Source organism: Phocoena phocoena, chromosome 3 (genome assembly GCF_963924675.1).
Source record: "Phocoena phocoena chromosome 3, mPhoPho1.1, whole genome shotgun sequence".
Taxonomy (NCBI): domain Eukaryota; kingdom Metazoa; phylum Chordata; class Mammalia; order Artiodactyla; family Phocoenidae; genus Phocoena; species Phocoena phocoena.
In genome coordinates this window covers 734,167-802,126 of record NC_089221.1, presented here as the reverse complement: position 1 = coordinate 802,126, position 67,960 = coordinate 734,167, and the positions used below count along the sequence as shown (strand labels likewise).

At 64.0% G+C, this 67,960-nt stretch overlaps 1 protein-coding gene across 1 annotated transcript; it reads left to right on the top strand.

The window, feature by feature from the left end:
- Positions 1–26,147: 26,147 nt before the first annotated feature.
- SLC12A7 (solute carrier family 12 member 7) lies at positions 26,148–66,743 on the top strand. The gene is made up of 24 exons (XM_065874027.1): positions 26,148–26,271; positions 39,363–39,457; positions 39,743–39,865; positions 42,504–42,650; positions 43,859–43,913; positions 44,880–45,010; positions 45,244–45,485; positions 46,116–46,327; positions 46,856–47,023; positions 48,483–48,581; positions 49,143–49,200; positions 49,510–49,684; positions 50,336–50,454; positions 50,701–50,799; positions 51,114–51,233; positions 52,026–52,130; positions 52,527–52,695; positions 58,964–59,159; positions 59,388–59,557; positions 59,782–59,913; positions 60,490–60,597; positions 61,688–61,866; positions 65,428–65,561; positions 66,652–66,743. Exons 1-24 carry the CDS (start codon positions 26,148–26,150, stop codon positions 66,741–66,743), a joined length of 3,252 nt encoding a protein of 1,083 aa, XP_065730099.1.
- The last annotated feature ends 1,217 nt before the right edge of the window (positions 66,744–67,960 follow it).

Genomic DNA, 67,960 nt, shown 5'->3' with positions numbered 1-67,960 from the left:
TTTCTCCACAGAAGACATACGAATGGCCAGTAAGAATGTGGAAAGATGCTCGACATCACTGGTCACCAGGGAAACACAAATGAAAGCCACAACCAGATACCACTTTTTACCCATTTGAATGGCTGTTATAAGAAAACAGCAAGCGTTGCTGAGGATGTGGAGAAATAGCAACGCTCGTGCGCTGCGGACGGGAATAGAAGATGCTGCAGCCCCCGTGGACAACAATTTGGCGATTCCTCCAAAAATTAAACAAAAATTAAACATAGGCTCCACTCCTGGGGGCGCACCCACAGGAACTGAAAGCGGGGGCTTGGACAGACACCTGTACACCGTGTTCACAGCAGCCCTGTGGAAACAGCCCAGGTGTCTGTCGATGGATGCGTGTGTGCGTCCACAGAACGCGGTCTCTGCGTGCGATGGGATGGGGTTCAGCCTTACACAGGAGGGACGATCTGACGCCTGCTGCAGCACGGGTGAACCTTGAGGACATTATGCTCAGTGAAATAAGCCAGGCTCAAAAGGACAGACCTTGTCGGGTTTTGCTTAGGTGAGGTCCCCCGAGCAGCCAAGTCCATAGAGACAGAGAGAGTAGGATGGTGGGGGCAGGGGCTGGGGCAGAGGGAGCGGAAGTCAGTGTTAAATGAGGACAGACGGTCTGTTTGGGAAGGTGAGGAACTTCTAGAGATGATGGTGGTAATGGTCGCACGACCACGTGAATGTACTTAGTGCCGCTGAGCTGTGTGCTTCTAAGTGGCTGAAAATGTAGTTTTCTGCCATATATATTTTACCACAATACAAAAAAATACCCAAAAAACGCAAACAGGAGAGAAGGGCTGGGCTGAGAGGAAAACTCAATTCTCCCCCAGGCCCCGTTCCTCCCGCGGAGCCCTGGCCTCTCGTCTTCCGGGAGAGGCCACGTTGATTAAATCAATTCACACCACACAGGCTCTCCCAGGAGTGGTCCTTTTTAATCGAAATTACTCTCTGCAGGGTGCGAGGTCAGGCCTCTTACCAGCGTGTTTGTCCAGGGACCTTCCTATTTCAAGTGACCTCCTGTGTGGCCCTTCCTGGTCCTGGCAGGGGAGGGGGGCGGCAGGTCAGGACGACCCGGGCCACACTGCCACCCCTGACCGGCTCCCCATGGGACTCGGTCACCCAGCGGGAACGGGAGGGCGTCCCGTCAGGCGCCTCCCCCCACCACCACCCCCGGACGCCCAGGGGTCTTTGCAGACTGGCCCCTGTTAGCTCCAGGGCCGCCCTCAGCAGGTGGCACAGACCGGAGTCCCCCCTCCCTCTCCCGCTGGCGGTCCCCAACCACAGATAGGGCCGGCGGCCAGATCGCCGGTCGAAGGAAGGGCGGGTGCTGGGTGCTGGGCGCTCTGGGGCTCTCGGCCTCTGGGTCCTTTCTCGCAGCCTCAGCGGTTGTCGGTCCTCTGCCCAGCGATGGGGAGACGCTGCTGCCCGCTCGGGGCGCAGTGAGCCTCCCTGCTCAGAGTCGGCCTGGGGGGCTCCGGCAGCTGCGTGCCCTGGAGGGGCCTGTGCACCACACGCGAGATGAGACCCAGCAGGCGGGCGGTGCCCTGGGTTGACTTGCGTGCTGTGTCTTGACCACGGGCAGGGAGCGTGCGCATGTGTGTCTGTGTGCACGAGTGTCCGTGTGTGCACGTGTGTGTGTGGCGGCGAGGCCCCTGCGAGGGGCTCAGAGCCCGCTGGTCCAGGCAGCCTTCCCCTCCCGCCATCCAGCCACCTCTGACCTCTGTGGGGCTGCCCGGTCCTTTCGGGGGGCCTCTGGGTGAGGCAGGTGTGTGGCGCCAGCCTCCCTGCCTCCCTGCCTGGAGCTCAGGGAGCCAGCGGGGCCCTCGGGTGGGAGAGCGGGGCAGGACCCAAGAAGAGTCGGGGAGGTTCACACTCCACACGGCTCAGAGCATCTCCAGCTTTTTGGGGAGGGATGCTTGGGACATTCCGGAGCTCCGTGGGCGGGCTCACCTCCGAGGCTGTGGGGACGGCCGCCTTCCAGGGGGACTGCCAGGGGTGCTGGAGGCTCCTGGGGCAGGCGAGGCACACACAGGGCCTCCCTCGGAGGAACTGGCATCTCCTGATGCACAGGACAGCACCCTCCTCAGCCCCTGCTGGCCTCCCCCAGCGCTCAGGACCCGGCACCCACGCTGCGGTGGGAACGGGTGGGTAAAGTCCATTTTCTTCTCTGGTTGTCCACCTGCGATTTTCTGCCCTGAGCTCCACACACGCTGCCTGGAGAGCAGGGGCCACCAGGAGAGTGCGGGTGTGTGGAGGGATGGGCCCCGTGGGGTGGCACCACATGGCCAGTGGTCCAGGGCGGGTCAGCGGGCAGCTCACTGCCAGGTTTTCTGGGCAGTAAGTTCAGCCTGGGGGAGGGGGGCAGAGAGAGAGACAGAGAGATGCAGACGGAGAAGGAGGGGGGTGGGGAGAAGGGGGGAGAGCACGCCTTCCTCCTCCGTTAGGAAGGTCACCGGGGTTTGCAGCCCTGAGCCGCTCCGGCGCGTGGAGTGTGTAGGGACCGGTCAGTCCAGGTCTGTGTGGGGTGGCCCTGTCCACCGGGAGGGTGGCCGGCCCCGCAGGGCCCAGACACAGAGCAGCGTGACTTGGCCGAGTGTGGCTGGGGTGAGGCTCGGCCCCGAGGCCCCGGGACCACGACAGAGGCCGTGCCCAGCTCCCGGGTCTGCAGGGAGTGGCTGTCGTTCCAGGTGGTGACCACCGCCCTTGACCCCTGAGCGCTTCCAACTCGCCTCACGGGGTGGGACTTGGGTCTCCGAGTTACGGTGGCTTCGACACGGTGAGCGTTCATTTCTCTCTCACCGCGTGGCACGGGAGGCCACGCTGGCGTGCGTTCATTCATTCATTCCCGTGAGCCCTGTGCCCTGGGCGGAGGTGTCCTACAGAGCGTCTGTGCTGTCCCTACAGCGGCCATTGGCCACAGGCGCCCACTGACCGCTTGAAATGCAGCCAGTGCTGGGGACACAGCAAAGGAGAAAACAGAACCCCGGGACCTCGGGGCTTCCGTCCAGGAGATGACAGGTGGTGGACCAGGGGCAGCTGTGACACCGTGCCATCGTGACACTGTGATGCTGTGACACCGTGACGGCCGTGCTGCGGACCGGCTTGTGTCCCCAGCATTCTTCTGTCGGAGCCCTGACCCCCAGGACCTCAGAATGTGACTGTCTTTGGAGACGGGCCTTTAAACAGGCAATTAAGGTAGATGAGGTCATCAGAGTGGCCCTCGTCGCACCCGTCCCTACAAGAAGAGGAGCTCAGGACACAGCCGCGCGCAGAGGGACGACCACAGGAGGACACAGGTGCTTGTTACGCGTGAGCGGGTCGCGGCCTCCGTCCAGTAGGCGGGCCTGTCTCAGCTCAGCCTCCTTGCGGACCCTGGCCCCGCCCCCCGCCGGCCACCTGAGCCCTCCCCCGGGCCGGGCTCCTGTTCTCGTTGCCTGGAAACCCGAGCGCTCCTTCCCCCTGGATTAGACTGAGCAGAGCAGGCGGTGCCGTGCTTACGAGCAAAGGCCAAGGCCGTGCCGGGCACACTGGGCAGCCGCTGAGCCCTCATCCCCTGTTACCAAAGGCCACCTCCGTGGGGGGGGCGAGAGGGGCCGTGAAGCTGGCAGGTGAGGCCAGCGGCCCACCTCCATCCCGCCCACCTGTGTCCACTGGCCTGGGGTGTTAGAGAGCCGAGGGGACCAGACACAGATGTGCCCCGTATTCAGAGAGCGGCCAGTGTTTGCCCCTGGGACCTCAGGGGCCCCTGGGCCACAGCATGGGTGGAGCCGGCCGCCACCAGGCTGCCCGCGCCGCACAGGCCACGGCTCCCCTACCTGGGCAGGGGCTGCAGGTCCTGAGCGCCTGGTGCTCCCCCGAGCAGATGGCACAAGGCGAGACCCCTGCCTCCCGTGGACAAGGTCCCTGTGGTGGCCTGCAGGGCGTGGGCACCTGCCCACTGCAGGCCCTCTGCGGAGTCCCGACCTTCAAACCTGCCTGGTCCTTGCCGCCCTGCAGGGTTTCGCTGTCCGATACGCGTAGTGCCTGCAGGTCCTCGCGGCGCCCCTGACGAGAGCAGTGTTGCCACGGGTCTGCCGAGGGGGGCTGCCGAGGGGCGCCGACCGCTGCAGGGAAGCCCTGATCGCACCTCGGTCTGAAACGCTGGGCTGGAGGTGTCTGTGCCCGCTGCCTACGAGGAATGGAGACGAGGACGCGCTGGGGGCCGCGGCGCATCTGTGGCCAGAGGTCTTAGCTGCGTACTTCCCGGGCCTGGTGGCCGGAAGCATGGGCATTCGGGGGGTCCTGGAAACGCGCTCTAAGGGCAGATCATGAGGGCCTCAGAACGTGGGGGGCTGGGACGACGGGGAGGGCCGCTCACGGATGCACGTAAGATGAGCAGACCCGCGGTGGGGGACTCAGGTCGCGGATGCGGAGCCTGGCTGCCCAGGGGTCCAGCGAGGCCTCTCCGCCCGTCTGGGACCACGTGTCAGAGCAGCCTTGTCTGCTGGGCGGGCCAGGCCTCATGGTCCCAAGTCTCTGCCGGGCTGTGCCCCCCGCGGGGGCGTGGCGGGGGCTCAGGGCACTCGCTGCTTTCTGCACTGCCCACCCTGCGTGCACGGCCCTCGGCCCCTGCTCTGGGCATGTGTGTGGGACCCGGTTCTGAGGCTATTAGTGGGCCGAATGGTGATCCCCAAAGATGTGTCCTTTGCCCTGACCCCTGGTTCCTGTGATGGAACCTTACCGGGAAAAGGGTCTTTGCAGATGTGATTAAGGGTCTGGAGATGAAGTCATCCTGGGTTACCCGAGGGCCCTGAATCCAAGACATGTGTCCTTAAGAGACACAGAGGGGAAGAGACAGGCCCACAGAAGAGAGGCCACGTGAAGACGGAGGCACAGGCTGGAGGGAGGCGGCCACGAGCCCAGGACCGCCTGGAGCCTCAGAAGCTGGACGAGGCGGGAAGGACCCTCCCCCAGAGCCTCCGGAGGGAGCGGCCTGCGATACCTCGCCATCAGACTTCCAGCCCCAGAGCCGGGAGCGGACGTTTCTGAGTTAAGCCACCGGCCCATGGTTCCAGGTCACAGCAGCTGCGGGACCCTCACACGGGCTCTTGAGTGGTGCCAACGGGGGCCAGGTGGGTTTGCCTGGAGGTGTCTCTGGAGCTCCCTGAGCCCCCTGGGCGCAGAGGAGACTAGGCACAATGCCTGCGCCTGCCTCGCCAGACTTTCGAGGGCGACCCCGTCGTGTGGCATCGTCGTGGCCGCCATCCGGGGGTCTTGTGTGTGCTGCTACTCTGGGCACCTGGTTTGGCCTGGGGGCAGCACCACCGTCTGCGTCTACAGAGCTGGAGGAGGAGCCAGGGGGCAGCAGGCCTCAGCCTGGACCCACAGCCCATCCTGGAGCGCCCACCCTGCAGTCCAGGAGCCCTGCACGTCCTCCCCGAGAACCACGGACCCGCCTTCCTTGGGGCTCACAGGGCTTCCTGAGGCGGCCCCAGTGTTACCCCAAAACCGGGTCCGCCTCTTGGTGGGTTTTGAGCCAAAAGGCACAGCCAAGCCAGAGAGCGGGAGAGGAAGGATGTGTTACTACTTGCGGCAAGTGAGGAGAACACCCGGGATCTTCCCCAAAGAAGGGTCTCCCCAGAAGTCAAGACTGGGGCAGTTTTAAGTGAACGGGACATGCATATCCCGGAAGGGGCTTGAGCAGAGGAGAGCTCAGCACAGAGCTGGGGCAGGTACTGAAGTCGGGCGGGTCCCCATCATCACGCTGTCCTTCCCCCGCTGGGTGGGGGCGCCGTTCCTGCAGGACCGCTCAGAGGCTGGATCAGGCTGTGGTGTACGTCCCTCGAGGAGGAACTAGGGATGAACGGAACTGGCGTTCCTTGAACTCCTGTTTCTTGACTGCTTTCGTTTGTTCCGACGTTCCCTCACTTCCCTAAAGATCACTGATTACCGAGACCCGTCCAAGGGCAGGCACTGTGGCCAGGCTTCAGTGACAAAGTGGCTTAGGCCAAAAAACGTCTTCTCTGAGGTCAAGGAAGCCGTGCCTGGTTCTCTGTCTTCAGGGACTCCCACTGTCTGCTTACACCAGGAGGAGGGGCTGGACCCGGCTCCCAAGCGGCCCTGGAACCAGTGGGAGGGGATCGTTGTGTCCTGGAGCCGGTGGGCTGGACAGTGAGAGAGCGGGACTGAGGGGTGACCCGAGGAGCTCACAGAGGCTGCGACCTGGCGAGTGGCGGAGCGCCACCCCCAACCGGTGCCCTTCAGCCTCGCCACCCCCAGTGCCACTCGGCGATCTGCAGCCTTCAGAGTAGCCCTGCAGGAGGGACCCCCACCGGCTCCCCGTGGCCAGAGCGCCCTCCCATGCAGACCCTTGTTCAGACCCAGGGGTCCCTCCCCAGCGCCTCGGCCGAGCGCCCCTCACGGTGTCCACGGGGACACGGCACCGAGCACAGGCCGTGAGCGTTCTCGCATCAGCTGCTGGCTTGCAGGGACAAAGGTGTCCCCTTGAATTCAGCGGGGCCGTGTCCGTCCCTGGGCCGCCTGAGTCCTGTCCCGGCCGTGACTGCGGGCCGCGTGAAGTTGGTTCACATTTGGCAACAGACTCGCTCTGCGCGGAAGCTGGTCGTGGCCCGGAACCTGTGGGGCGAGTGTCTCGCCCGCCCACTGCTGCGGCAGCACGGGGGCGGCTCCAGGGTCGCCAGTGACGATGTCAGGGGCAGACGGGACAACGGTCCTGCGGATGCGGGCGGCGCCGCCCCAGGCTGAGGCCACCGCAGCATCCTTGGCACGGAGCGCGTGCGTGAGAGGAGCTGGGCGAGGACCCGCAGGTGCCGTCTGCCCGAGCGGGGACGTGGTGCCTGGGTGGGGCAGTGGGCCCCTCGTTCTCTCTCACTTTTATGTGACGGCAAAGGGTGCTGGTAGGGCTTGCTAATGGCGGTTTCGCCACTTGCGGTGGTGCCGACGGGCGCCTCTCATGGGTGACGGGATGCCTGTGGGCGAGCCCTCCCCACCGGAAGGCCCTCGAATCAGTGCAACCCCCGGAGGGAGCGGCCCCGCCGCAAGCAGCTTCCAGCCCTCGGAGGGGCCCTGCGTTGTCCAGGTAAAGCCTGGTTGACCCCGGGGGGGCACCTTCGCTGGCTTCAGAGGCCGGGAGGGTGTGGGGCCCGGCAGAGGCCGCTGGTGGCCCGAGCACAGGGGGTGAGGGTGGCAGGAGGACCTCGGACTGGCTGAGGCCCCAGAGCTGCCCAGCACCGTGGGGTTGCCCCGTGGAGGCCAGTGCCGTGGTTTCTCCCGGAGCGGCACCTGCCCGGGCGTCATAAGCTTCAACCTGGCGATTATCCCCAACCTAAAGGCAGGTCGCGAAGTGGGGGTGCAGAACGTCCCTGGTCTCAGAAACGGGGCCGGGGGGATGGACTGCCTACCGCGTGCGGGGCCCTGATCTGACTGCCACGGGCACAGCTCAGATGTCGGTGCCCGGCCGTCTCCCCGCTCCGTCCTGATTGTGGGTTCTGATGGTGCTCTGGGGTGAGAAGGGGGGCCTCAGCTGCAAGGGCCACTTCCAGGAAGATGTGTCCTAGGCTGCCAAGTGCAAAGGCCCTGGGGCAGTGCCGGCTCCAGGATGGGGCTGTGGATGTGAGCGAAGACCTCCTGCTCAGCTCACAGGGTGAGGGGGCGGCCCCGCCAATCCCTTGTTTGGCAGAAAACCCCAGGCGGGCGCGGGGGAGAGCGTCCCAGCCGAGAGCGGGCACGGGTGCCCTGACAGGGGCCGTGGCCCAGGGAGGCCGAGGGAGGCTGGAAGGGGGCGTCCCACAAGGTTGGTGAGGGGAGCGCTGAGCCTCTGTGGTCGGTCCTGAGCTGGAAGAAGACTGGTGCTGACCGGGGCCCGTCGCTGCCGAGGCTGCAGTTCGGCTTCTGGGCTGGTGGCTGCAGAGGTCGTGGGCCGAGGAGCCGTGGTCACCTGTGGTCCGGCTGCTGTGCACTCGGGGTCTCTGGGGCAGGTGACGGGGCTGCGTGCAGAGCGGGACTCGAATGTTCCGGCCGTTGGCACGTTTTTAGGTTTCCGGAGGGGAACATGTGGCCCTGCCCGTGTGGGGTGGACACAGGGGAGATGGAACCGCGTGATGACCGAGGGAGAGTTGCCAGCCGGGTGGGGGGGCTCACCGAGAGGCCCTTAGTCCGGAGCAAAGTCCCTGCAGCTGCAGGCACCCGGGCGTGACTCGAAGGGTGAGGCCTGGGCCTGGGGACGCAGGTGTCGGCCTCCGCGGCAGGCCCGCCAAACAGCAACCGGAGGGAGCCAGGCCGGCCGCCGGCTTGGAGAATTCACACCCCCGACCCGTGAGCTGGCCAGGCGGCCGTGTCGACCGCTTTCTCTTTCACTCTCTGGGCCTTGCTCGCCTCTCTCCCACGCCCCTGGCCTCCTTGCGATAGGAGGGTGCGATTCTGTTCCGAGGAAAAGTCCCCACGGATGTTGAGTCATGAGCCACCCGCGGTGTAACCGGCAGAGCAGCTCGGTCCCCAGACAGGCCCCTGGGAGGGTGTGAGGAGCTGACTTCACCCGGCTGGGCACGGTCACAGCCCCGGTCACAGCCCCGGTCACAGCTCCGGTCACAGCCCCGGCCACGGCTGCGGTCTCGGCCACGGTCCTACGATCCCACATGCCCTCGGCGTCTGGCGGAGGCCTGCGAGTCTGGAGAGGGATTCTTCCTTTTCCCCTGCGGGTTCGCCGAGGTAGTGGAAACACACCCCAGACACAGGTGCCCTTTGCCCTCGTCCTCCCTCCAGTCCTGGGGCTGGGCAGGGCAGGCACTGGAGGCCGTCCAGCTCTGCCAGTGCCCATTCTGTTGTCCGGACCCCGCTGTTCCTCTCTCCAGGCCCCCCTCCCGGCCGCCCCCGGCTCACCGCTGCCCCAGGGGTCCCACACCTGCTCCAGGGGCACAGCCCCTGCCTTCCCCACCCCCTCAAGGACCCACTCACCTCCTGGCCCTGGGCAGCAGTGCGCGTCCAGCAGGGGCCAGGAAGGATGCCTGCGGTGAGCGGGAGACCAGGCCGGTGCTGGCACTGCTGTTGAGCACGCCCGCACTGCTGTGCAGCCATCACCACCATCCTCTCCAGAACTTTCTCATCTTCCTAAGCCGATACTGTGCACCGCTGAACACTAACTCCCCCTCCCCCTCCCCCGGCCCCCGGCCCCACCGTCCTCCTCTGTCTCCAGGAATCTGACTCCTCTGGGTCCCTTACGTGAGTGGAGTCCTACAGGATCTGTCCTTTTGTGACTGGTGTATCTCACTGAGCATAATGTCTGTCCTCAAGGTCCATCCATGCTGGAAGCCTGTGTCGGAATTGCCTTCCTTTCTAAGGCTGAATAATGTTCCACTGTGTGAATGGACCACCGTGTGTTTACCCTTCATCTGCTGATGGACACTTGGGCTGCCTCCACCTCTTGGCTCTTGTGAATATGCTGCTGTGAACTTGGGTGGACGTACATCTCCTCGAGACCCTGCTTTCAGTTTTTCGGATCGGTACCCAGGAGTGGAATTGCTGGGCCACACGGTAGCTCTATGTTTAATTTTTGGAGGAGCCTCCATTCTGTTTTCCACGACGGCTACACCACTTCATGTTCCCTCCAAGAGTGTGCAAGGGCTCCCACTTCTCAACGTCCTCGCCTGTTAGTCTGTTTGCTTGTTAATAGCCACCCTAATGGGTGCTGAGGTTTTCTAACACGCTGGGGACGTGTGCTGCCCCAGGTCAGGGAGCTGGGGCTGCCTGGGGACCAGCGCTGTGGTTCGCATTACGTTCGACGGGCTCTGGCGGGCTGTCCTGAGAGCAGCCGCGGTGCCCGGCCGAGCCGCTCTCCCTGCTGCGCGTGGGCACCTGAAGGCGGGGTGGGGGGACTGCCTCTGCCTGCCTGTCACACGGTCGCTGCCTCGTGATCTGGACGTATCTCGGCTCACCTGGGGTACCCGGGGAGGTGACTAGCGTGGCAGCCGAGCCCCCAGTCTCTGACTTCTTTGAGGAAGCCTGACAGTCCAGTCGGAAGCAGGAGCCTCTCCAGGAGGCCCTTCTAGCCTCCTGCCCACCCCCGCTCTCTGGGGGATGCCACTGTGTAGACACTGGTCAGCGATGACCCCCCGGCGCGGCCGGGTCTGCTGCCGGGGCTTCCTGTCTGTGCTCTGCTCCCAGGAGGCACTTACTGGGACGCCCCCCGACCCCTGACCCCCAAGCCCGGCTGCAAGGTCCCGTCCCCTACGAAAGAGATGAAAATACGCGCCTAACTGCTGGACTCCTCTGGCCTAATCGTCCCCCCAGGGGGCCTGCGGGCCAAGTCCCCGGCCACTGGAGAATCTTCCACTCAGGTCCAGAGACCTTGAGGCTGAGGCCGCCACACCTCAGGGGCGGGGCCAGCTTTGCCTATCCGCACCTCCACCCTCACCCGGGCAGGGCGGGCAGGCCCAGCCCGTGGCACGGGCACCGTTACGTTCAAGCTCCAGATACACAGCAATAATTCTTAGGGCGAGCAACGTGTGGGACACACGTACCAAAAAACCAGTATTGACTGGAAATTTGAATTTGACCGGGCGCCGTGTGTTTACCAACAACCCCCATCGGTGCCCTGTGACCGTGGACGTCGTCCCAGAGCGATTCAAAGAGGGCTGCAGCCACCCCTGAGCCCGCCTCCCCGGGAGACCCTCCGAGACCCGCAGGCTGGTCAGGCCCGGTGCGCACGAGGCCCGGGTGCGCCCTGCGCGAGCGGACTCTCTTTCTCCCAGTTCCGCGCAGCTCCTGCACTCGAGCCCCGCCGGTGTCGCAGCCCAGTGCTCGGGGGGGTTCCTCCTCCCGCTGCCAGAGCCCGGGCTGGGGCGCCTGACGTGCGGCTGGGAACTCTCACTCCTGTGGGGGCAGCTCTGCGGCGTCATTATTCTCCGGTTTGCAGGTCCCCCCACCCCCGGGGTATGGCATCTGTCATATCGCTAGTGCGCCCTTCCCACCGTCTCACTGGCTCTCTTCCTTGTGTCTTTGGACGTGGAGTATGGTTTCTGGCTGACCCAGTCCTCTTTGCTGACGTCGTTCAGCGGTTACTTGTGAGTTTGCTGTGCTCACGGCTCAGGTCCCTCTGTTCTGCCGTCTTGTCTCTGACCCTAGAGTGATTTTAGGACATGGTGGTGCCCCCAGGCCCTGGCGGGAAGGAGGTCGGGACCACGCTTGGCGGGAGGGACCTGAGCTGGCGGAGGAGACGCGCAGGGGAGGGGGCGTCGGGACAACCTCGGGGAGTGGGGAGATGCCCAAGGGGCAGAGTCTGGAGAGTGGACGGCGTCTCCGGGAGGAGCAGGGAAAGAGCAGAGGCAGGTCGGTGCAGCAGGTTGAGTGGACGGAGCCACCACACCGTTCGTCCCTAAATTTCTACCGTCGCTCTTGGGAAGCTGCACCCGGTGCCCAGGAGGCCTGGCTGCTGCTCGGAGCCGGAGCCCGGCCAGGGCCCAGCTCGGCTGCCACCCGCCCAGAGGGGACGTGGGGCTGAGGGTGGCGACCCCCGGAGGCACCTGGTTACGGGTGAGGACGGCGAGGTGGGAGAGGGCAGGGAAGGTCCCAACACGGAGCAGGGGTGGAGACCCTGGGCTGGCCGCCTCTGCTGTCCTCAGGGCCCACCACCGACAAGCAGGGTGGCCGTCTGGGGCTGTGTGTGTCCCGAGGCTGGAGAGGGGGGTCGTGAGTTTCCAGAACCTTCCACGTGTGGAGCCGACACCGGCCTCCTCCTCGGCCCTGCAGCGGGGCTCCAGCGCCGAGGGCGGCGTCCAGGCCCCGGGCCTCCAGGTGACCGTCGGGCGAGTAACGGGACAGCCGGTAAGGGTCGGGGAGGACCACGTGGACGAGGCTCCGAGTCACACCTGGTCCTGCTGCCCCAGCCTGTTTCCTTGGGAGCTGCCTTGTCCTCGGGTCTCCTTGGGCCGCGGGCCAACCTCCGCTCTCCCTGGCTCCTCTCAGATCCTGCAGGAGGCTGGGGGTCTGGGGAGGAGCTCCGAAGGCTGCAGTCCCACCTCCCATCCTTACTTACTCCTGGGCCCTCCCCTTCCTGCCGACCCCCCAGCTCGTCTCAGAGTGTCTCCCCCGCCCCGGCCCCCAGACCACCCTCCCTGGACAGATGCCTACCAGGCCCCTGGCCCCCGCCATCTGGCTCCCTGGCCTGCACCCCTCACACTGGCCTAGGGGTTCCCCTTGGTGAGAGGAAGCAGCTTCGCCTCCCCCATGCCAGGCTGGGCCGTGTCCCCTCCCGGCCCCCTCCCCTGTCACCCCTGGTGGCCCTCGTCCTCTGCCTCCCCCCCGCCTCCCCAGGCGGCCTGGAAGCCCAGGGTTCTCTACCGGTGCCCGTCCAGGTGTGTCCGAGGCTGCAGATCCAGGGACGGGCGGAAGCCTTTCCCCTTCCTCCTGCTGTCGACGCGAGGGCACCGGGCAGAAGTCTGGGCAGGTTTGGGGGGGAGCTGGGAGCCCTGAGCCGAGCCCCTCCCTCCCTCACTTCGGGCCAACCTCTGCTCTCCTGCCCTGTGAAATTTCCCCTGACGCCACAGAGGTCCCCAGACCAGCGCTCACTGAGGGGCCACCTCCTCGCGGCCAGCCTCCCCCGGGGGCCCCGCGGGTCTCCTGGCGCAAGCAAGTGCCGTGGCCTCTGGAGGGTCCTGGAGCTGCCGAAGCTGTGGCCACCTTGATGGGGCAGCAGAAGGTCACCAGACTAGCCTTGTGTAGACCAAACAGGTGCAATTTTCACCCTATTTTCTGAACCACATCCAGAAATAAAGTCATGGAGGTGACAGCAAAGGCTTCCTGGGCTTTTTAACTTTCCTTTTCAGGGGAGACTAGCATCGAGCGCCCTGGACTGCCCTGGCGTGGACGTCCCTCCCACGTGGGCTGACCCCCGCCTGCAGGCTCGCGGCCCAGGAGTCGGGTGACAGGGCACAGCACAGATTCCCAGCCTCTGACGACAGCCAGACGTCTTCTCCTCCTGAATCACCTGGTTTCGGGGCAGAGGAATAATGCAGCGCCGTGGAAGCGGGCTGTCTGGCATTTGTGAATGTAATCCCAGCCGGGATCTTTTATTTCCTTCCAATTTAATCATGTCAGTTATACCCCACCAGAGTCAGGCTGTAACTTTCCCCCAAGACAATGACTCCTGGGTGCTCTCATGTTTATTCCGTGGCAGTTTCGGAGGCCCTGGCCCGGCCCTGGATCGAGGCCAGTGGCATTTGGGGTGGAGGCGGCCAATGCCGGCCGGGCACCTGGAGGCCACCCCTTTCCCACCACTGGGGATCCTGGAGGTGAATCCATGATATCTTCTTACTATCTGTATCAAATTCTTAAAACTACTGCAACAAATGAGCCAAACTGGTAGCTTAAAGCAGTACAAATGTGCCCTCGCACAGTCTGGAAGCTACGAGTCCTAAATCAAGGTGTGCGCTCCCTCCAGAGGCTCTGGGAAGACCTTTCCTGCCCGGTCCAGCTCCCAGGGCTCCAGGTGTCTCTGGCTTGTGGCTGCATCTCTCTGCCCTCTGCCTCTGTGGACGCTTGACCTCCTGCCCTGTTCTCTCTCCTCTGGTGTCTTCACATCTCTCTTACAGCCATCAGTTGTGCTGGATTAGGGCCACCCCAACCCCTACCACCTCACCTTAACTCACTTGCCTCTCCCATGACCCTATTCCCAATACGGCCAAGTTCACAGCTGTTGGGTATCAGGGCATCAGCGCATCTTTGGGGGACCCAGGTGGACCCACCACACTGCCTTTGTCGTTTTCGCAGGCTCTGCCGTGCTGACCACATTTTCTCACGCGTTTTGCTAGGCTGTATTTTCATTATCATTTAATTTAAAACATGATCTGCCTTCAACTGTGGCTTCTTCTCCAGCACGCGGGTCTCTCGGAACGAGCTGCTGAGTGGCAGGCACCTGGGCGTCCCCATGACTTCTCAGGCTGATTTCCTGCACGTGTCTCTGGGGTCCAAGATGCGGCTGTGTTATTTCACTCTTTGAAATCAGTTGAGATTTGTTCTGTGGTGCAGACCATGATCCGTTTTGCTTACTGTTTTAGTGAATTTGGGGAGAACGAGGGTCTGTGGTTGGTGGGTGCGTGTTCCGGAATCTGTCAGTTAGGTCCGTCTTGTTACCTGCGTGGTTTAAATCTTTATCTCTGCAGCTTCGGGAGTTTTTTTGGTCCACTTGTCCTATCGCTAGAGAGGCATCTCAGGCTCTCTGTGGGAGTGAAGTGTCTCTGCGTTTCCTCTGTCACCCTGCCGTGTGGGGCTCTGTCACGAGTGCAGGGGTCGGGGGCTCCGCCCTCAGTGGGTCTCCCTCCACCGCCTTCTTTGGTGTCAAGTACGTATTGTTTACCCTTGTGCTGTCTCCCGTTAGCTGGTTAGTCACATGTCCTCCTGTTCTTGGTGGTGTTGCCCTCTGCTCGTTCGGGGAAATTAGCACTTTCCACACAGCCCAGGAACCCAGGACTCCCCCCACCTCTTGGGCGCCATTGCTTGTGTTTAACCCACCGATGTATTTAAGGCTTTGCGCGTTTAGACACTGACCCCGTGGCCGTTGCCGGCTTCTGCAGTCCACGTTCTGGCCCATTTCCCTATGTCCTTATGCTTCGGTTATTCTGTGTTTCTGTTGAGAACCTTATTCTAGCTGCTTTCAGCTTGGAGAAGAACTCTCTGAGGTTTTGCTTGTCTGGAGATGTCTTTATTCTGCCTTCCTTTTTTCAAATGGAAGTATAGTTGATTTACAGCGTTGTGTTAGTTTCAGGTGTACAGCGCACCCACATGTGAACACACACACACACACACACACACATATATATTTTCTTTTTCAGCTTCTTTTCCCTTGTAGGTTATTACAAAATACTGAGTAGAGTTCCCTGTGCTGTACAGTAGGTCCTTGTCATTTACCTGTTTGATATACAGTAGTGAGTACATGTTAAATCCCAAACTCCTAATTTATCCCTCCCCCACTTCCCCTTTGGTAACCCTAAGTTTGTTTTCTATGTCTGGGGGTCTGTTTCTGCTTTGTAAATAAGTTCACTTGTATCTTTTTTTTAGATTCCACACATAAGAAACATCATATGGTATTTGTCTTTCTCTGACTTACTTCAGTTAGTATGACAATCTCTAGGCCCATCCGTGTTGCTGCAAATGGCATTATCTCACTCTTTTTTATGGCTGAGTATTCCATCGTGTATATGTGCCACATCTCCTTTATCCACTCCTCTGTCGATGGACACTTAGGCTGCTTCCATGCCCTGGCCATTGTAATTAGCGCTGCAGTGAACATCGGGGGGCAGGCATCTTTCCTTTTCAGCCACCACATTTGCTGGCGTGGGCGCCTGGGTGGGCAGCCGCTTCCCTTGGGCACCTTAAACACTCTTCCTGTCCCCTCTGCCTCGTCCCTCCTCTGACTGCCTCCCAAGCTGGAGTTGCACGTCTTTTCTGGTTTTGCTTTTTTGATGTGCATCCCCTTTCTCCTCGGGAGCCAAGTGTAGCAGTTAGACGGGCTCATCCCTGATTTTATTTTTCCTCTGTACTCAGCACTCCTTTGCATCACAGAGTTTGGCCCCTGGACTTTGTCTCTGGGAGGATCGGGCTCTTGCGTTGGGCACAGATTGACTTGGCGGAGTCTGAGTGACCTTGGCCTTCAGTGGCAATCAGAGCTTATTTTTAAAATGTATTTTTAACTCATTGCCCTGAGAAAATAGAAATTAGGTGGCTTGCAGTATTTACACACAAAAAGCTGTTCTCTGTAAAAGCAGGATGTGAGTTATTCTTACTAGTGTAGCCCTCTCTGCTCTCGCGTGATTCAAGCCAAGTATTTAAGGTTTAAATGAGGTAAACTGAGAGATAGTTATCTAACTCAGAAACTGTTAACCAAACATACTTGCCTTCTCCGTGTCCTGGCTACTGTAAATAGAGCTGCAGTGAACATTGTGGTACATGACTCTTTTTGAGTTATGGTTTTCTCAGGGTATATGCCCGGTAGTGGGATTGCTGGCTCATATGGTAGTTCTATTTGTAGTTTTTTAAGGAACCTCCCTACTGTTCTCCATAGTGGCTGTACCGATTCCCATTCCCACCAGCAGTGCAAGAGGGTTCCCTTCTCTCCACACCCTCTCCAGCATTTGTCGTTTGTAGATTTTCTGATGATGGCCATTCTGACCGGAGTGAGGTGATCCCTCGTTGTACTTTTGATTTGCATTTCTCTAATGATTAGTGATGTTGAGCATCTTTTCTGTGCCTCTTGACCGCCTGTATGTCTTCCTTGGTGAAATGTCTATTTGGGTCTTCCGCCCATTTTTTAACTGGATTGTTTGTTTTTTTGATATTGAGCTCCATGAGCTGTTTGTATATTTTGGAGATGAATCCTTTGTCTGTTGTTTCATTTGCAAATATTTTCTTCCATTCTGAGGGTTGTCTTTTTGTCTTGTTTATGGTTTCCTTTGCTGTCCATCGACAGATGAAGGATAAAGAAGATGTGGCACATGTATACAATGGAATATTACTCAGCCGTAAAAAGAAACAAAATTGAGTTATTTGTAGTGAGGTGGGTGGACCTAGAGACTGTCATACGGAGTGAAGTAAGTCAGAAAGAAAGAGAAAAACAAATACTGTGTGCTAACGCATATATATGGAATCTAAAAAAAAAAAAAAAGGATTGATGAACCTAGTTGCTGGGCAGGAATAAACAGGTAGACATAGACAATGGACTTGAAGACAGGGGATAGGAGGGGGAGCAGGGGCGAAGTGAGAGTGGCATCGACATATATACACTACCGCATGTAAAATAGATGGCTGGTGGGAAGCAGCCGCATAGCACAGGGAGATCAGCTCGGTGCTCTGTGACCGCCTAGAGGGGTGGGGTAGGGAGGGTGGGAGGGAGGCTCACGAGGGAGGGGATGTAGGGACGTGTGTGTGCATACGGCTGATGTGCTTTGTTGTGCGACAGAAACTAACGCAGTGTTGTGAGGCAATTAGACTCCAACAAAGATCTATTTTTTTTTAAAAAAAAAGACATACTTCCCTTCTGTCTCTTCATGGAGCGGAAGAAAGCCAAGGAAAGGAGGTGGGTTTGGTTCGGTTTGCCAAGCAGATTTGAAGTTTAAAGCCTGGGGTGGCGGCTCAGCCTGCTTGGGAAACGTTTGGCAGAATCGGCTGCAGCCAGGTCTGTGTGTCCGTGGCCCCCAGACACGCACACGTGCATCCCTCAGAGGCTCGTGTGCGGAGGTCTCAGCCCAGAGCCATGCGGGGCCCCAGCCCGTGGGCGGCAGCTCCTCTCCCTGGGCCTCGGGACCGTTGGTGTGACCTTGGGACAGGTCCCGGTCACTTTATCTGTGCTGTGGGTAATAATAGGACAGAAATCACTGCCCTGGGCGCTGGAGGGTGACCTGCTTATCTCTGGGCTTCAGCAGCTGTTTAATTTAAAAGATTGTAAAGTATTTTTGTCTCAGTGAGTCTGGCACATGCCACCAAATGTAGCAGGTCCAGGGAAGCATCCAGCGCCCTTCCCTCCAGCCGTGGAGATGCCGCCTGTCTCCGCCCGGGGCCGGGGGTGGGGTGCGTGTGTGCATGCGTGCGTACCTCTGTGTGATTCCTTACGCAAAGGGGAACGTGGTTCAGCTGCTCGTGTTTCTTACTTAGATACATAGCCCGGACAGGGCTCCCCACCACTCTATACAGGGGAAAGCATGAACTAAAGCACATAGTCAAGAGGTGGAGGCAACCCAGGTGTCCATCGATGGGTGATGGACACACACGATGTGGTCCGTTCAGACCACAGACTGTGATTCAGCCTTCAGAGGAAGGACATTCGGACACAAGCGGCAATGGGAAGAACCTCGAGGACTCTGCTGAGCTGGTCGGAAGGGACGGGCACCGTGCGTGTCCCCTGTATAAGGACAGGAAGAATGAGGTCCATAGAGACGGAGACCATGGTGGCGGGTCCCTGGGGCCGGGGAGGGGGCGGGGAGTTAGGGTTTAATGAGCTTCTGTTTTGCAAGATGAAAGAGCCCCAGAGATGGAGGCAGTGATGGCCGCACATCCACGTGGTGAAAGGTTAAATACACGGAGGCACAGAGCTTATGTGAGTGAGCAGGGATCTGAATCTGGCAGTGTTTGTGGGGGCCCCACCCGCTAGGAATGGGGGGCATTTGTGGAGACAGCAGGGCTTGGTGGGCCTAGCCGGGGTGTGGCCTCCCTGGGGAGCCCCCTCTCTGTGATGGTGGCTCTGTGTGACGGGGGTCTCGCGCTTCCTGCTCTGACTGTGGCTGGGCTTCTGTTTGACGTCTCGGCCACCAGGGCACCAGAGTGACCCCACGTAGTGGCCTCCTTGATTTACTATGGTTGCCAGCGTGAGAGTTCCTGATGCCACTGGGCCGCTCGCTCAATTACAGCTAAAATGGTTAACTTTATGTTATGGGTGTTTTACCACAATTAAACAAAATTCATTTTTTTAAAAAGGGAAAGAAAAGCTGAAAGGAGTAGACGGTGCGATGCATTTCTGAGCCACAGCCCAAGGTCCCCGCTGACCTAGGGTGACACTCGGCGGGTTTGAGCTGCTCCCCAAAACCTCAGCTGGTCCTCACCGGACCTGCGAGGGGGTCAGAGGTGGACGCTGTGTCTGCCGGTGGTGGACTCCAGGCCGACCCAGTGACCCAGCGGCCATCCCCCGTGGGGGCTCGGGGAGAGGGGGAGCGACGTGGCTGCCGGTCCTGAGAGACAGAGTAGGGACGCTGGGACCAGAGGGGCCAGGACAGCGCAGCCCCACCCGGGCCACAGGGCTGCAGCGCCCGACGCTCAGCCTTCCTGAGACCCCTCAGGAACTTGCAGGAGTGGGGTGCAAGGCGGGGGCCCCGCCCAGGACTGCCGCGGGGACCCAGAGGGTGCCCCCCGCTGAGCGCAGTGAGCCCAGAGAGGGTGGGAAGTGACGGAGGCTGAGGCTGGGGCTGGGGCGGCAGGGCTCTCACCTCTGAGATAGCACCTGGCCTGCTTCCTGGCCCCCCAGGCAGGCCAGTCCCCTGAGGAGGCTTAGAGGCCCTACTCAGCTGCCCCGGGGTTGGGAGTCTGGGGCACAGACCCCCAGGTGACCAGCGAGATGCCTCGAGCAGACGCTGGCCAGAGGAAGGCAGATGTCCTCCCAGCCCTGGCGTCTTCCGTTTTCCCCGTCCACGCAGCACCCAGCGCAGCCGGCGGCCTCCTGTCCAGCCCCCATGCCACAGCCCGTCCGGGGAGATGCCTGCAGTCTGTCCCCCTTGGGCCTGGGCCCCAAGCTGGCACCACAGGGCCTCCCCACGCCGCTGCCCCCTCCATCTGCCTGCTGGCCGGGCCTCCTTCCCCCGTGCCCACTCCTCGTGCCCTCCAGCCTGGGGACTCACCTCCCAGACCAGATGGCCCTGCTGGTCCACACTGTGTGTCCAGCCTCAGCTGCAGTGCTGGGGGATGGAGCGTTGAGCTGATGAAGCAACTGGTCAGTGAAGGAGCCCACGCTTCCCCCAGAGCCTTGTGACCCGCACCCTCTCACGGCCCCCATCAGGGACACCACCGCCCCGGCCCCTCCCAGGCTGCGTGTGCACGTAGCTGTCCGTCCCTAGGAGAGCTTGTACTGGCTCCCGAGGACACCCGTGGATGTGGGCCAGGCGAGGTCCCGACGACAGCGGGCTCACGTCCAGGAAAGGCACAGCCCCGTCCCAGCCCCCATAGGCTGTGTGACATCTAGCAAGTCGCACAGCCTCTCTGGGCCCCGCAGAACGGGTGTCTTTATTGTGCCTGCGGTCGGTTGTCTTTTTCTTCCTCCGTGATTAGTTGAGGTCATCTGCACGAAGAGTCGGAGCAGCCCCTGACTCAGGGAGCACCAGGGACAAGCCCTGTTGGGGGCCTGGACGCCGGCCTCCACCCTCCCCAGGAGGCTGTGAGCTACCCGAGGGGAACAGGCGCCCGCCCCCATCAGGGCCTCCTGCCGGCTGGGCTAAGCAGACCGTGGTCTGGGGACCGAGGCACCTCCGATGGGGGTGTGCCAGCCAGACGGGGCTCCGAGGCTGGGCAGATGGCTTTGTGATGTAACAGGTGTTCGCTGGCTGCTCGTAGGTCGGGACAGAAGCTGCCAGGAAGATGAGGGGTGCGGACCTGCCGTGATTCAGGGGTGCGGTGACCTTCTTCCCTGCGAGTTGCAGACGGGGCTGGAAGCCACGGGCCGGTTTGAGCCTGACTCTGACTCAGAACACGCCTCGGAGCCCCGCTGTCCTTCTCCTGTGAGGGATGCGCCCACCATTCCACGCCCTGAGCGTTCTGTGCCCGGGATGCCCGCGCAGCCCCATCCAGGTCAGAGCGGGGCCCGGTCTGCACTCCAGACGCGCCTGCCTGCCTGGGAGCTGCCATTCTGGCGCCTGGCCACGCGCTGGTCTTCCTGCCCTGGAGCACCTAGTGGGCAGGACGGGGCAGCCTCCTCTCGTCCCGTGGCCGCGCGCATCCCACCCGACGCACGCGCCCTCCCGTTTGCCCGTCGCTGTTGATGGGCGTGTGTGTTGCTCACAGCCGGGCCGACCCGACGGTGCTGCGTGGACCGTCCTGGGTGTCTCTGGTGCACACACGTCACCGGGTGGTGACGGAGCCTGTTTTACATGCCCGGCGTGTCAGGAAGTCCGCATGTCCCACCCTGGCCCGCAGTGGGCCTTCCTGAGGTGGTGGGTGGACCCCGTCCCTGGAGGGGCTGCCTTACCTCCACTGTGGAGTCCACACCCCCAGTGTATCAGTGGTCCTTACACAGTCCGGGCAGGCCTGGGTCGGTAACACGGCTGGCAGCGGCCTTGGGCTCTGGGGCCCACTTTCCTGCCCCTGCTGGCGTCTTTGAGGGGCAGTGTCTGATGCTACTGAAGGCCACTCAGTTTCCTTTCATGGAGGGTTCCAGGCCACGAAGGAGTCCCCAGCCATCACTTCTGTGTACTTCTGTGTTTTGCCGCCCTGACTTCAGGCTGTGCTCCTGCAGGCCTCGGGCCTCCCCGATGGCCTCACGGGCTGGCCAACCTAGGGGCTGCTCCACGGGGTGCCCTGGGAGACTGCCAGGTGGCCAGGCTCACTGCAGCCCCAGAGAGACCCACGGCACTCTGAAGGGTGAAAGGGGGAGCCTGGGCACCACGTCAGCAGAAAGGTCCCAAGTCGACACCAGTGCCATGTGGTGGAACTTGACGGCTTTTAGTGGGACCGCAAGGCTGGGAACTGCCTGCACGTGTGCCAGGCTCGGGGGGACAGGAGTTTGGAGGGAAGACAGAGCAGCAAAGGGGAGCCATTGGGCCTGAAGGGAGGTCAGAAGCACTAGAGCTTGAAGCTGGTTGCTCCTGTCCCCCCAGCCCCTGCCCCGTCCTGGTACAGGAAGCCGGGGCCAGCCAGTGCCGCCCATCTTGGAACTCTTGGGGAAGTCCAGAGGGGGCGGCTGTGTCCCTGCTCTGCACCCTGAGATGTGGCCTCCTGGGGAAGAGTGGGAGGACCCCTGCCGGCGCCCTGAGCCATCTCGGGCCTGGGGGTGTGAGGCAGGGGAGCCCAGGGGGCTGGGGGCTGGCGCGGAGACGGCAGGGTGGGTGAGACACGCGGCCTGGACCCCTGATGCCCCGAGAGTCCCGGCTGTTCCTGAGGCTGGGACTGGCTGCCGGGGCCCTGGTGCACTTGACCATGGGTGAGACGGGCAGTGTGATAGCTGTATGTGCACAGGAGTGGACCGGAGACGGTTTCACACGCACGCGCTGCCAAGCGGAGGCGTGTGCCTGCTCCCAGAGTTTCCGTGGAGCTGACGGTCCTCGGGGGTTCTGGGGAGCACCGAGGGCCCTGGGCGTCTGGGCTCCGGCTGTGGCCCCCAGGACAGGGCTGGGGAAGGTGGCGGCGGTGACCATGGGTCTGGCCTTGGCATCCCCGATCCCAGTTGCTTGAAAAACGCTGTGTTGTCGGTGGTGCTTCCTTCAGCGTCACCGGTGAGACTTCAAATGTCCTGCGCGTCAGGGAACGAATTCTTTAAGCTCGCCTAGAACGTCTTCGCCTCCAGCACGTGTGGGCTCAGGGTAGGAGGAGCATTTGTACTTTCCCAGGTTGAATTTTCACGTACCAGACTTCGGTTTCACAAAAATGGGTCAGGGCCCTCCTTGCTGGACCAGTTATAGAATGCAGCTCCACCCTCTTCCAGACCGTCCACCCGGCGGGGAGGTCTGCCGTGCTCTTCTCTGACGACGGGGAGCCACCACTTCCTTTTTTTGAGAATTAAAACAATAGGGGCTCTGATCACCGAGGCTGTGGGGTTCCCGGGAGCCAGGCCTGCCTCTCTCCCTGTCCCCCCCACGACTGATCGGACCCCGACTCTCTTCCCTGTAAACCAGGCCGAGGCTCGCCAGCTGCCCAGGCGCACCGGGAAGACCCCCCAGGAACGGTCAGCGTCTTCGGGGTTTCAGCTCAGTTCATTCTGAGTGCGGTTGTCTGGGGTCAGCCTGTAGCCGGCGACCCACCCAAGTCCTCTCTGGCCTGTCCTGGGCCATGTCCCACCTCCTCCCAGACCCGCTCTCACTTTCCTGGTGGGAAGACCCCAGTCTCCGGCAGGAGACTCCCCGAGACCAGTCATGCCCAGAGCAGCCTTCTTTGGCCCCGGTTGGTGATTGAGTTTGTCCAGTTGTCTGAACGTTCCATGGGGTGACTGTCGCGAGTCCTGCTGGGCCTGGCCAGGTTGCTCGCGGTTCCGCTGAGCTGGCCTGCGTTCCTTCCCTGCGGTTTTTGGAAAGCTCTCTGCAAACGCCTCAGGTTACAGGGGAAGGTTTCTTAGGGTGGGGGCTTCTCTCTTTTTTCAAGGGGCTCTGGGTCCTCCTGGTGGAACTCGGGCAAAACCGGCTTCGCAGGGCTGTACCCCCCACCCCACCCCACCCCACCCCACCCCATCCCCCCATCCCCTACCCCACCCCCATCCCCCCTTCCACCTACCCCACCCCATCCCCATCTCCCTACCCCACCCCATCCCCCAACACCTACCCCACCCATCCCCCACCCCATTCCCCATCTCCTTACCCCACCCCCATCCCTCCATCCCCCACCCCTACCCCACCCCCCTGAGATGCCCCCGACGGCCCAGTGGGGTCTCCCAGAGGGCGGGCCTTATGACTGGATCCCTGCCCTCTAGTGCTCAGGCCCTGTGCTTTCTACCTGTGTGTTCTTTTAACGTCACTTCCTTTCCTCAGCCCAGCAAGGTCTCTGCGGGGCGGGGGGTGGGGGGGTGGGGGGGTGGGGGATGGGGGTGTGTCCCACCTGCACATCTTCAGATGCCACCCGACAGGGACTTTTCGGGGAGGTGCTGCCTGCTCCTGTGTGCGCACCCCGATCCCGGAGGCGGAGGGGCAGGGTGGGCGAGCCTGGGGCATTGTGACACCAAGAGTGGGCCACCCAGCCACCAGGCACATGACGTCCTGAGCTGGGGACCGGCAGAGCGGGGCCAGCTGGGGGCAGGAGGAAAGGAGGGTGTGGAGACCGAGTTTCAAGATACGGCTGCGCGTCACTTAGAAACAAGGAACTTCTGTTTGTTTTGTTGTTTTAATTGAAGTCTAGTTGATTTACAAACTTGCGTGAACTTCAGGTATACAGCAAAGTGACTCAGTTACACATATCTATATTCTTTTTCAGATTCTTTTCCATTAAAGTTTATTACAAGATACTCAGTATACTTCCTTGTGCTATACAGTAGGTCCTTGTCGTTTATCTATTTTACGTGTAGTGAAACAAGGAACTATATTTACCTAGAATTATAAAATTATTTTATTTTGAAAAATTCCAAGCGTACAGAAAAGCGCAAGAATAGTGCAAGGACACGCACTCGGCCCGGTGATGTCCTTGACATCTGCCCTTGCCATCCCATCCACCCCTCGGGCCTTTCACCTGCTGAGGGCTGGGTTTCCTTTGCTTCTCAGGTGACAATGACGTGATTCAGGGGCCAGGCCATTGTTCTGCAGAGCCCAGGGCCAGTTAGGTCCTGGGCAGGCAGCCTGGCCGCAGGGCTTCTGCGTGGGTGGGCCTTGGGTCAGCACAGCCGGGGCCCAGGTGGGGGTCCTGGACTTGGGGCCACAGAGGGGGTCACAGTGGGGAGCTGGATGCAGGGTCACCGACAAAGGCTTCTGCAAGCTCAGTACTGACTGCCACCCCAAGTTACTGCCACCTCTGGGGGGCAGTGGGGGTTGAGGTTTCATCGGCAGAGCCCCGAGGGCAGGGGGGCTGCCAGCCTCCACACAGACCGGGGGTCTCAGCTCCGTCCAGCTGTGTTGGTGACCACGGGAGCTCATCAGCAAGTCTACAGATGAGGAGACCGAGGCCAGAGGGCGAGGGGCGTCGGCAGGGGTTGGGGGGGCATCTCCTTTCCTGTTCAGAGCCTGTGTTTGGTCCCCCGACTTCGCCGCCCAAGGTTCAGCTGCAGCCTCATCTTTCCAGGCTGGGACTTGCTGTCCGGGAGGGTGTGCGGGGGGCCGGGGTCGCGTGCGCAGAGGGCCCCAGGTCCAGGGCTCACAGCCCATCTCTGAGCCACCACATGGGGGTCAGACACGGGGTCCTCGTGGGCGATGTCAGGGAGAGAGTCTGTGCTCCGCCCACCCCCTTCAGCGCCACATCTGTTGCCGTGCTGCCCCCGGGCGGCGCCCCCATCTCCCCCACGGAGCTGGTCCCTCACGGAAGGACATCTGGAAACGCTCCCGTCCTTTGGGGGCAGCCCTTTCCCCACCTTCCACGCTGCTGACCTGGAGAGCCGCTGATGCCACCCAGCACCATCGCAGCCCTGATCTCTCACGTCTGACGCTGCCGCCCCTTCCGTGGGCCTTCAGATCCCCCCTCGGGGCAAGGTGGGCTGTGACCGTGGCCCAGGCCCAGGGCACCCCCGCCTCAGGAAGATGGCGCTACTCCTGCCTGGGGCTGTTGACAGGGCAGCATTCCCTGGGGGCCCAGGCCCCCTTCTGCCAGGAACCCGGGACAGCGGTGGGAGCCTGGGCCACCCTGCCTGGAGGCGGTGGCTTTTCGGGTTTTGATTTTCTGCGATGATTGGTCGCTCACAGGGCGCAGTGCAGGGGAAGGCGCTTCCCTGGGATCCCTGCCCAGAGACGGGCGTGGGCCTCCCCCGTCTTCATAGAAACTCACGTGCACCTTCAGGGTCAGAGCGCCGATTATTCTGCTACAGTACGTCGTGACCATTTCTGCCCGCACCACCTGTATTTCTGCCTTATTTTTGTAAAACTGTTTTGGGGTGATTCAGTGCACCTAAATGCTACAACTTTTGGGGCTAATTTCTCTTTGATGGACATTTGGACACAGATTTCCTGTGTCTTTAAGAAACTACCAGGTGATGGCAGGTTACAAGGCAGGTGGCATCCTGCGGAGTGCCTGGCTTGGGTCTGGAGTCCCACCTTGTGCCTTCCCTGCTCTAGCCTACAAGCTTCCTTTCCCGGGGTCCTCCCCAGACAGAACCTAGTGGGGTGGGGGCAGGGGAGGTCTCCCCCGAGCCGGCAGGGATGGGCCTGGGGTCCCCGGTGGGCGGGGTCCTGCCGCAGAGCCCTGGTGACTTGTGGCTTCGCGGTTGTGTCCCTTGTGGACCCGGCGCCCTGCTAACCGTGGCTCGCTTCAGCTGGAAGCGCTCCCCTAAACGAAGCGCTCGGTGAGCTTCAGTCAGGCAAGGGGGAGGGGAGGGGAGACCAGATCTCGGCCGGGGTGGACAGTCCCACTCTCGGGGTGAGCGGGACAGTGAGGGCGGAGCGGGGTACAGTTGCGGGCAGGGGGATGGCCATGCGGGCGGGGGCGAGGGGGACAGACCGGCCAGAGGCCTGCCTGGGGCAGCGGGGGAGCGGGCTGTGCAGGAACCGAAAGTCAGCCGCTGGGGTTGGGGCGGCACTGGGGGTCCGGGGGCGCGGGCAGCGCCCGGACGCAAGCTGGGGGCGGGTCCTCAGCGGAAGGAGCCCCGCCCCGGCCCACCGAGCGCAAACTTTTCCAGGGCTCGCGGGGAAGCCAGGTGCGGTCACGTGGGGCGGGGCGGGGCGGGGGCGGACCGCGCTGACCCCGCCCCTGCGCCCTAGTCCGGCCTCGTCGGCGGGAGCGCGCGGAGTGGCCGGGGTGCCGGGCGAGCCATGCCCACCAACTTCACCGTGGTGCCTGTGGAGGCGCGGGCGGACGGCGGCCAGGATGAGGGTCCCGAGCAGACCGAGGCGCCGGGCCCCCCCGAGGGCGGTGAGCCCAACTGCCCGAGCCAGGGTGAGCGCGGCCGCACCTGCCCGCGGGACAAAGGCGGAGGCCGGGCTGCGCGGGGCTGGCGGCCGTTGGGAAGGGGAGGGGAGGGAGGAGGGGGCGGCCCGGGAGGGAGGGGGAGGGGGAGGAGGAGGAGGGGGAGGGGAAGGAGGAGGGGGCGGCCCGGGAGGGAGGGGGAGGAGGAGGAGGGGGAGGGGAGGGAGGCCGCGGCGGAGGGGGTGGCATGGGTGGCTGGGAGGGGAGGGCGACCTGGGCCCGGGACGTCGCCCGAGGAAGGGGTGTGGGGCTGCTCTCCGCTCCCCCTCCCCCTGATTCCCAGCCCGCGCCTTCCTCTCACTCCTCACTAGTTTCCACCGCTTTGCCTGCTTCTGTGGTTCCCGTCTCACCGCCCCCCACTCCTGCCTGCCGAGCCCCCTCTCCAGGCTTAGTGGTGGAGGCGCTGGCCGAGGGCTTCAGGGGCGGTGGGCTCTCCTCTGCTGCGCCCCCATGCCCCCCCCCCCCCCCCCGCTGGGGCCTAGGAAGCACCTTTCTCCCACTCGGGGTGGGCCCCTGGGGAGGTGTGAGACGCCCTGGGTAGCTATGGAGACCGAGGAGGGGCTCTTCCTCCGAGAGTTCCCAGGCCCGGTGACCCGGTGGGGTCCCCACCCGTGGTAAGGCTCCTCGGGGCAGGAGCGCCTGGCTGCTTCCTTCCCAGCCACCTCTGCTTTGCTCGTCTCTGCTCTCGGGCGGTGGGGCAAAGGGCCGCCAGTCCGATAAGCCCGGCTGACCGGGGACAGGCCCGCACTCTGGGGTCTTGAGCAGGAAGGACTGCGGGTCCCTGCCGGGGCGTGGGGGGGAGCTGTACTCAGGCTGAGGTCCTCCTTGCCCACTTCGCTGCTGGAATCAGGAGGTCTCTGGCACTTTCACTTTCTCTTGGTGCGGGGCATCCCCAGGCCTGTTCCTCCATCATCTGGGCTCCAGGCCCGGGCTTCTCTGCAGCTGATAGGTTGGTCATCCTGAGTCCGCTGCTTCATCTGGGGCTCAGCGCCCCTCTAGAAATGGAGGGTTGGGGAAGAGGTGTCCTGCTCCAGGGAGGAAAAGGGGCGAGGTCAGTGGAGGCCACAGGTCCTGGGGCCTGGCAGGAGAGGCCGGGCACCCCCTGGGGGCAGCACACCGTCCTAGTGGGCAGGGGTGGGTCGGCAGGGCCCCCCCACCCCACCCCTCGGGTGCCCTCCGGCTTTCCTCTGCACGTGGGTGTGGGTGTGGGAGTGGGCACGGATGCCGACGGCTCGGAGGCCGAAACCAGGCCGGACTTGAAGGCAGAGTCCGTAAGCCCAGCCTTTCTCTCACTGCGGCTCCGACTAGCGCATCCCGGTGTGGCCTTTCTGGGTGAGTGGCGTTTCACCAGCCACCAGGAGCCATCGTGTCCTTGGGGACCCTCAGCCCTCCCGGGTGTGCGGCCCCCTGCCTGCTGGCTCCTGCTCGGACGGGCCTCGGTGGCTCTCTGTAAGCTCGGTGCCCCGGGCCTGCGCTCAGGGCTGCAGGAGGGCCGTGGTGTCGCCTGCCCAGCTGGCCTCGAGCCCCCAGCCGCCCTCAGTCCAAGGCTCTTGCTTTCTCAGCCCCAATCCCTCTCCCGGCTCGTCTGGAACCCGCCTTGCCTGTGTGCTCTCAGAGGCAGGAGCACCGGCCAATGCTAAGTGTGGGCGTCCCGCATGCTTTTCAGCAAACCCTTTAGGGTCTGAACTGTACCTGTGACACTCAGGTGAGCTGGCGCAGAACTTCACCCTGGGAAGCCTGTGTTCTTCCCTCGTCCTCGTGTTCCCTTAGGGAGACAGCGGCAGAAGGCCTTGGGGAACTGGCCGGAGCCCGCTATGGGGTCACAGGCAGGCGTGCCGTTGCCTTTCGGGGTCTGCTCAGCTGGGTTCTGAGTTTTAACGCAAGCCGTCAGACCGGTCGGTGCCCGGAGAGGCCCTGTGACGCCAGCGTGACAGGGGGAGCCTGGGAAGCAGCCTCACGCCCTTGCTCATTGGTGGGACAGTCCTGCGGGAGCCGGAACCGCTGGAGGGAGCCCCTTTGAAGACCCGTGTGCGGAGCCCTTACCCTGTGGTCCAGCTTGTGGCCACACCTGCTCATCGCAGAGTCACTGAAGTTCCTTCCTGACTCCGTGGCCAGCCTTAGAACCTCCAGGGAGGCACCTGGCTTTCTGGGTGGGCCTCCCGGTGGTGCTGGTGAAGCAGGTTTGGGGATACCCTCCCGAGATGTACCTGGGGCTGTCGTGGGAATAGGGAGCGTGGGACGCCAGGGCGAGGGTGGGAGGGAGGTGAGGAGGGGCCAGCGCTCACGTCTGCAGGCCCACCTGGCTGACCCAGAGCTTGGTGGGACCGGCCTTGGTTGTGCCTGGCCTGAGGCTGACGGCCTAGTCGGTGAGCCTGCGACACGGGGCGGCCGCCTGGACTGCCTTTGGTTCCTGTGTCCAGGCTGGGCCTGCCGGGGAGCCCCGTTGTCAGCCTGTGAAGCCGGGGCCCGTTTCCTGGCTGTCGGAGGCTCTGGGCCTCATCAGGCTGCGGTGGCCAATACCACATGTTGACCTTGAACTGCCCCTGCTACTTTGACCTTGGCTGTGTCCGCTCGGCAGGCCCACAGTTGGTGCTTTAGAGCCGGGAAGGTGGCCTGCGGGCAGTGAGGTGGGGGGGTCCACGTGCACCCCCCAGAGGGGTGGCCCCGATCACACTGCCCCGCACCGCAGGGCCCGTGGGCTGGGCCCTGGAGGGCCACTGTTCCTGCCCGTTCCTCCCCGGGAGCTGCCCACAGCTCTGCTGGGGCTTCCTCTTCCTTCCTTGTTCCTCTTTTTGGATTCCTTTCCCGTGATTTCATGCTCTGCCGCTCAGGTCCTGTGGGTCACCCGGGGGTCTTCTCTTGCCCCCTGTGAAGGGGACCCGCGCCCCCAGCCACTGACCCAGGCAGCTCTGGGAGTATCACCTTTGTCCTGCGGGGCTCATGGGTCACGGGGAGCGGGCTGTGAGCCGATGCGTGTGCCCGCTGCCCATGAGGGTCTGCTGCCGCTGGGGTGGTCAGAGCACAAAGCCGAGGCCCTGGGCGCTGGGACGTGAGTGCGGCCGGAGAGTGGGCCCGAGACAAAGCCTCAAGCATCGCTCCGCCTCTGGGTCCAGGAAGGAAGGGATGCGTCATGCTGGCGCGGGGGACGTCTGAGCAGGAAGGGCAGACGGCGCAGGCTGTCCGAAGGGCTGACCCCTGAAAATCGGTTGAACCTCATCCACCGAGGGAAGAGTGGATGGTGCCGAGCGTCTCCCGGTCCCCCGGGGCCCCAGGGCGAGAAGCGGTCCCCCATTCTCCAGCAGCGCACAGGGCATCACCAACCAGCGGGCTCCGCCAAGTGCTGGAGCAGCAGGGAATTCCACTGCCCCCAGCCCCCAAGAGGCGCCGGGCAGAGAGACCGTTAACACGCCCCAGGACGCTCGGCGCAGTGGCCTCTCCACACGCAAGCCCTGCTGGCCGCTGGGGCCCTCTCCTTGCCTAACAGAGAGCCCAGCCAAGCCCACGGCTCCACTCTGCCAGGGGCCGCCCAGGACACACACACCAGGCAGTCCTCCCACCAATCCTCCCAGATGCACACACACGCGCGTGCGCGGCAGGACAGCCCCACCCCGGCTGGCTCCATGCCGCCCTTCTGTGGAATCCCCCTGGGCCAGCTCAGCGCCCCATGGCGTCAGACCCTGACTCGTTGCCCCGAGGGGCCTGTCTCAGGCCGGCTCACCCTGTCCCATCCCGGGGGCTGAATTTCGGGGGACAGGCTGCTGTTGGTCCTTGTTACACACGGACAGGCTGAATCCCACCGGTCCCCTCGTGCGGCCAGGCCCACGAGAGTGCCCATGTCACTGGAGGTGGCTACACGAGCAGAGGGGGTCTGTCTGAGGCCACAGCCACCTTATGAACGGGGGCAGGTGGCCCCACCCGGGCAGAGCAGCTCCCAGTGACACGGGGCCCCCACCGCACAGAGAGCCTGCCGCTCAGAGGCCCCTCTGGCCGGACGGTCGCACGGCCAGGGCTTCAGAACCAGAACGGCCCTGCAGCCCATGGTCTCCGCGCGGACCCCGTTGTTTTCAAATAATTGATCCCACGTGTCCCTTGCTTGGAGGTGGGCAGCGGGCTTACTCTCCGCTTGGTGGTGGTGGTGGGGAATTCTCGCGGGGCCGTTGGAGGAGGGGCCTGCCTAGAGAGGGTGAGGGGCCTTGTGTGGGCCCAGGTCACCCAGGGTCTTGATTTACTGCAGCTCAGGGCACCACAGACCCAGCAGGGGGCGGCCGGGATGGCCAGGGGCGTCTGCCAGGTCGGACCCAGTAGGCGAGGGGGCTGTCCTCACTTCCCTGCCCCCGGGGGACCCGGCCGTGGAGGGAGGTCTCTGCTCTGCAGGCCTGTGGCCACCGTCCTGAGCAGACCCGAGCAGGTGCTGGCTCCTGCCCTGGGCGGGGGGCGGCCTTGGGCCGGGGGTTCCTTCCCAGGGCCGGTGTCCTCGGGGCACAGCAGCGGGACTGTGGTCGTGCTCGGGGCGGACGTTGGAGGCACAGGCGGATGCGAAGACAGTGCCGCTGGCTGGTCTCTGGGGGTCTCCCGTTTCCCCCTGAAGGGCTGCGCCTTGCTGGGCACGTGAGGCTGGAGGGCAGAGGCTGCTGTTCGGCGTGAGTGTCGGCTGCCCTGCACGCAGCCAGGTGCTTTTTGGGGGCGTCCCTCTCGTAGTCACTTTGCAGCAGCGCTGCTTGCGGGGAGCAGGCGTCTGCAAGCGGCTCTGGGAGTGTGAGGCCGGCCAGGGTGACGGTCAGGGGCCGTCTGGGCTCCCTTCTGAGGGACCCTGGGCAGTGCGGCCCGGCACAGAGGGCAGGGCACAAAGGGTTACACCTTGCTTTTATGAGAAAGCGGGAACTCCCTCTTCAGAGCAGAGGTCTGGTCTGTGCAGATAAGCCTGCAGCTTCAGCAGGAGCAGCCGAAGAACGAGGCGCCCCGGCCCCCCGACCCACGGCCGCTCCTCCACCTGTGGGCCCTGGCGCCGTGTCGGCCCTGGAGCCCCGTGCCGGGAGCGCTGGTGAGGGGCCCCGTCCAGGTGCCCCTATGGCTGGGGGGGTTTGCAGGGCTGTGCTCCTGGCCGGGAAGAGGGGGAAGTGTCGGTGCGACCTGGGGCCTTGTGTGTCTGCGTGGCCTCGCTGCCGCGCCTCTGGCCAGGCTCAGCTGCAAGGCCCTGGGGCCCTGGGCTGGGTTTGTTTCCTCTTTCTTTCCTCGGGCGGTAGAGAACACAATCGGGAGGAGGTGGAAGCTCTGTTTCTGAGCTTCCTGCGGCTTGGGTGGGCCCTGTGACCAGCTGTGAGTTCCCTGTGCTCAGGGTTGCTCTCGGGCAGAGTCCCTGGCTCCATGTGCCTGTGGCGCTGGGGTCTCTGCTGGGTGTTGGGCTCCTGGGCCTGCGTTTACTGCTCGCAGCCAGAACTGCTTCCCGTCTAACCGGCCTGCGGCCGCCCTGCAGCTGAACCCGTCTGGGCATCGCGTGGTCAGCGTGTGCCTGTGGCCTGGCGCCGTCTGCGAGGCGGGGGCACCCCACGAGTCCACGTGAGCGGGACGCCCCCCCAGGGTGATGGGGAGGCCTTGTGCAGGCCCCGCGCCGTCCTGGGGGTTCTCCGTGTGCCTGTCTCCCTCTCCTGGAGCCGGCCTGTCCCAGAGGTGGCCGTGTCCTGGGCCCCATCTGGTCACGGTGCCCACAGGTCAGGCCTGGGTTCTCAGGGAGGCTCTCGGGACGGTCACTGCGGAGGGAGCCCGTGGAGCCGATATCAGAGGAGAGACGCGCTGGGTGGTTCTTGGGTTTCCTCTTCCCTCTGATGGAGGGTCTTGGCCGCAGCCCGGCAGGAGCCTGAGTCGGTAACAGGAGCTGCCCCGGGAGGCTGGTGGGGCTCCCGGCTGCCCACCTCCCGCCTCTGCCCCCGGCTGGGCCGGCCCTGCCGTCCTGAGCCCCTCCCCCCACCCCCAGGCTGGGATCACGACTGCCAGTTCCCGAGGAGAGAGAGGTCGGCTCGGCAGCAGACACCGAGGGGCGGCGGGGAGCCGGGTCCCCGAGTCCACTGGAGGCCCACGCTGCCCAGGAGGGAGCGCGTCCAGCCTGGGAGGCAGGTCCTCTGGACGGGCGGGAAGTCCCTGAAACACTGTTCTGGGGAAGCAGCTCACAGAGCTGTGGTCCCCAGCCGTGCCCCGTGTGCCTCCGTGTGCTTGCACACGTGTGTTAACGTGTGTGGCTGGCTGGTTCCTCTGTGTTCCTGCCTCTTAGTAGCCGAGAATCCCGGTACTTTCCTTGTTGTCTCGACTGTGCGAGTGTCAGGTTTAAGGAGAAGGTGCCAGAGCTGGTGTCTTTGGCCCGACTGCTGGGCCGAGGCCCTTGGTTGGAGCAGCGGACGCCGGGGCGGTGGCCGTGACCTTGGTCTGGTTTGAAGGGCGGCTGTGTCCCTCCAGTGCCCGGAGCCTTCCTGAGTCCTTGTGTGCAAGCACCCCGGTCCTTGGTGTCGCGCGGGAGAACCCTCCCCCCGGGCTGCGGGGTGGCGGGGGCAGGGGGCACATCTGGGCCAGGCAGGCTCTCCCCGCGGTTGTGCCCCCTGCTTCTGGTTTCGGCTTGGACCTGGTGTCACGGGGGGCGCTGGTGGCAGGGTGCTCCCAGAAGTGAGGGCTGTGTCATTTCTGGAAGGCCTCGCAGAGGTGCTGTGATCCGGCCCTGCCCGCCTCTCCAAGCGGACACCCGCCACGCCCCGCCAGGTGCTGGGTTCCAGATGCCGGGCACACGTGCACAGCACCCTCGGGTAGGGTGGAGCCGGCCTGCCGCCACCCGCGTGCCCGTGGTCCGTGGGCCTGGACGGTGCTGCTTCTGGCCCCAGGCAGCGGGGTCTGTGCTTGGTGGGGGCAGCTGGGGGCCAGGCGCACGGGGTCACCTGGCGAGGCCCTTGGGAAGTAGCATCTCTGGACGTCTGGGCCTCCAGCCGGCAAGGTGCCCCCGCAGGCCACGCCTGAGGGTTGGGCAAGGGCCCATGGAGGTCCGAGGGGCAGGGGCACATCCACCTCCTGCCCTCTCGGCTCTCGCCTGTGGGCAGGCACTTCTCGCTCCAGAGGCCTGGGTGGGAGGGCCAGGCAGCCCTCCAGGAGAGGACGTTGGGAGGTGCCCCGGCAAGGGGCCGCGTCCAGCTGGCCGGGCTGTGGGTGGTTCCTGTCCTGTCAGTGTTTCCCCTGTCTTCGCCAGAGAACGGGTTTCTGTTTTAGCCAGAAACTTGCTGTGAAAGCACGGGAGCTCTCGGCCTCAAGCATTTCCTTTTTTTCTGGCTTGAACGCAGAACGGTTTTTTCTCAGGCTGTGCCCCTCGGGGAGTCCACTGGCCCAGGTGGCCAGGCTGCTGGATTTCAGATCCAGCATTGATCCTGGCTGCAAAGCACGGAGAGCAGGGGGCAAGGGCCAGAGGGCATTAGTAACGCTGAGGGTCATGGAACCTAAAAACTCCGTTGCGGTGCTGAACCACGCCTCGGGGGCCGGCCAGTCGGACGCACTGTTAGGTTGGCAGGTGGGAGGTGGCCCCGCGACCCCAGGGGAGGACTGCGGGCCGCCCACTGCCCGTGCCTCGGTGCAGGCCCGGCCCAGCTGACCCTCGGGAACGCCTCTGGCTCTGAGCCTCAGAGGTCACTCTCTGCTCCTCCCCTGGGAGCTCTTCCCGAAGAGAAAGAGACAGTGGTAGAAATCCCAAACGCTGGCCCGGGGGTGAGGGTGTCGGGGAGGCTGGCGCACTGGGAGGGGAGGGCTTGCGCGCAGAGGTTGCAGCGGGGCTGGCGGAGGCTGTGACCAGAGACGGAGGACGCTGCACTCGGGACCCTCAGCGGGGTGGGGCTCTGAGCCGGTATCCACAGCAGACCACTGGGTCCGGGCCTGCCGGTCTCCGCTTTGCCCCTCAGCTGGCGCCCCTGTCCCGTCTGCCTCTCTGGCCTGGGCCGTCCCCTCCCGCCCCGAAGGTCCTGCTGCGTTTGCTTGATGATGAGGGCGCACGCGCCTCTCCTGGTGGCTTCCTGTTCCCGCCCCCTCGTCCAGAGCACCGGGTCCCACGCTGTCCCTGGTGACCACCACGTTTACTCAGGGTTAAGTTTGCATTTCATGGAGCCAGAAACCGGGCATCAAAACGGATGTGGGAGAAGCAGGTCGAGGACAGGTGGAAAGAGCAGAGGCCGCCTCGGCGGGGAGCCGTGTGTCTCCGAGGGCCGGGCGCGTGGGCTGGTGGAGGCAGCGGTGCTCTGAGCTGCGTCAGGCCTGCACCGGATGGGGAGGGCCCGCTTGGATGTGAGGCCGGTGCTTGCGGGCGCGGGGGCTTCTCAGGACGCCCGTGGTGACACAAGACACACGGCCTCGTGCGAAGCTCGCTGCTGCCTCCCCTCACAGGGAGGAGGAGGGATGCCCTGCCCACTTCGCCCCTTCCTGGCCACGGTTGCTCCCCGGGCCTTGGGCTCTCACTGCCAGGCACCCGCTGTTCCGCCCGTTTCTGGGGGGGCTCCTCGGTGGCCTTGGGCCGAGGCTGGTCTGCAGCTCTGGGTTCTGGGCCTGGTCTGGTCCGGCCTTGCTGGCCAGTCATCCTGGGAGCCCCGGGCAGGATGCCGTCCCGGCCCCTGGGGGCGGTGGGTGGGGCGCGGTGAGCCCCACCGGCGGCGCCCCTGCCGCGTGAAACGAGCAGGCCGAAAGCCCCACCTGTGCGTGAGGCGGGGAGCCAGCTCTGGTGGTGGTGGGGAGTGTTAGTCGCGTGGCCTCCAGGCCGTTTCTGTCTGACTACACATCTGACGGCCCAGCCCTGCCCATCCGTTAGAGCAGGTGAACGAGGCCCGAGCGCTCCTGCCCGGAGACAGCAGGTGTGGGTCCTGCCCTCCCGGCCGGCGTGGCCCAGGACACCTGACCATCGGGGGGCCCCTCCCACATGGCCCGGCAGCCACCGCTGCGCAGCGAGGGCGCCCGGTGACCTCCGGGCTGTGTGCCCGGCGGGGGCACCACGGGGGACCCGCCCCAGGAGGACGGAGGCGGCGGGGCCGGTGAGGCGGGCCCTGCGCCCCCAGGATCCCCTCTGCTCGGGCTTGTCCTGGGTCCTCATTGTCATGACCAAGCAGAGTGCTCAGCGGGCGCAAGCCCAGGTGAGCGGCCTCCTCCCCGAGACGTGGGGGAGGGTCTCAGCCAGAGGAGGACCCCTGCTCTTCAGAGCCGCGACCAGGCCTGGCAGGGTCGTGCCGGGTGCCATCAGAGTCCCGGTGGAGGCGGGAGGGCTGTCCATCCGGAGCCTGAGGTCTTCAGAGCCCCCAGCGTGTTCCAAGGGCTCAGGCCCCGGGGAGGGGGCGGTTTGTACCAGTTTCCTTTGTGAAGACTTGAGTTGTAACCTGCCCCTCCCTTGAAAAATAAAAACTGAGATTTGAGTGTTCTCCAGCGGTGAAAGCAATTAGGGGAATTTTAAGGCTCACCCGGGTAGCTTGTGACGGTTTTGCATTTTGTGGGATGGGATCGCAGGTGTGTCCCTCAGGTAGAAGCGTTTGATTTTTTTTTTTTTTTTGTGGTACGCGGACCTCTCACTGTTGTGGCCTCTCCCGTTGCGGAGCACAGGCTCTGGACGCGCAGGCCCAGCGGCCATGGCTCACGGGCCCAGCCGCTCCGCGGCATGTGGGATCTTCCCGGACCGGGGCACGAACCCGCGTCCCCTGCATCAGCAGGCGGACTCTCAACCACTGCGCCACCAGGGAGGCCCAAAGCGTTTGATTTTAAACCAAGAGTCTCGGCTCCAGCAGGTCGAGGAGGAGATGGCTGCCTGAGGCTCCCGCGTGAGCCTCTTCTCTCCGCTGGGTCCCCCAGCGCTTCGGAAAGCATGCCCGAGGACTGCCTTCTCAGAAATGAAGGGAAACGTGTTCTCAAAGGATTAGCGATTAAGACGGTGGTTTACGATGGATAAGGAGACTCACTGTTGGCCGTAACCTCTGGTGTGGGCGGTGCAGCCCCCAAACCAGGGGAGTCGGTGGGTGGGGGGGGATTTACGGAGACGCTGGGGCGTGTGTTGCTGTTCCTCCGGTGCGTTTTGTGTGTGTTCCCCCATTCTCTGTGCATTAATTCTGGTTATAAGCAGCGAGCCGGAAGACCAGAGCCTCACGGCCTGACAGCCCAGTCCTGGCCGTCCCCGGGCTCCCTGTGCACACGTGCCCAGCACACGTGTCCCCACGGGGCGGGCCATCCTGGCCTTTGTGGGGCGTTCACGGCACTGCTTCCCACTCCGCGGTCTCCACGGTCGTCCGGTGTGTAAATAAGCCACTGACGTCCACCTGCCTCGAATCAGTTGATCCTGGCCATCTCCCTGGGCCCCGTCGCCCAGGCACTTCTCGCCCATTCTGCTCCTTTCCGACCCTCGGCTCCGGGCCACCCCCCGGCCCTCGTCGCGTCGGATGGGCCAGCTGTCTCAGCTCCTGTGTGAGGTCGTGGCTCACTTTCCCAGCCAGCAGGAGCATCAGATGCTCCAAGAAAGATGTTGTCTCTGTGGATTGAACGTGGTTGCAGGTGCCCATCCGCCCCGTGCCCGGTGGGCATTCAGACAGACCCCCAGAGCCCCCTGGACCAGGCTGTGCTTCCCGGGCGGGGGCGGCAGGGGCACCTGGGCAGCCAGGCCTGAGCTGAGTGGAGGCCCTGTCCGTGGTGGCCGCCTCTCCCTGGACGAGGAACACGAGACCTGGGAGCCACGAATTTGTCCAAGGTTGGGGCAGAGGGAGAACCCAGCACCCCTCCCGGGGTGGCTGGCCCCCTGGCCTGCGTGGCTGAAGCCTGTTGACCGGGACAGAGCCGGCCTGCGTGTCCTCCAGAGTCTGGTCTGCAGAGAGCTCTTTGTGGCTTCCGTTTACACCAGAAACCCAGTCGGAAGCAGGATTGTTACCAGGAAAATACAGTCATTATCACCAGGAAGAAGGTGTTGAACAGCAGCCCGCTTGAAGCAGGAAGGAGGGAGACGGGCTGGCGCCCTCCCGCAGACGCCTGCAGAGCGGGGGAGGGCGCTCGGGAGGGATTTCTTGTTTAATTGAATGTGGTTGCATTTTTTAAGCTTTGTTTTGACCCAACTTCAGAACTTGGACTTCAGAAAACTTGCAAGAGCACGGGCTCACGTGTCATCTGCCTGAGCACTGGTCCCACCTGCCTTATGCCTCCCCCTCCCCCTCTTCGCACGTTCCTTTCGATGTGCTGAGAACAGGCAGAAGGTGCGATGCCCTTTGTGCGTTTCCTGAAACGAGCACATTTCCTCTCCCTCTCGTGATGCCTGTAGTACAGTCTCCAAAGTCAGGACGTTTTCATTGATTGAAGTCTTACTCAGATTTCGCTGGCAGCCCAATAATGTCCTTTATGGAAAGAATCGGGCTGCTTCCATCTTCTTCCCCTTTCCAGAACGTTCCGGAGCCGGCCCGTGTCCTCCGAGGCCTCTGAGGAGGGCCGGTGGCTCCTTTGATTTGCCTCAAGCTCCTCGTGCTGGAATCCGGGGACCCAGGCAGTCATGTCCTCTCCTGGGTGTCGGTCAGCCTGTGACCCTCGTGTTCACCTTGACCCCTGGTTCAGTGGGTGGTCGGCTCTTCCTGGCACTGCCCCTGCCCCGTGGTGATGAACAGGTGGCTCGTGGGGCCATGGTGTGTGTGGGGGTCCTTGCCCCGTCCCCTCCAGGTGTCGCCCCTGGTCCCAGCACCTGCTGGTGGTTCCCCCGCCAGCGGTTCCCCGGCCACTGGCTTCCTCGGGCCTTCTGCTGCCCCTGAGCTGGTCACTGGGGCTCGGCAGTGAGGGGCACAGGGTCCGTCCGGCAGGAGGGCAGAGCTCTGCCTGCCATGCGGCCTCCACGGGCTGGACCCTGGGAACTTTCTGGGGAGGGGTCTGGGAGGCCTCAGTGGATGGGTGTGGGTCTGTGGATTTCAGGGGGTGAGGGGGTGATGCCTGGACCCCGGTGGCTCCCGAATTTGTGTCCGTTGTGAGGGGCAGGCACGTAAGTTCACAGGGGATGGACTGTGGGCTCCCCTTCCCTGTGCGTCTGGGCTTTGGTTCCTTCTGGGGATTTGGGGGATTCCATCAGGAAGTCGGGTGTCACCCCTGACGGGGCCTGGTGAGCAGGTGATTCCCCACTGAGGTCATGCTCCGGGTTGCCCCAGGGCCCCTGGGGGCCTGAGAAAAGCCAGTTTGGAGCGCCTTTTCCTGGTGTCCTCACTCGGTCCTTCTGATACAGGGTCACGTCACACGCAGAAGGCCTGTGGGTGGGGCTGACGTGCAGGTGGGCCCAGGTGGGGGTGCTGGTGTCTCCGAGCTCACCCCGTGTCCCTGCTGGTGGCTTCTGGGATGGCATTGCTCCAGACCCGCTGGGATGGGGCAGGGCTGGGAATCAGAGCGATGCCATCAGGGTTTTTCTCTCTGCTTTGAATTGGGAGTACGTGGTAAGGCTCGCGTTTCAGGAGCTGGGAGGAGCTCCCAGGGTGAGTCGGGGCTGACCCTTCGCTCCTCTGTGGCCTGGCCACGCCGAGGGCCTTGATATACTCTAGCTGGGGATGGCGGGCCAGGGCTTCCTGACAGAAACAGCCGTGGAGACAGCAGGGCCACGATGGGCCACCTGCCGGCCGTGCGCCTACGTGTGGGCTCTGTGACACTCCCCGCGGGGACTGTGCTCTGAGCTAATGGGGTCACCAGTGAGGCCGCCGTAATCCACCAGGATTGGGGGGATTGGAAAGCTGAAGCTGCTGTCAGAACAAAGCAGCGAGCCTCAGTGCCACCTGGTACAAGTGCCGGTCCCCACCCCGTCCCCGCCGAGGACGGTCACGGGCCAGCCTGTCCGGATCTGCTGGTCTTGAGCCGTTTGTCCCGCGGGACCCAAAAGGGCCGGGGTGGGACTTGAGGTTCCTGGACCCAGCGCCACCTTTGGCCTTCTGTCTACCTGGTCCCTCGCCCCTGACAGGTAACTTAGAAAAGTCCGAGGCACGTAGAGAAGTGCCTGGTGGGGCCCCTCCTCCTGTTCCCTCGTGGCCTCCTTTAATTCCTTTCACATCTGACCGAGCCCTTCCCCACAGGAGATGGAAACCCCGGGGAGAACAGCCCGTTCATCGGCAGCGTGGACGTGGACGGAGAGAGAGCCTTTGAAAGGAAGAGCATGGCGCTCTTTGAGGTGGGTCACCACCCCCCGCCCCCCCGCTCTCCCCTTCAGAGCGCAGGCGGCAGTACCTGCGAGAGAAGAGCCCAGCCTAACGGTGCCCTGGGGTCCGGGCAGAGGCCTCAGGGAGCCCCGCGGAGGGGCTGGGCCTGGGCCGTCCGGGGAGCCCCGGGGCCCTGAGCCCTGACCGTTGACCCGCTGGGCACGTAGAGCGGGAGCCCTGCTGGGAAGTTGGTCTGGTCGGTCTGGGGCGTCTCGGGGTGGGGGGGATCACTAACTCCACGCCTCGGCCCCAAACAGGAGGAGATGGACAGCAACCCCATGGTGTCCTCGCTACTCAACAAGCTGGCCAACTACACCAACCTGAGCCAGGGCGTGGTAGAACACGAGGAGGCCGAGGACAGCCGGCGGCGCCAGGCCAAGGTGCCCCAGCCCGGCCCCGCCCCGCGCCAGGGCCTCCCCTCCCCCACCGGATCCCCTGGACACACCCCCCCCCCCCCCCCGCCCTTCGCTTCTCAGTCGCAGAACTTGTCCTGCTGCCGCCTTCCTGGGAGCCTTATTTCTGAGGGTTTACCTCTGGGAGCCTCTCCTAAGATGCGCCCAGCTCTCCGAGGAGTCTGTGCAGAGACCTTGGGGAGGTCCCGTAAGCCCAGCCTGCCGAGCTGTGCACAGTGCGTAGGGCAGATCGGGACCCGAGCGGGCAGCTCCTGGCCTCTGTCCCCAGGGCACCCGGGAGCCTGTGCCAGAGGCTGACGCTGGCCACCCGTGACCCTCAGCACGACCGTGTGTGGCCAGGTGGGCAGGTTTGGCGGGATGACCCGGCCGCCCCACCCCCGGGCATGGGTCCGTGGGAGCGGCCCTTGTTGTCCCTCTGCCCAGGGGGCACAGAGATGGGGGGTCGGTCCCCCAAAAGTGCCTTCTCCAGGGTCTGGGCGCCTCTAGTGTCTTGGGCCTCGTAACCGGCCAGGTTGATCCTTCAAAGCTGACTTTTATGGGAGTGCCGGGGGCCCCGTCACGGCCTTTCAGGACGACTCAGGGTCGTCTCGCCGCTGCACAGGGATGGGCCGGGCCTGAGGCTGGGCCAGGCGGGTGGGGGCCCCGCGCCCGTGAGACTGGAGGGTTTGCTTCTGGTGTTTCACGGTCCTTGAGCCAAAGGCAGGGGCCGGAGCTGCTCTCAGCTTGTGTCGCCCTCACCCTTCTCCACCGTTCTGCGCCCGCGGCCAGGAACCGCCACGCTTCCGTCATCCACAAACAGGACACGGGTCCGCGGGGGGCGGGCTGCCCCGGACACTGGCGCTCAGGGCCCAGGCATGAAAAGCCAGCTGCCGGGTGCCGTCCAGGCCTCAGGCCGAGTCTGCCCGAGGCTTCTGACCCACCTCCATGCTCCCCAGGTGCCCCCTTGGGTTACTTCCCCGGGGTCTCTGCTCCATGCCAGCCCCGTGCCAGCTCTCTCACTGCGGGCGTTCCTGTGGGTCGACCTTCCATTCTCACCCTGAGAAGCCCCCCGGCTTCCTTTGAGGGGGGCCCGCCTTTCGGCCCAGCGAGCGGGCTGGGCCACGTCTCCCCAGCCTCCACAGGACGCCTCGTTTCAGGCAGCCTGGCCCCTTTCACAGGAAATGTTTTCAAAGCAGATCTTTCCAGCTTTTTTTCCTTTTATTCGCCTAAGTTTAAGCAGCTTCCCCATTAAACGTCCTCTTGCCTTTTTAGCCAGGTGTCCCCAAATCCCGACTGTGTCGCCTGACGCTGCCGTCTCGCTGGCCGGCGGGCAGGACGGGCTGGCCCCCGGCCTTGTTCCCGAGCTCTCCTCTGGGCAGCTTTGCTCGGCTGTTGTCTGTCTGGGGTTACGGAAGACGTTTCTGTCAGGCACCCTCCTGCGGTTACCCCGCGGCAGGGCGACCCTCTCCCAGGCCGCATCTGGTCGGCCGTGCTGCGGGGCCTTCGGGAAGGGGCTCACTCACAGAGGGCACGTCCTGTCTGAACTCTCGCTGGGTCCCCTCCCCTCGCTGGGCACTTCCTCCAGGTGGGTCAAGACGCGACAGATTTCTCTCTGGACTTGGTGCTTCTGCGCCCTTGCAGCCTAGGGAATGGTGGCCGGTCCCTAACCCTTCCTTCCGGCCTCTCATTTCCCCCCACTTCGCGCTCTCCTGAGGACCTGGGCTGCAGTCGCTTCGGGCAGAGCCCAGGTCGGCTTGCTCCAACTTCCCCACCTTCCCGCTGTGCCCCTGATGGAGCGGGGGCCAAGCCCTTCTCTCCCCTCCCTGCCCCGGGGCAGTGACGTGGTTTTGCCCCCGCCCCCCTGCTCCTGGGCAGTGAGGGTATTGCCAAAATCTTAGCCTCTGTACACCAGTGCCGAATAGAAATACGGAGACAGAGTTTGGGAGGAAAGAGAAAGAGTAGCTTTATTTCTTTGCCAGGCAAAGAGGGAACACAGCAGGCTAGCGCCTCAGGAACTGTGCCCACCCTGCAGGGGGTAGTCTTACAGTGGTCAAGGAGCAGGGCGTGGTCAGCTCGTGGACAGCTCTCGGATTGGTTGGCATCAAGGTGAAGTTTCAAGCATCGTCAGCCTTCTGGTTTCAGCCGGTCTGGGGTCTGTGTGCTTGTGGCCAGCAGGTTCCATCTGGTGGGCGTCTGCTTCCTGCAGAAACAACTTAGGAAGGTGTGTCAGGCCTTTATGTGTTTCGGGGAACTGGGAGTTCGTGACTCTGAGACGCGGCAGAATTATAGTCTGAATTACTGCCAGTTCCTCAGGCCAACAGCTATTGTCTGTTTCTGTTGATACGTCTTCACGTTTCCCAGTCATTCACTCTTGAGTCAGACAAGGACCCAGGGGCTTGTACACAGTTTCAAGGGGTCCTACTGTGGGTTCTCTCCAAGCCCTGGCCTCGCGTCAGCCGCTTTCCGCGTAACTGAAGCTGGGCCTTTGCTGGTCTGCGTTTGTCTTCCTGTCCCCTGACCTCTTCACGGTCTCTGGGACCCACGGTGTGGACTCAGCTCCCAGCGGGGGCAGGGGGCCTCTGGGAGAGGCGCTGCGGGCCCCGGAACCTGCTCCGCTCTCTTCCAGAGCCCCCGCATGGGCACCCTCATTGGCGTCTACCTGCCGTGCCTGCAGAACATCCTGGGTGTCATCCTCTTTCTGCGCCTGACCTGGATCGTGGGGGCGGCCGGCGTCCTGGAGTCCTTCCTCATCGTGTCCATGTGCTGCACCTGCGTGAGTGGGGCGGGGGCAGCTGGACGTCGGGGCTTTCCGGGGTCCCCGGCCCCAAGGGCACCCCTCACCTGCGCTGGTGTGGGCGCAGGTCAGCACCCGGCTGCTGACCGGCCGGGGGCAGTCTCATGGGCCCGCCTCCGCAGAAGCCAAGAGTCAGCGTCCCCTGGTGGCCACCACTCACGGCCATCCCGTCCTGCATTCAGCCCAGGTCCCCTGCCCGCTGGTGACACGTTCAGCCCTGCACCCGGCTCACCAGGCCCTCCTCCACACGGCCTCCGCGCCCACGTCCCCGTCTGCCTTAGCGGCCCAGGAGCCTTCTCTTGCGACAGCTTGTCGTGCCTGGTTCAACCCCTAAGTGGCCCTCAGCACCTGCCCCCCCCTCCCCTTTCTCCGTCGCTGTCACAAGGAGGGTGATTCAGCTGCTCTGAGCCCCCCAAGTGCCACCTGCCTGAAAGAATCCAACGATGCAGATGAGCCAGGGTCCCCTCGACCCCAGCCTGCTGCCCTGCCTGTCCCCCGGCTGCGTCCCCCGCCGCCCCGGGCCACCTCTGTGTCCACGGCCTTCCCGCTCCTGTGCTGTCGTGCCTGAAGGTTCTCGCTGTTCCCCACGTGCTGCGTTCACTTAACGAGCCCGCAGTGTCTGTGGAGCCGTCACCCCGCCTCTCCCCCAGTAACAGCCGATGAAAAGCAGGATACAGAGCAGGGCCTTTGTTAAGCTAGAAACGTCCCTGGCGGGAACCAGTCAGGTGGGCACTGAGGCTGCAGGCTTCCCGGGGGCTGTTCTTCCGGTCCTCGGGTTGGGAAGTAATTGCTCCCCAGCCCACAGGTGTGGCTGCTTTCCTGCGCAGCGGGTGAGAAGGCCCGCCCTGGACAGGCTCTGGCAGTCCCCCAGCCCCGTGGGGGGGGTGGCCCGCGGGGCACCTAGGTGGGGGCCTACAGGGGGGTCCCCCTGCATCCCTTCAGGACGCAGGAGGCGGTCCCGAGTCGGGTGTTTCCTGGGGGGGCTCACGGGAGCTCAGCTTTGGGGGTGAAGTGGGAGAGAGCAGGGCTGCGGCCCTGAGCATTATGGCGCCCGGTTACCCAGCAGCGCTCTGAGGTCAGCAGCCGGGAGTCGGCAGGCGGGCGCCGCCCCAGGCCTGGTGCCATCCGCCTCCCGGGGTGGCTCTCGCAAATGCTCGTTCTTCTAAAAGGCCCCCGTCTTTCTGCAGACGATGCTGACCGCAATCTCCATGAGTGCGATCGCGACCAATGGCATGGTCCCAGGTAAGGGTGCCGCGGGGAGCTGGGAATGGCGGGGGGTGACCGAGCGGGCTCCGCTGTGGACGGTGGTGCACGTGCCCCTTCGTGTGACGTTCACCCTTCACCAGGGGCGGCAGAGGGCGGGTCCCAGCGCGGACACGCCCTCACCCGCCTGCAGGATGGATCCCCACATCTGGAGGGGCAGACATCCCCGTGGTGCGGCCAGGCCCTTCCCTTCCAGAGGCCCCGTCGGCAGTGACCCTGCCGTTGGGCAGCAGAACTCAGGCGGCTCCCGGCCCCCACCTGCACCTGACGCTCCCCCCGGCGTGCCCCCCCATCGAGGGCACAGTGGGGCTTTTCTAAGGCCAGGGAGGGGTGCCCCCTGCGGCTCGTCCCCCAGAGCCTGCCCGTGTGCTTGGGGTCCCTGAGAAATTGGGGTTCTCCTCGGGGAATCTACGTAAACGCCTCCAGGGATTTTCTTGTCGCGTTCACGCTGTCCACTACTTGCTCTTTGGGGGGGGGGGCTGCACCCTGAGATGTCCTCCAGGTGCCCAGTCTCACGCACGGTCCCTGGTCAGTGTCCGAGTGGGGTCTCAGCCGACCGACAGGACGACCAGGGACGGGCTGGCGAGGCCGTGGGTGTCACTGTATCCGTAGGTGTGACACACAAAGGATGACTAAAGAGCTCTTGATATTTTAAATCTTCTTGGGCGAAAGTTGAGTCAAGGTTTCGGGTGTGATGTCAGCCACAGGCTTCGTACGGGCACGGCCGTCAGGGTCCAGGCCCCTGACTGTGGCTCGCCCTCCTTTAGTCACAGCTTCCAAAGACAGCCGCCAGCAGGGGGAGGGCGCCTGTGGACTCAGGCGCGTGTCTCCACCCTTGCGGCCGGGCTCCCCATCCCGTGGACGAGGCCGTCTGCCCCAGCAGGTCTGTGTTCACGGTCAGCGGCTGGTCCGTAACCCGCTGCTTCCCGTTTGACGTATTTGCAGCGGGCGGCTCCTACTACATGATATCGCGGTCTCTGGGGCCGGAGTTCGGGGGGGCCGTGGGCCTCTGCTTCTACCTGGGCACCACGTTCGCGGGGGCCATGTACATTTTGGGGACCATTGAGATTTTTTTGGTAAGTGCAATGTTTCGGGCGGGTTCCCTTGTCCAGGCCGCAGACGCGCGACCTGAGGGTGTGTCCCATAGGCGTCTGCTGGCGTGGAGGTTCACGGGCAGGGCGGAGCCCGGTGCCGCGCCCCCTCAGAGAGGGCCCGTTGGGAGGTGCAGGGGCGCGCCTGGCCCCGCGCGCCCGTGCGGTCACCTTGGGGAGGGGTGGGCGGCCCTTCTTGACCTCGCTTTGCCCTGCAGACCTACATCTCCCCCAGCGCGGCCATCGTGCGGGCTGAGGGCGCGGACGGCGAGGCCACAGCCCTGTTACACAACATGCGAGTGTACGGGACCTGCACGCTGGCCCTCATGGCCACGGTGGTCTTCGTGGGCGTCAAGTACGTCAACAAGTTGGCCCTGGTGTTCCTGGCCTGCGTCGTGCTGTCCATCCTTGCCATCTATGCCGGCGTCGTCAAGACCGCCTTCGACCCACCTGACATCCCGTGAGTCCTCCGCCCGGCTCCGGGCCGGCTTCCCGCCCCAGTCTGTGGCCCGGGCCTTAACCGCTGACCACGTTGGCTGGGCTGGGCATGGCGCCCTGTGTCCGCAGACGTCCCCACTCTGGCCGGGTCGAGGGCGAACAGGTCACGGTGCTCTCGTGGCCGTGCTGTCTGCGAGGACAGGACAGGCCTGGTGACTCCAGCAGCACCGAGCTCCTCCCGGCTGTGGCCCTGTCCTCATGGAAGCCCCTGAGCGGGGTCTTCTCTTGTCCCCTTCCGGGTGAGGATGCCGCGAGGAACGGGGTAGCTCCGGGTCACAGAGCGAGCGCGCGAGCCCCCGTGCGGCCCCACCGGGCTGGGCCAGGAGGAGCCCGGGGTGGGGGGCGGCCGCTCTGCGCACGTGGACACGCCACGCGGGCCATTCACTCCGCGTCAGGCGCCCCAGAGCGGAGGGCGGCAGGACGGACCGGGGCCCGGTGCTGCTGGAAACCTGCTGAGGGCCGGTCCCTCATGCGAATGCCCTTGTCGCCCTGAGCGGAGGGGGTCCGAAGCGCCTCACGAGGGACCTGCGAACTCCACTCGGTTACGGAGAAGAGCGGTGGGCGAGGCGTCTCACCACCTGCTCCCGCCCAGAATCTGTCTGCTGGGGAACCGCACGCTGTCCCGACGTAGCTTCGACGTCTGTGCCAAAGTCCACGCCACCACCAACGGCTCGGCGACCACTGCGCTCTGGGGCCTCTTCTGCAACGGATCCACGGCCAGCATCTCCTGCGACCAGTACTTTGCCCAGAACAACGTCACGGAGATCCAGGGCATCCCCGGTGTGGTTAGCGGCGTCCTCCTGGGTGAGCGTCCGGCGGGTCTCTGCCGGGGCCGGGCCTTCTGAGCCTAGTCCCTTGGGTCCTGTCCTTCCGCCCAACCTGTGGCCACATCACCCCGCCCCCAGCTGCTGGCCCATTGGGGTCTCTCTGGGCTGATTCTCCCCAGAGCGTAGACGCCAGGTGAATCTTGCAGGCAGCAGGTAAGGGCTTCGAAGTTGACCCTTTATCTTTAGAATTGCAAAGCGGCAGGCACGGGGGATTAGCATGTTGATAAGGGAAATGATTAACGGGTGGGGTCCCTCAGGCAGCTTGTCAGGGGTAGATTGTTGTACGAGGTAAGTTTTTTCATCAGACTTGACTTAAGGACCAAAGTCAAGACCAAAATCTTTCATTCAGAGATTAGGAGAGGATGGTTTTCTTAGAGGGCAGTTTCTCCGGGTCAGTCGTCCTTGTCCTGGTGTGAAGTTGGAGGCTGGGGTGGGGATGGGCCACCCGATGGCGGAGCCGTGATGGCAGGTGTGGAGTCTCGTGACCCGCCTGTTCCCCCTCCAGATAACCTGTGGAGTGCCTACGCGGACAAGGGGGTGTTTGTGGAGAAGAAGGGCGTGCCCTCGGTGCCCGTGCCGGAGGAGAGCAGAGCCAGCGGGCTGCCCTACGTGCTCACTGACATCACGACCTACTTCACCATGCTGGTCGGCATCTACTTCCCCTCCGTGACCGGTGAGGCCTCGGTGCTCCCGGCGGGTCAGGGCCCGGTCGGCTCTAACACGCCCACCCCCGCCCCATCTTTCTTTTCCTTTTGGCTCAAAGATGAGCTTCGGGGTCTCCGTTCCCCACGTGTCTGAGCCGGGGGCTCGGGAGCTATGGGCGTCAGGGGGCTTGTCCGTGTTCTTGTGAGAGACCCAGGGTATTCGGAGTGGCCCTGCGACCGTGGACCTGAGGGCCGTCAGAGGCCGGGGACTGCAGCGTCCTTGTCCTTATAAGAGAGTCTGCTGACCTCCCGGAGAGCCCCGGTGCACAGTCCCCCACACGTGCACACGCACACACTGGTCCGCACGCTCACACACGCACCCGTGGGCGCACACCTGCTCCTGGGGGCTCCTCAGCCTGGCCCAGCACAGTGGAGCCCCGGCCCCCCCAGGCTGGCACTGGCCGACCAAGGGGCCCGGGGCCATCCTCGCGCCTGGCCCCCACTCAGGCCTGTCCCCACGCTCCGGGAGGCTGGCCTGCCAGGGGCTGCTTGCCCCGCTCCAAACTTCACCTCCGCCTTCCCCGAGGCCCGGAGCTGGGGCAGGTAGCCTCCCCGCGAAGGTGGGGTCACGGTGCCACTTGGACGGGCGTGGGGGGGTGTGGATCCGGCCCCTGGGGGGTCTTTCTCCTGTACCCCTGACCCCCCGCTGTCAGTGATCAGGGCGGGGAGACCTTCTCTGGATGTGGGTCTTTCCACGCCCCGTGGCACACCCACGGGCTCTGTGCTGGCGCGTCAGGCCACGCCTGGGATAGGATCACAGGTGTCGAACGAACCTGCTGCCACCTGGATTTTCTTTGGTCCCGGTGGGAATCGCTTACACTTTATGTGCCAAATGGAGTGACCGGTGCGGGGTGGGGGGCGGCGGCGGCGGAGGCGGTGGCCAGTCACCACGTGGGAAGGAGGAGGGTTGAGGCCAGCGGGGAGTCTGTGCTGAGGCTGAGCTACGCTCTGACCCAGGCCTGGCCCCAGAAGTGAGTCAGCACCTGGCCTCACTCTCCAGGGAGTTTCTCGCTCCCGGCCAAGGGGATCAATGGAGATCACGGTGGGGATGCAGTCGGGGGCGATGCACACGGAGGCCAGGTCTGGTCTTGGCGTCCGTGGCAAGTGTCTGGGATGAGCCGTGCCCTAGCCTCCACCGTGACTGACTTCACAGCTGGGCTGGCTGTCCCCGTGGAGAGCGTGGGGGACATTTGGGTACCTCTCCACGCGCCCTGCAGCAGCCTACCCAAGACGTGAAGAGAGGTCCAGCCTGGCTCTGTGAGGCCCGGCGTGCGGGCTGGGGGTCTCTCCTTTGCGTCATGAGGAAGTCCCAGGCCCGTTCTGACTGCCCCAGATGGGCCAGGGTGGGCGGGCAGGCGGGCAGGTGGGTGGCATCTCCTAGGTGCCGTCAGTCCCTGTGGCCCATCGGCTCTCCCTCCATCTCCGTAGGCATCATGGCGGGCTCTAACCGGTCCGGGGACCTCAAGGACGCCCAGAAGTCCATCCCCACTGGAACCATTCTGGCCATCGTGACCACGTCTTTCATTTGTATCTTTGGGGGGTCGAGCGTGGGGGCCGGGTGCTGAGCGTCGGACGGCTCTGTGCCCTTCTCCACTCACTGCCGGGCCCTCTGTGCCTCCGGGCGGGCCTCCCTGCTTTGGGGAGTTCTGGCCACACACCCGTTCTCAGAGGGGGCTGGGCTGGCGTTGGCCTGACTTTGGAAAATAAACACAGACTCCTGGACGCCAGCCTGGGCTGGTGGTAGAACGTGGCTTTGTCCGAGAGCCACGTGTAGTAACCACAGCGTGACGCGTCACTAACGTGTAGCCACGCGTGTGCTCACGTCACGGTCTTGTCAGGTGGGCTCCCTGGCTGTGAGGTGCCAGTGGAGCCTTTCTCACTGAGTTCATCCCTTTCCAGCCAGCGAGGTCTCCAGCCCGGTGCCTGTGGTGGTCACCCTGCAGGCCAGGCCCATCGTGACTGACCTAAGGTCCCCATAGAGCAAGGACACGGCACAGGGCCCAGGGCGGGGTGGGCAGGGTGTGGGGTCGGTCCGGGGCTGGTTCAGCTACTGCGTCATGCCCGCCGCGTCCTTGACCCGAGCCGCAGACCTGTCCTGCATTGTGCTTTTCGGGGCTTGCATCGAAGGCGTGATCTTACGAGATAAGTGCGTTTCGTTTATGGCTTCTGGGAATTTCTGGGGCCAGGGCTGGTTTTCTCGAAGGTGATTTTAGCTTTGAGATTGAGAACCCCAGGATTTCTAGCTTTGTGTGTCGCAGGTGGCCCTGTGGCCACGTGTTGGGGTCTGATCTGTGCATCTGTCTCCCGCTCAAGCCTGGAGCTGGGGGCCCGCACAGTGACCTCAGACCCCGGTAGAGCTGGGGTGCGGGGGCTCCCGGGAGAGGCCGTCCCCACTCAGCAGGTGGGAGGAGGTTTCTGTCTCCAGCTCGGGTCTGAAAGCTCGCCGCCCCTCCAGGTTCGGGGAGGCCCTGCAGGGGAACCTCGTCATTGGCATGCTGGCCTGGCCGTCGCCCTGGGTCATCGTCATTGGGTCCTTCTTCTCCACCTGCGGGGCTGGCCTGCAGAGCCTGACAGGGGCCCCACGCCTGCTGCAGGCCATCGCCCGGGATGGCATCATCCCTTTCCTGCAGGTGAGCCCGCTGCCGAGAGCAGGGAACCCCCCCCCCCACTCCCCCCTGGAAGGAGCGCGTCAGGAGGGGCCAGAGATCCTGCCCGGGAGCGTGATCTTTACGGCTGAAGACGGTGGGACCCACGTCCCCGCCTCCAGACTGGCAGCCCACCCTGAGGCCTGCATTTCTTGTCCCGCCCTGTGTCTGCCGCATGTTCTGAATTTCCCTTCTCAGGACTGCTGCGCAGGGGAAAGGCTGGTGGGAGAGCCTCCCGAGCCCTGCCCTCCCGCAGGGCTGTGCTCCAGGACCCAGGGTCTGCAGCAGGGCCCTCACAGAATCCTCCCAGCGGGTGTGTGCTGTGGGGAGAGCCCCGTCCAGTGCTCGAGGGTGTCGCCTCCTTGCCTGCGCTCGATGAGGGCGTCTGGGGTCTGACGGTACCTGGGCCGCCGTCTGCTCTCTGGGTGTCGGGTTTTCTTCCTGGACGTGGCTGGGTGAGGTCCAGGCCATGTCGTGAAAAGTCCGGCTCTGTTTCTGCCGCAACTCTGAGACCTCTTTTGGGCTGGACCCGACTAGCTCGGCTTCTCGCCTGAACATGAGCTCTTTTTCCTGCGTCCTACGCCCGCCGCGGCCACCCGCCCGTGGCCCCCAGCCCACCTGCCTTTCTCCTGGCAGGTGTTTGGCCACGGGAAGGCCAACGGGGAGCCCACGTGGGCCCTGCTGCTGACGGCCCTGATCTGTGAGACCGGCATCCTCATCGCCTCTCTGGACAGTGTGGCCCCCATTCTCTCCATGTGAGTGGCCACTGGCCCCGTTGGCAGCCACCCTTGGGACGTGAGGCCCCTGCTTAGGGGACGGCAGACGGGAGGGCATAGGGCAGAGGAGGGGGCCAGGCGGTGGATGACGGGGCAGGCGGACCCCACGGGAGGGGACCGCGATGTGGGCAAGGGGGCTCCCGGGGGAGGTGGCGGCGGCTCAGGCAGCTCAGCGGGACCCTGCGGGACCTGGCCCGCCCCTCACGCCGCTGTTCACGTCCCCAGGTTTTTCCTCATGTGTTACATGTTCGTGAACCTGGCCTGCGCCCTGCAGACCCTGTTGCGCACGCCCAACTGGCGCCCGCGCTTCAAGTATTACCACTGGTGAGCGGCCGTGGGGAGCCCGGTCCCCTCCCTTCTCTGGGGCACGCGGTGCGTCTTGGGGGCCAGCTGCCACCTGGGTGCCTGGCTAGCCGTCGTGGGACCAGCCCGGTCTCCGAGCCGGGTCTCCTGTAGGCGCCTCGGGGCCGTTTCAGCCCTTGGGATGGTCCGGGTGGAGAAGCCGGTCCCAGCATCCTTGCTGTGCTCTTGATGAGACCAAAGCAAGGCTTTCTGCTGGGGTCCGAGGCGGCTGCTCAGGTGCCGGTCTGGGTGTCCGGGCGGTGAGGTGGGCCCCCTCTGAGCTGCGTGTCCCCCAGGACCCTCTCCTTCCTGGGCATGAGCCTGTGCTTCGCCCTGATGTTCATCTGCTCCTGGTACTACGCGCTCTGCGCCATGCTCATTGCCGGCTGCATCTACAAGTACATCGAGTACCGTGGGTGAGCTGCCGCCGGCCCCTCTCCCGGGGTGAGGGCTCAGGGACCTCTAGCGGCGGAGGGCTCAAAGCCCACGCCTCCTGCTGGGGGCTGCGTGGATTTCTGCCTGTGAGCTCCTCACCAGTGGATGACCACGTTTACTCTTTCTAATTGACTCCACATTTGCTACGCCGTTTCGTTAGGTTTATCTGCGTGTATCTGTGCGTAAGTATAACGTGCTTTTCCGGCAGTGCTCCTCGTAAACTTTGAAATCTATGTAACGGTAGCACTGCTGTACAATGGATTTTCAGAAATAGACGTTTCTGAAAGGTACACTGTAGAAAACCGAAACGGTGGGCCGGTTAAGTGCATCTCAGAGCCCCTGGTCCATCACTGGGGCATTTCCCCTGGACCCCTCCAGGGGGCGAGGCCCTGGGGAGGTGGGACCTGGGGTGGGCTTCTCAGGGCATGGGGGGTGGGAGGGCCTCCAGGGACACTGCCTGAAGTCCCTCCCAGCTCTTCCAGGGTGGCTTGGAAGGAGGGTCTGGGGGCCGTGACCACTCCTGCTGGTAAGCCGGTCCACGGCCTGTGAGTCAGAGTCCCCCCCCACCCCACGTCCTCTTCCTCTGCCCCATCGATGACCCCGACTCTGAGATCCTGCGTGGGTGCCACCAGGCGCCCCTCCCCATGTCCTGCTGCTTCGTACTCCCGCCCGTTCTGGGGAGCCCCCTCCTCTGTCACAGGAGCGCCGAGAGGCCCTGAGTGGCCACCTGGGTGCGCTGTGGGCGGGGCCTCACCACTGCACCCCCACCGCAGGGCCGAGAAGGAGTGGGGCGACGGCATCCGGGGGCTGTCGCTGAACGCTGCCCGCTACGCCCTGCTGCACGTGGAGCACGGCCCCCTCCACACCAAGAACTGGAGGTGAGTGTCCCCATGTCCTCTGACCCCACGGATGCCTGTTCCTAAAAGCAGGCTGCAGAGAGAAGACGGTGCCCACCCCCCCGTCAGCCTGGGCTGGTCAGCTCGGGTCTCAGCGCCCGCTGGTCATGCATCGGGGGTGGAGGGGGACGAGGGCGGCGAGCTGACCCAGCCGGGGACCTGCCGTGGAGGGAGGGCATTGACAGTCTTCTCGCCTCTGGGAGGAGGGAGGGGAGGCTGCCCCTGCAGAACCCGAGGCCTAGCTGTACGGAAAGCCCACTGCCCGGCAGGGAGCCTGGGGCGCGTGGCCCGGGGGGGGGGGGGTCTCACGCAGCTCACCTGGCGTGAGAGTGGGGGTGAGTCGCCGTGGTGACAGCTCCCTGCCCCCCGCCCCGGCAGGCCACAGGTGCTGGTGCTGGTGAACCTGAACGCCGAGCAGTGCGTGAAGCACCCCCGCCTGCTGTCCTTCACCTCGCAGCTCAAGGCCGGCAAGGGCCTGACCATCGTGGGCTCCGTGCTGGAGGGCACCTTCCTGGACCAGCATGTGCAGGCCCGGCAGGCCGAAGAGGTGGGCCAGGCGCCAGGGAGGGGGCGCCGGGGCCGCACCGTCGTGTTTCCAGCCGTGTACCCGAGCGCAGCCCTGCTTGTCGCGCTGCGTCCTGTCTCCACCCGGGCGGCACTTTCTGGGCTTGAAACCAGCAGGAGGGAAACCTGTAGAGGAGAGTGTGACGCGCGTGGCCTCGGGGGGGCTCGGGGGGCTGTTGAGAGCAGCCTCGGGGCAGGTCTCCCGACAGGCGGGCCCCGCACCTGTCGCATCTGCTCCCACGTTTGGGGCCTGTGCTGCCGGGTCAGCCCGTCCAGAGGCTCCACGGACCAGAGAGGGGACGGCGGGTCATGGGCACCCAGGCCAGGCCTCCGTCACCCCGACTCGGATGCTCAGCTGGTGCCACCGCGACCTCTGATCTCGGTCCGGGGCAGCCCCAGTGCCTGAGCTTCAAACCCCGTCTCGTGGGCAATTTCAGACAGATGTAGAAACAGTAGATGTACCACACGGCTGTCCCAGCGTGGCCCACGTCCTGTCACCTCTGCCTGCCCGCCCCACCCCGGGAGTGTCAACACCGACCCACCGCTCACTCTTTTCACCCCAGACCCCGCATGTCTGTCTCTGAAACGGGAGGCGATCCTTACAGCAGCCCCACCACGCCCGTCCGTCCACAGGCCACGTCCAGCCTGCCGGCTGCCGGCCTCGGGCGGCTCCCGTCTGGCTGGGGCGTCGGGGTCTTGCTCTCGGGTGGGTCCTTTGTCAGCCGTCCCCACGTCAGGGTTGCCCGCTGTGCCCGGGCATCCGGGTCAGCCCTGCTGTCCAGGTGTCTGTAAACCGGGCTGCGCCCAGAGGTCTCCAGAGCACCTGGGGGAGGCACGGCTGCTTGGAGGGGGTCGTGGCCTGTGTAGCCTGAGGCGTCGACAGCCCCTTCCTTGGTTGGCCGGACAGCGGGCCCCCGGGGACCCGCCCTGGCAGCCAGCGGCACCAGCCACTCTCTTAGCATCGTCATGACCCAGGGCTTTAACAGGGTACTTGTTGGTGTTGGCTGGGGGTGTAGACGCCGGCATTGTGGCTGCGATCCCAGGTGTAGATGCCAGTGTTGTGGCTGTGATCCTGTCTGTAGATGCTGGAGTCATGGCTGTGACCCTGGGTGTAGATGCCAGGGTTTTGGTTGTGAGCCATGGGTGTAGGTGCCAGGGTTGTCTGAGAATTGTATCCTCCCTGTCTGGTATTCCAGTTTCATTCACTCTTGCACTCCTTTTCTCCTGCCCAAGCCTTAGGGGTTACAGTTCCCTGGGTGATCTCACACATTTTCTCTGGTGACCTTGGCCATCTGTGAGCCATGGGTGTAGACACCAGGGTTGTGGCCGTGATCCTGGGTTTAGACACTGGGGTTACATCTGTTGACCCTGGGTGTAGATGCTGGGGTCGTGGCCGTGGTGTCAGTGTAGACACCAGGGCCATGGCTATGACCCCGGGTGTGGACCCTGGGGTGGTGTCTGTGATCCTGGGTGTAGATGCTAGGGTCGTGGCCCGTGATCCTGGGTGTAGACGTGGTGTGTCATTCTCGCTGGTGGGACAACCTCCTTGTGTCGGCCTTCTCGACAGCTCCCTGCGTCGGTGTGAAGAAGCTCCAGACCCGTGTCCGAGGGTGGGAAGGTCCCAGCTCTCGTGTGCGACATTGCCCAGGCGCTGACGGAACGTCTTCCCTCTCTCACACTCGCGGGTCCTTTTGTCCTCCCAGCGTCTCTGGGGATGGGCAGGGGGCACAGTGGGGCTGGGGAGGTGGGCTCCAGCACCGAGTAGGGGGTCGAAGGCTCCGGGCCCCTGCCCGAAATGGCACCGACTCGGCTGGATTCACAGCCCTCTTTCCAGACAAGAACATCATAGCCCGATATGTGTCCTTTTGGACTTTATCCTGTTGGTCTTTTTTAAACAGACGATCCCGCAGAAATACCGTTCCACACACTTGCTTTGCTTTCGACTGTCGCGTTTCCAGTCGGCCGGGTGCTTGTTTTGTTTGGACTTTCTCCTGTTGGTCTTTTTTAAACAGACGATCCCGCAGAAGTACCGTTCTACACACTTCCTTTGCTTTCGACTGTCGCGTTTCCAGTCGGCCGGGTGCTTGTTTTGTTTGGACTTTCTCCTGTTGGTCTTTTTTAAACAGACGATCCCGCAGAAATACCGTTCCACACACTTGCTTTGCTTTCGACTGTCGCTTTTCCAGTCGGCCGGGTGCTTGTTTTGTTTGGACTTTCTCCTGTTGGTCTTTTTTAAACAGACGATCCCGCAGAAATACCGTTCCACACACTTCCTTTGCTTTCGACTGTCGCTTTTCCAGTCGGCCGGGTGCTTGTTTTGTTTGGACTTTCTCCTGTTGGTCTTTTTTAAACAGACGATCCCGCAGAAATACCGTTCCACACACTTCCTTTGCTTTCGACTGTCGCTTTTCCAGTCGGCCGGGTGCTTGTTTTGTTTGGACTTTCTCCTGTTGGTCTTTTTTTTTTTTATTTTTTTATTTTTTGTGGTACACGGGCCTCTCACTGTTGTGGCCTCTCCTGTTGCGGAGCACAGGCTCCGGACGCGCAGGCTCAGCGGCCATGGCTCACGGGCCCAGCCGCTCCGCGGCATGTGGGATCCTCCCGGTCCGGGGCGCGAACCCGCGTCCCCTGCATCGGCAGGCGGACTCTCAACCACTGCGCCACCAGGGAAGCCCTGTTGGTCTTTTTTAAACAGACGATCCCGCAGAAATACCGTTCCACACACTTGCTTTGCTTTCGACTGTCGCGTTTCCAGTCGGCCGGGTGCTTGTTTTGTTTGGACTTTCTCCTGTTGGTCTTTTTTAAACAGACGATCCCGCAGAAATACCGTTCCACACACTTGCTTTGCTTTCGACTGTCGCTTTTCCAGTCGGCCGGGTGCTTGTTTTGTTTAGACTTTCTCCTGTTGGTCTTTTTTAAACAGACGATCCCGCAGAAATACCGTTCCACACACTTGCTTTGCTTTCGACTGTCGCGTTTCCAGTCGGCCGGGTGCTTGTTTTGTTTATGACAGCTGCGCAGTGTTTGTTTCGTGGATGTGCTCTGAGTCTTATTCCGTAGAATTGCTGTCCTGGGGACCGAGGTGGTTCCCACTGCTTTGGTGTCAGGAAGTGTGGTGTAAGCTCCACTTAGATGTAGTCCACGGGGGATTGCTCTTAGGATGGATTCTTGGAGTTAGAGCCTCCCTCCCTGGTGCCATGCCCCTGAGGCTCCGAGCCAAGTTCCAGTTCTGGTCTGCCTGGTAGTTTACGTAAAGGCCGGTCCGTGTGGCCGGGAGCAGGGTGACCCCAGGTCCCCCTCTGCCGTCTCTTACTGGGAGGGTTCTGTCCCGTTGCTGCCATGGGAAAAGGAAGGCACAGCTGGGTTTCGCCCCAGATGTCCGGCACGGATGCAGCTCAGAGCCAAGTGTGTTCCCGAGGGGAGGGGCTGGCATCTGAGGGGCTGGGTGGAGGCACTCACCGGGTCTCAGAGGGTGAGGACCCCAGGGATGCTGCAGTCGGGTGCCGCCCACAGCATCTCACCCGCTGGAGGGTCACTGGGCACCCACCCGGTTTTGTAGGTCGAAGACTGGGCGGTGCGCTTGGACCTGCCTCGAGTTTTTCAGCGTGTGTCCCGCCGCGGAAGCAGGGGCCTCGGGAGGGTAGAGCCCTATGGGTTCCCGCTGGGTTAGGGGATCGAGCAGCTCACGTCAGACGGCTGAGCAGCTGAGACGTGCTGGCCGGGGTGCGGGAAGGGCTGTGCTCTGCGCTCCCCTTCCCGGGGCGTGGACGAGGCTGGTCTTCTGTGGGGCAGGGAAGGGCTGTGCTCTGCGCTCCCCTTCCCGGGGCGTGGACGAGGCTGGTCTTCTGTGGGGCAGGGAAGGGCTGTGCTCTGCGCTCCCCTTCCCGGGGCGTGGACGAGGCTGGTCTTCTGTGGGGCAGGGAAGGGCTGTGCTCTGCGCTCCCCTTCCCGGGGCGTGGACGAGGCTGGTCTTCTGTGGGGCAGGGAAGGGCTGTGCTCTGCGCTCCCCTTCCCGGGGCGTGGACGAGGCTGGTCTTCTGTGGGGCAGGGAAGGGCTGTGCTCTGCGCTCCCCTTCCCGGGGCGTGGACCAGGCTGGTCTTCTGTGGGGCAGGGAAGGGCTGTGCTCTGCGCTCCCCTTCCCGGGGCGTGGACGAGGCTGGTCTTCTGTGGGGCAGGGAAGGGCTGTGCTCTGCGCTCCCCTTCCCGGGGCGTGGACCAGGCTGGTCTTCTGTGGGGCAGGGAAGGGCTGTGCTCTGCGCTCCCCTTCCCGGGGCGTGGACCAGGCTGGTCTTCTGTGGGGCAGGGAAGGGCTGTGCTCTGCGCTCCCCTTCCCGGGGCGTGGACGAGGCTGGTCTTCTGTGGGGCAGGGAAGGGCTCACACGTTGACTCTGAGGTCCCACGGGGCCTGGTCCTCAGGGCCCCAGGATCTGGGTGTGGAGGTAGTGCCCGAGGCCCCGAAGATACCGCGAGGCCAGGGTAGCGGGGGCCCCGACACCTCACAAGGCAGTGGAGTGGGCTTTCCAGCAGTGGGACAGAAGAACCACAAAACCCCGCTGTGTCTCCGTGAAGCCAGAGCGTCAGGTCCGCATTTCCACCAGTGACCTGAGAGGCTGTTGGTCTCAAAGCTAGAGCATGCGGCCTTTAAGCCCCTCGAGCGACCGTGTCCTGACGGGGCCGAGCCCCTGGCCTCTGGTCTCCAGGAAGCGTGGGTCCAGGGATCCCTGAACTGCACTGGGCAGCCCTGGGTCACATCCGAGCACCCGTTTGGACTCTTCCTTCTTGAGCCAGCAGCCCTTCGACGTGGCGGCTCAAGTCCGGGTGGTCGAGGGGGGACGTGGCTCCAACCTTTCACGTGAGGTCCTGGGGCGTCCGTCCCAAGTGTCAGCAGCAGGGGCTTAGAACAGCCAAGATTCACTCCGTCTCTGCTCTGAGGCCAGAAGTCACACATCGAGGTGCCCCAGGGCCAAGCTCCCTCCTGAGCTCCAGGGGGGGGTCCTCCCTGCCTCGTCCAGCTCCCGGGACTCCAGGCGTCCCTGGGCTCCTGGCCACGTCCCTTCGGTCTCCACCTCTGTCTTTACGTGGCTTCTCTGTGTCTGTCTTCTCTCCTGCCCCTGACATTGGATTTGGGGCCACCTGGATAATCCAGGATGGTCTCACGTCAAGACCCTTAACTTAATTACGTCAGCAAAGACTTTTTTCCAATCAGGCCACATTCACAGGTTCTCAGGATTAGGAGGTGGGTGTATCTTTTGGGGGCCACCATCAATTAACCCACTGTGGTCTGTCCTCTGGCCCCCAGAATGCACACCTGCCAGATGTGCAAAGTACGTTTATCTCATCACTGCATCCTCCCAAGTCTTGACCCCTTACGATGTCAAGTAAGTGCGGAATGTCGTCGAAGTACCCGCAGTTCAAAGGTCCCAAATCTCGTCTTCTAAATCACCTGACTTGGGTGTGGGTGAGATTCTGAGTGGAGTCCATCCTGGGGCAGAACCCCTCTGCCCACAGCCTGTGCGACTCGGAGATAAGCAGTGCGCGTTCCAAAGTGCCCTGCGGGACCTGCACGGGGGCCACGTCCCAGCCGGGGAGGCACAGATTGGAGGAGCCGGGGGGGGGTTGGACTCCAGCGGGGCAGTTCCATTTGGTGTCTGGCCGGCAGTGCTTCCCTGGGGCTTGAGGTCCCACCCCCAAGCCAGGCCCCCGAGGGCCGGTCGAGGGCCGGTCGGCGCGGCCGGCAGAGGACCCGCTGCACAGGTGGCGCTACCTCCATAGAAGGCCTGCTGTGGTCACGGTGTGCCGGGCTGCGCTGTGACGCGGAGCTGCCCCAGTCGGGTGCGTGGCATGTGGCTGAGGGGGCAGCAGTGCACCCGCCGGGCACGTCACTCCCGCACCACCGCCTTCTAGGAAGAGCTGTGTGGTTTGATGCTTCCTGACCAAGGTTCCCGCGAGCCAGGAGTGAGGGCCAGGGTGTCCGTGTGCAGTAGGGGGTGGCCTGTGACCCGCAGGTCCCAGCGTGCCCGCAGTGGTGGCCTTCACCCCTGCTCTCCTGTGGGCACGGCAGTGCCCGAGAGCGCCGGGCCCTGGCCTCGACTTCAGGTACCGAGGGCGCCCGCTGAGCCTGTGGCCCCCACGCGCGAGGCTGTGAGTCCGCGTGGGGCCCGCCCGGCCCCGTGTGGTGGGCGGGTGTGTGCTGCGACCTGCCGCCCCCAGCCCGCCCCTCACCCCAAGCCCGGCCCGCCCGTGTCTGCAGAACATCCGGGCCCTTATGGGCACTGAGAAGGCCAAGGGCTTCTGCCAGCTGGTGGTGTCGTCCAGCCTTCGGGACGGCACGTCCCACCTGATCCAGTCGGCCGGCCTGGGGGGCATGAAGCACAACACCGTACTCATGGCCTGGCCCGAGGCCTGGAAGCAGGAGGACAGCCCCTTCTCCTGGAAGAACTTCGTCGGTGGGTCGGGCCGTTCGCAAGCCTTGTGACGGGAACCCCTGCCCCGGCCTTGCCCCCATTTGGCGGTTCCCGGGGGCGCCCGGCTGGGCCGCAGTGATGGGGGGGCGTGCCCCGCGAGGGGCTTCGTGGGGACCCCGGGCTCCCCTGCCCCCGTCCCGCTGGTGAGTCCAGGCCGCTCGGTTCTGCTGGGTGGGCCTGTGACCCCGTGACCTGCCCGCCTCTCCACAGACACCGTCCGTGACACCACGGCGGCGCAGCAGGCCCTGCTGGTGGCCAAGAACGTGGATCTGTTTCCGCAAAACCAGGAGCGCTTCAGCGACGGGCACATCGACGTGTGGTGGATCGTGCATGACGGCGGTCTGCTTATGCTGCTGCCCTTCCTGCTGCGGCAGCACAAGGTGCGGGCGGGGTCGCGGGGGTCACGGGGGAGGGGCCACACGGGGGAGGGGTCATGGGGAGGGGCCACACGGGGGAGGGGTCATGGGGAGGGGTCACGGGGGAGGGGCCACACGGGGAGCGGGGTCACGGGGGAGGGGCCACACGGGGAGCGGGGGTCACGGGGGAGGGGCCACACGGGAAGGGAGTGGACAGCAGGCAGGAGTGACCGCTCCTCGCCCCCCAGGTGTGGAGGAGGTGCCAGATGCGCATCTTCACGGTGGCCCAGGTGCACGACAACAGCATTCAGATGAAGAAGGACTTGCAGACGTTCCTGTACCACCTGCGTATCAGCGCCGAGGTGGAGGTGGTGGAGATGGTGAGGGAGCCGGGCACGGGCGGACGCAGCTCTCACCTGCAGGGTCCCCACGGCCCTCACAGCCCAGGGCCGGCCTGCTGGGCCGTCGCGGCATCTTCTCTGTCCTCTGGCTGTGACGGCGGCTCGGGTTCCTTCCTTCCTTTTCCGTGACCTCGACAGCTTCAAGGAGGGTCAGGCGATGTGTAGTGAGTCCCTCAGTTTAGGTTCGCCTGATGCTTTGCTCGTGGCTGGACTGGGTCGTGGGTTCACGGGAGGAGGACCCGGCTGGACCGGGCTTGACCACGGGGCTGGCCGCCTCCTGGGGGATCTGAGCTCCGGGGCCAGCGGGAGGGTTACGGTCTGTCCCGTGGGGCGCGTGTGGGCCGGCCTGCGTCCGGAGCCCACGGTTGTGGTGCCTCCCTCTCGTGGGTGTGTCGTGTGTCAGTGAACGTGGGTCCCGGGGCAGGTGGAGGGCGTCCGTTCGTGAGCTGCGTGCTCACACGTAGGGGTGGGACGCCGGGGGCCCCCAGGCCCGCAGCGCGCTCGCTGGGGTCGGGGGGTGAGTGGTGACCGGCGTGTGTGCCTTGGCACCCGTAGGTGGAGAACGACATCTCGGCCTTCACCTACGAGCGGACGCTAGTGATGGAGCAGAGGTCGCAGATGCTGAGACAGATGCGGCTGTCCAAGACGGAGCAGGAGCGGGAGGTGCGTGGGGTGTGGCCCCCGGCGCCGCACTGGCCTGTCCTTGCCCGGACCCCGTGTGACCGTCGGGACAGTGTCCCTGAGGCCTCCTCGAGCTTTTGTCCCCACACCTGGTTTTGTGAACAGCTGGTGGCGCGGTTTCTGCCCCCACCTCCCCTCGCCACGTGGCTCGAGGTCACGCCCTCACAGGCCTCCGGGGTCAGGGCCCCGTCCTGCTCGTGCACGGCCCCGCCTCTCTTATATCGTATCCCGACCGGCCACCTCCTCCTGTCCCTCGATCCTCAAACCAGCAGCCACCGACTCGTTACACCCCTCCCAGCCTTGTCCCGGCTCACGTGTCCCCGCGGTCTTGCACGGCCCGACCCTGTCCCTGCCCCTGCCCAAGTGACCTTCGCCCTCATCACACAGGCCGCTGCGGTTTCCTGGGGGCCCTGACCCCTCACCCCCACAGGCCTCCAGCTCCTAGCTGTCGTCATTGCCATCTTTGCATACAGCTCCCAGGCACCTCGTGTGACATGGGAGCTCCTTCCCCCTGCACCTCCCCTTCCCCAGACTCCATGGCGCTCACAGCCCCACCCCAAGGATGTGGGCTCCCTGACAGCCCCTTTGCTGTTGATGAGTGGGGTGGGGGGTGAACGGGTGAGGGGAAGGATGGATGGATGGATGGATGGGTGGAAAGTTGGATGGATGGGTGGGTGGGTGAGGGAAAGGACGGATGGACAGACGGATGAATGGACAGATGGATCAATGGATGGATGAGCAGGTCGAGGCAGAGCCTGTGTGTGTGGGGGGCGGGGCTACGTGCAGTGCGGAGACGTGCATGTCAACATCTCCCGTCAGCACGTCTGAAGAGGTCCTTTCTCAGGGGCTTTCAGAGCTGGGACAGGAGAAGACAGAAGTGTAACGATGGGTTTGGTCTGGAAGCCCAGGAGGAGGGGCCTGGGAGGGCCGGTCCAGACGTCCCCAGGCCCCATCGGCTGTGCTCTGTGTGGGGCCCGGGGCTGGCCGGCTCCTCTCCCCATGCAAGCGCCCTCCCCCGGGCTGGGCTTCTGCCGTCGCGGCGAGGCTGGTCACTGTCCTGCTCTCACTCCAGGCTCAGCTAATCCACGACAGGAACACCAGTTCCCACACTGCCGTGGCCGCCAAGACCCAGGCCCCGTGCGCGCTGGACAAGGTGCAGATGACCTGGACGAAGGAGAAGCTGGTCGCTGAGAAATACCGGAACAAGGACACCAGCGTGTCCGGGTTCAAGGACCTCTTCAGCCTGAAGCCGTGAGTGTCCACCTGCAGCAGCCCGCAGCCACGAGGGGCCCCTTTGCCTCCACGAGGAGCGGCAGGCACATCCAGCCTCGGAGAGGCCGGAGCCGGCCCCGGGCCGCAGCCTCCTTCCAGCGCCAGTCAGCGGGGACGCGGGTGGCGGGTTGGCGGCGGTGCCACCGTCAGTGTTCCTGGTGGGTGTCCCAGCACCTGGGGGTCAGGCCTGAACCCCCGCGGTGACGTCCAGGCTGCCCGTCGGGCCGGGGCCCGTCCTGCTCCTCGGCTCTTGGCTGTGCTGTTGAGCTGGCACAGGCGCCAGTCGGTGGCGTGGCTGGACCTGGGGAGGGGTCCCGAGTGGGAGGCTAGGACAGTATCTCCCGGGTCTTCGGTGGCGGGGCAGAGCCCTGGAGCCCTGAGTCACCGGCAGGACCTGGGGGGCCCGAGGGGGCCCGAGGGCTCAGTGTGCTTGAGGGCCGCAGTCAGATGAGAGGGGCAGCCGGGGGTGAGCCGAGTAGCGGTTCAAAGCGCGTGTCGTGTTTCCACTTAAAGTAACGTGCTCTCTGTTTTCTCTTCCATGTAGAGAATGGGGAAGCCTGTAAGTCACCCCCTTTACGCGGGACCTCGTAGACGTGGTTGCCTTGGCATGCGCTGGACGCACAGCCCCCGTGAACCACGTGTGCATGTCCGTGTGTGTGCAGGGCCCCACGTGTGGGTGTGCCCGTGAGTACATGTGTGCGCACGTCCCAGTGTGTGTGCTCAGCCAGGTGTGTACGCGTGTCCGTGTATGTGTGCCTCGGCCGCGTGCGCGCGTCTGTGTGTGTGCGTGCTCACGTATATGTGCCTGGGCCATGCGTGTGTGTCCGGGTGTGTGTGCATGTCCTTGTATATGCGTCTGGCCCGTGTGTGCGTGTCCGTGTATATGTGCCTGGGCCATGTGTGTGTGTCCGGCTGTGTGTGCATGTCCTTGTATATGCGTCTGGCCCGTGTGTGCGTGTCCGTGTATATGTGCCTGGGCCACGTGCGCGTGTCCGGGTGCAGGTGGCGCTCGCCCACTGTGGCTTTCAGTAGCTTCCTGTTTAGTTTGCTCACTCTGTTTGGAGCGGCTCAGGGCACACACCCAAAATCCCTTCTCTGGGTAGCACGTGAGGACTGAGGTTGGAGGGAGGTGGGTCCCGAGCGGCTCTACAAGCGGAGCAGAGCGTGTGCTGTGCCTGTAGCTGGTAGCGATCGTTCACCCACATCCCTTGGGGCTGGGGATTCGGACCTCATCTCAGCTCGTCCAGGACGGCGTTTCCTCCTGTCTGCCCAGCACCGGGTGCCTTTTTGCCCCAGAGGAAGCCGCCACCTTTAGTCTTGTGGGAAGGGATGTGGATGAACCTCTGCGTGGCCGGCCCCTGAAGGCTTAGGGCCAGGCCTCCAGGGCCCGCCTGGGGTTGCTGTCTGTCTGTGCATCTGTCCACCCCTTGTTCCCCCACGATTTTCGGACTGCTGTCCCTCCCGTGGGAGCCCGGCCAGCGTGCTCCGTGGAGCCTCGGGACTCGGGGCGCACTACCCGTTCCAGCCCCGAAACCCGCGTGCGTCCCACACTGAGGGAGCAAAACGTGCAGATGGGTCGGGGAGCGCTGGGCCGGGTCCTGCACTTCCTGCCGTGTTTTCACGACCTTTAAGTGCCCTACGAGTAAAGCCTCCTAATTAAAAAGACAGAAACAAACCTGTGGACACAGGAGTGCGTGTTTCCCCCCCCAAAAGGCGCGGTGAGCCGTGGGCCCGTGCCCCGCGTGCGGCTGGCGGGGGTCAGCAGGGTGCGAGCGGCAGACGGAACCCCACTCCCGTCTGGTTTCTCCTCGGGCTGGGCTGGAGGGGCTCCCGGAAGGTTGGAGGTCGGCCCACAAGTGGCACGTGCCCAACTAAAGCTCCCCACGGTGGGCGCCCTACAGCGGGTTCGCTGGCCCCCGGGCGTGTGGGCATCTCTCTCTGTTTCGCCAGCCTCCTCCGTGTCTCCGTCTGGAGCCAAGGGTCTGGATTTCCACCTTTGCCCCCACTGAGCCTTCCTCCGCCCCGGGCGGCCCCCGCCCCAGCCGCAGTTCCCAGCCTCAGAGGACCCCGTGTGGGAAGCCCTTCTCCAGGCTCAGCACACGGCCACGGGCTTCCATTTGGTGGCCTCGTGGCCGGTTGTGGAGGCAGTGCAGGTTTCCGTTAACTTCCTGGACACACGGGCTGCCCCGCCCCACATCCGTGCCTCTCTCGCCTCCACGGGGCCTGTCATCTTGGAGCTGCGGGTCTGTCCAGACCCAAACTCCTGATTTTAAGATTATAAGTGTTTTCAGACTGTTAACCCTGAGAGGCCCTTCAGTGTCACACACGCATTCCTGGGATCGCCTTGTCCCTAAACACACTGGTAATTGTGGTCCATCCTGGCAACTGATTCACAGTTCTTGTAACGAAAGACCCCTGACTGCTGTGGACAGAGACCCAACCTGTAATTTTACCAGATAAAATTGGAGAGAGGAAAGCAAGGGCTCCATCTCCCTGTTTTCCTCTTGGTAATTGGAGGCTGTAATTGGATTTATTTGGCTTAAGGGTTGTGTTGATCAAAGGTTGTGGCCTGGAATGCAGCCTGGGGGCCTTTCCCTGACCCATTGTGTGGCGGCCTCTGTCTGTATGTCTGCCCTTCTGCCCGTCCCTCTTATGTCCGAGGCACGGGTGGCCTCTGAGCTACGTATCCTGTGTGCGGCCCCAGAGTTGGCGGTGGTGCTGGAGCGCCCAGCGCAGGCAGGGTGCTGGCGCAGTGAGGCGGGTCTTCCCACCCGGGGGGTCTGCCCCCTGCTTCTTGGAACCCAGCTCACTGGGGAGGGACCTGGGGAGGGGGGGGAACAAGCACGCAGGTGCCTGAGCACCTGGTGTCCCCAGTCTTGCTTCCCTGGGGATCCTGCTTTGGGGGCCGCTGCCAGACCTGGTTGCCCGGGACGCTTCGAGAACCACCGGTGCACAGTGGATGCCCCGCCCGCTTCGAGGAGTGTGGGCACCGGGCAGGCAGTGAGCATACGGGCACAGGGTCCGGGTCACCAAGGGCGGGGGCTCTCGTCTTTCAGCCGTCGGCCGGGTGGACAGAGCCGGGGGTGGGCCTCATGGCGGACACACTCAGCCAGCACCTCTGGCTCTGCTCCAGGACCTGGGGCCTCCAGAGCGGGTGGAGGGCTGGGCCCTCCTTCGCTCACCCTCTGTGCAGCCCCTGAGCCCCAGCCTGCGTTGGAAGCAGCGAGGGGCAGCATTTAGGGCAGGCTCAGCTGCAGGGCAGGGGTCTCAACGGGAGACACTCCGTGACCTGGAGGTGCACGCTGGGCCGTCGAAGGGGCTGCTCCCGCCCGAGGGGCAGTGCTTGGGGAGCAGAGGCTGACGCGCCCGGCCGTCGTCTTGGCCTCCGCGTGCAATCGCCGTGCCGGGGGTGCTCCGGGTGGCGGGTCTGATCTGTTTTCACCCGCCCTTCCTGACGGAAGTGGAGCGGGCAGGGTGGGGCCTGAGCCCGGCACCCGGGACCGCGGCTGGAGGTGCTGAGTGACCGTCTTCCCCCCACAGGGACCAGTCCAACGTGCGGAGGATGCACACGGCCGTGAAGCTCAACGGTGTCGTCCTTGACAAGTCCCAGGATGCCCAGCTGGTCCTGCTGAACATGCCGGGGCCCCCCAGAAACCGGCAGGGGGACGAGAACTGTATCCTTTCCCGGGTGCCATCCCCACGTCGGGGCATCGCTGCCGTAGCAGGGTAACACCCCCTCCTCTCCTGCTCAGCGGAGACACCCGGGCCAGGGGCCAGGAGCCGCAGGGCCCTCGACGTCGGGCGGGGCGGCCAGCTCGGGTGGCCCGGACCGGAGCCGCTTGGCCCCGGGCCGCCCGCGGGGCCGTGGGCAGGCACACGCAGAGGCTGCGAGCGGGCGGCTCCTGCCGGCTGCCTGGGCCCCACGTGGCCGGCAGGGGGCCGCGAGCCAGCGGGCGAGTGTGCTTCTCCTTCCCACGTTTGAGCTGCTGGGGCCCCAGGGCAGCCGGGCGGGGGAGCCCCAGGAGTCGCCCCTGATCGCCTCGGGCGTGAGCAGTGGGGCCGAGGGGCAGTGTGGCCACGTGACTGAGGAGGGGGCCTTCCGGGGCCTCCACGAGGGTCACAGTGGCCCCTGGATCAGGGTGGTGTGTGAGGAGCACGTGGGCTCAGAGACCGACCCGGCGGAGGAGTCACCGCATGACCGACCCCAATCCTTCCTGCTGCAGCTCCGGCTCTGGGTCCTCGTCGGCGCTGGGCTCTGAGCTCCCGCCCGGCCGGGTCCCTTCCTGCCCGTCTCCAGGACGTGGCAGAGCCGTGGCTCCACCCCCAAGCCCTTGCCGGCACCAGGTGCCCTGAAGCCCCCTGGCGGGGGCGCGGGGCTGTCATCCTGGCCCCGGGGTCACAGGTCGGGCCTCCGGGGGCAGGACGAGGCGGGAGGGGTCACGCAGCCTGATCCCGGGTTCTGAGCCACAGGCTGACCACACGCTTCACGGGTCTGTGCCTCGCGGTAACCAGGACTCCCCGGCCTATCCAGGGTATTGGGGGTGGACAGGTCCCTCCTTGGCAGGGTCAGTGCCCCTCTTTCCCTCACACTGGCCGTCTCCTCCTCTGAAGGCCCTGGGCCCCGGCCTTCCCTGTCCCGTCCTCGCCTCTTTCTCCAGCCAAGGCCTAACTGGACGTGGACTCTTGGGCGGTAAAGGTGCTCCGTTCACCCTTTCAGCCACGCACCTGGTTGGGTTGGTTTTGTCCTTAACTCGGTGCCCCCAGACATGGAGTTCCTCGAGGTCCTGACTGAGGGGCTGAACAGGGTCCTCCTGGTTAGGGGCAGCGGCCGGGAGGTGGTCACCATCTACTCCTAACGCTCGGCCGCACCGGGGATGTGCCCGGTGGGTGTGCGGATGGCGCCGCGATGCTCGCTGACCAGCACCCGAATGCCACCGGGGGCTCTCCTGTCCAGGCCAAGAGCCGGCACGTGACTCAAGGTTTCCTCGCGGCCGAGGGGAGGCGCGAAGCCCTCGTGCCCCCCTTCCCCCGCGCCCCGGCGAGGCTGGCCGTGACCTGGGACGTGGCTGGCCGTCTCGTGGTGACAGAGGAGGTGGGAAGCCCCTTGGATTCTAGAATCGATTTCCCTGGGTTGGATCTTTGGGCTGTCGTGCAGTTACGTTCACTCAGGTCCCCCCGGCCAGGGTGCCTGCGAGAAGCCGCACAGACTGAGGCTGAGCCTCGGTGGCCCGGGCTCAGGCCTCGGGACTTCCCAGCTGGGTGTCCGCCTGCGTTTATGCCCCGGGAACCCGCAGGCAGAGAGGGGGAGCCTTCGGGGCTGGGAGCGCCACACACTTTAGCATCTGACATGCGCCTGCCCCTGTGATCTCAGTTTCCACACTTCACGCTGGAGAGGCGGACGAGGCTGCGGCCGCGGGAGGGCCTGTGGCGTCAGCAGCTACAGCACCCGGCTGTCAGCTGAGCCTGTGTGTCCCCTCCCACCGGCGCCGACGGTGGTCCCAGCTGTGTTTAGGGCGCTGACGGGTGGTCCCAGCCACATCGAGGGCACTGACAGGTGGGGCCAGCGACATCGAGGGCACTGACACGATACCTTCCAATGATCCTGGACTGTTTGCACTTTACATGCGTGATCACGTCCATTGTATATTGTCGCAGTAATTTGTGCCTCACTTTCCCGATGGCTTATTTATTTATTTAAACACCTGGGGGAGTTTGAGTGATAAAAGTTGACCATAAGGAGATAGCTTCTGTGAAAGGGGCTCCAAACAGCAGCCATTGGCCTTCTCTGGCTTCCATGGGCTCCCAAGGGAATCGGCCTGGTGCATGGATTTCAGGTGAGGCAGGGGCTAAGCGTGTGCTTCCAGACGCTTCTGAGGGGTGGCTGGGCAGCGTTCGGCGGCCACAGCGTGTGCCAAATGCCACAGCTGGGCTGGGGAGTGGGGGGGGTCTTGGGTCAGTGCTGAGTTAGGCAGTGAAAGCCACCTCAGTGGCCTCCAGACCCGTCGCGCATCTGGGGAGGGGCCCGCCAGTCCCTCTCCTAAGTCACGTGACCCCGGCTCACGTGGAACGGAGG

Bases quoted from the DNA above. Each gene is read 5' to 3' on its own strand.
- SLC12A7 (XM_065874027.1), top strand. From the start codon at position 26,148: ATGCCCACCAACTTCACCGTGGTGCCTGTGGAGGCGCGGGCGGACGGC. The intron at 39,458-39,742 runs GTGGGTCACCAC...GGCCCCAAACAG, and splicing joins AGAGCATGGCGCTCTTTGAG to GAGGAGATGGACAGCAACCC. The intron at 65,562-66,651 runs GTATCCTTTCCC...CGGTGCCCCCAG, and splicing joins CCGGCAGGGGGACGAGAACT to ACATGGAGTTCCTCGAGGTC.